At 44.4% G+C, this 72,089-nt stretch overlaps 1 protein-coding gene and 1 pseudogene across 1 annotated transcript; both read left to right on the top strand.

The window, feature by feature from the left end:
* The first annotated feature begins 30,309 nt into the window (after positions 1-30,309).
* On the top strand, positions 30,310-65,672 carry SLC1A4 (solute carrier family 1 member 4). The gene is made up of 8 exons (XM_010355828.2): positions 30,310-31,591; positions 43,018-43,060; positions 45,244-45,306; positions 52,055-52,221; positions 58,253-58,486; positions 59,883-60,077; positions 60,357-60,491; positions 62,737-65,672. The coding sequence occupies exons 1-8, from the start codon at positions 31,065-31,067 to the stop codon at positions 62,969-62,971; spliced, it is 1,599 nt and encodes a 532-aa protein (XP_010354130.1). The 5' UTR covers positions 30,310-31,064; the 3' UTR covers positions 62,972-65,672.
* On the top strand, positions 35,863-35,979 carry LOC115894390 (annotated as a pseudogene).
* Positions 65,673-72,089: the final 6,417 nt, after the last annotated feature.

Genomic DNA, 72,089 nt, shown 5'->3' with positions numbered 1-72,089 from the left:
ACCTTGCTCCAAAATCCTAGAGGCCTCTATTGTGATTCACCTACAGGGGCCTGCCCAAGGCTCCAAACAGCATTTTTATCTGCCACTGACACCTCAAGCATCATTGGATCTGCTGGGTCATATGGCCCAAGTGGCAGAGCAGCTTGCACAGCAGCCTGGACCTGTTGCAGAGCTTTCTCCTGTTCTGGACCCCACTCAGAAAGTATAAAACACACCAAGAGAATTACATAATCTTATCAATTCACGTCAACAGAAACCTGGGATATATGGAAATGGATCTTAAAGGTGTGGGGATCTGGGTAGAAGGAGTATAAAATTCGATCAGATTAAATTTATTGATATGAGTTCAATAAACAGAGATTCCAGAGTCAATGTTAGTTTGAGGGGCTTGGTAGGAACGGCTTTAACCATTCACTTGGTTGGCTGACCTGTGGATCAAAGTATGGCCTACATGACATGAAATCGAAATGCCAGGACTTCCATGATATCATGTAAAGCAGGAGTAGGTGAACTTTTTTTTATAAAGGACCAGATAGCAAATAATTTAGGCTTTAGGGTGAAGAGGCAAAATTGAGGATATTATATAGGTATTCATATGACAGGTGTATTAGTCAGGGTTCTCTAGAGGGACAGAACTAATAGGATAGATATATATAAAGGGGAGTTTATTCAGTGGTATTAACCCACGCAATCACAAGTTCCCCATAATAGGCCATCTGCAAGCTGAGGAGCAAGGAAGCCAGTCTGAGTTCCAAAGCTGAAGAACTTAGAATCCGATATTTGAGGGCAGGAAGCATCCAGTGTGGGAGAAAGATATAGGCTGGGAGGCTAAGCCAGTCTAGCCTTTTCATGTTTATATCCTGGTCACACTGGCAGCTGATTAGATGGCACCCACCAAGACTGAAGGTGGATCTGCCTTTCCCAGTCGACTGACTCAAATGTTAATCTCCTTTGGCAACACCCTCACAGACACACCCAGGATCAATACTTTGCATCCTCTAATCCAGTCAAGTTGACATTTGGTATTAGCCATCACAACAGGACAGAAATTTCTTGCTTCACCCCTCCTGGTTTGCCTGGGATGAGCAACTTTGTGTTCATTTGCCAGTTCAACATAGACATTCCTAGGAGGAAGAGTTGCTGACTCAAGGGGTAAGGGCCTGGCAGTAGGAAGGGCATGCGTGCAGCTACCCCCATCAGTTTTACTCTGCCCTAGTGACACCCAGGTTCTTGCCTCTCAGAAAGCCTGGTCTTGTGACTCCGGGGACTTTGCTGGAGGTAAGGCGACTTGCTGAGTCACCAGCCCCTGGACTGAGATGCTACAGCTCAGTTCCTGGCAATTATCAACAGTTGAGTCCCCAAGATGCAGGTGATGATCAGCAGGCCCTAGGCAGCAGCCACTGGCCAGGGAAGCAGACTCAGAGTGGAAGAGGGAACAGAGGCAGAGGGAAACACAATTCTGTCAGGCTCCTAGAGCCCGACACTAGATGGTGGTAGGAATGAATTTTCCCCATCCACTTTAGTTTGCAGGTGTTCATAAGCTCCCAGATAAGTTCTGCACATTAGCAGGAGTGGTTAAGAGTTTGTATCTGGAGTCAGATGGGCTAGATTTAAATCCCGGCTCTGACATTTACTAGCTTTGTGATTTTCACAAGCCAACAATTCTCTCCAAGACTCAGTTTTCTTCTCACATATAGAACGATCTTAAAGGTGTCTACCCCACACTAGGCGGAGCAAGATGGCCGAATAGGAACAGCTCCAGTCTCCAGCTCCCAGTGCGAGCGACACAGAAGACAGGTGATTTCTGCATTTTCAACTGAGGAACGCAGCTCATCGCCAGCAACGGATCAAAGCTGGACGGAAAATGACTTTGACGAGTTGAGAGAAGAAGGCTTCAGTCCATCAAACTTCTCAGAGCTACAGGAGGAATTACATACCCAGCGCAAAGAAACTAAAAATCTTGAAAAAAGAATGGAAGAGTGGAGAACTAGAATAATCAGTGCAGAGAAGGCCATATACGAACTGACAGAGATAAAAACCATGACATGAGAAATACGTGACAAATGCAAAAGCTTCAGTAACCGACTCGATCAACTGGAAGAAAGAGTATCAGCGATTGAGGATCAAATGCATGAAATGAAGCGAGAAGAGAAGTCTAAAGAAAAAAAAGGAAAAAGAAATGAACAAAGCCTGCAAGAAGTATGGGATTATGTGAAAAGACCAAATCTACGTCTGATTGGGGTGCCTAAAAGTGAGGGGGAAAATGGAACCAAGTTGGAAAACACTCTTCAGGATATCATCCAGGAGAACTTCCCCAACCTAGTAGGGCAGGCCAACATTCAAATTCAGGAAACACAGGGAACACCACAAAGATACTCCTCGAGAAGAGCAACTCCAAGACACATAATTGTCAGATTCACCAAAGTTGATATGAAGGAAAAAGTGTTAAGGGCAGCCAGGGAGAAAGGTCGGGTTACCCACAAAGGGAAGCCCATCAGACTTACAGCAGATCTTTCGGCAGAAACTCTACAAGCCAGAAGAGAGTGGGGGCCAATATTCAACATTCTTAAAGAAAAGAATTTTAAACCCAGAATTTCATATCCAGCCAAACTAAGTTTCATAAGTGAAGGAGAAATAAAATCCTTTACAGGTAAGCAAATGCTTACAGATTTTGTCACCACCAGGCCTGCCTTACAAGAGACCCTGAAGGAAGCACTAAACATGGAAAGGAACAACCGGTACCAGCCATTGCAAAAGCATGCCAAAATGTAAAGACCATCAACGCTAGGAAGAAACTCCATCAACTAATGAGCAAAATAACCAGCTAATATCATAATGACAGGATCAAGTTCACACATAACAATATTAACCTTAAATGTAAATGGACTAAATGCTCCAATTAAAAGACACAGACTGGCAAACTGGATAAAGAGTCAAGACCCATCAGTTTGCTGTATTCAGGAGACCCATCTCACATGCAGAGACACACATAGGCTCAAAATAAAGGGATGGAGAAAGATCTACCAAGCAAATGGAGAACAAAAAAAAAAGCAGGGGTTGCAATCCTAGTCTCTGATAAAACAGACTTTAAACCATCAAAGATCAAAAGAGACAAAGAAGGCCATTACATAATGGTAAAGGGATCAATTCAACAGGAAGAGCTAACTATCCTAAATATATATGCACCCAATACAGGAGCACCCAGATTCATAAAGCAAGTCCTTAGAGACTTACAAAGAGACTTGGACTCCCATACAATAATAATGGGAGACAGCAACACCTCACTGTCAACATTAGACAGATCAACGAGACAGAAAGTTAACAAGGATATCCAGGAATTGAACTCATCTCTGCACCAAGCGGACCTAATAGACATCTATAGAACTCTCCACCCCAAATCAACAGAATATACATTCTTCTCAGCACCACATCACACTTATTCCAAAATTGACCACATAATTGGAAGTAAAGCACTCCTCAGCAAATGTACAAGAACAGAAATTATAACAAATTGTCTCTCAGACCACAGTGCAATCAAACTAGAACTCAGGACTAAGAAACTCAATCAAAACCGCTCAACTACTTGGAAACTGAACAACCTGCTCCTGAATGACTACTGGGTACATAACGAAATGAAGGCAGAAATAAAGATGTTTTTTGAAACCAATGAGAACAAAGATACAACATACCAGAATCTCTGGAACACATTTAAAGCAGTGTGTAGAGGGAAATTTATAGCACCAAATGCCCACAAGAGAAAGCTGGAAAGATCTAAAATTGACACTCTAACATCACAATTAAAAGAACTGGAGAAGCAAGAGCAAACACATTCAAAAGCTAGCAGAAGGCAAGAAATAACTAAGATCAGAGCAGAACTGAAGGAGATAGAGACACAAAAAGCCCTCCAAAAAATCAATGAATCCAGGAGTTGGTTTTTTGAAAAGAATAACAAAATTGATAGACTGCTAGCAAGACTAATAAAGAAGAAAAGAGAGAAGAATCAAATAGATGCAATAAAAAATGATAAAGGGGATATCGCCACCGACCCCACAGAAATACAAACTACCATCAGAGAATATTATAAACACCTCTATGCAAATAAACTAGAAAATCTAGAAGAAATGGATAATTTCCTGGACACTTACACTCTTCCAAGACTACACCAGGAAGAAGTTGAATCTCTGAATAGACCTATAGCAGGCTCTGAAATTGAGGCAATAACTAATAGCCTACCAACCAAAAAAAGTCCAGGACCAGATGGATTCACAGCTGAATTCTACCAGAGGTACAAGGAGGAGCTGGTACTATTCCTTCTGAAACTATTCCAATCAATAGAAAAAGAGGGAATCCTCCCTAACTCATTTTATGAGGCCAACATCATCCTGATACCAAAGCCTGGCAGAGACACAACAAAAAAAGAGAATTTCAGACCAATATCCCTGATGAACATCAATGCAAAAATCCTCAATAAAATACTGGCAAACTGAATCCAGCAGCACATCAAAAACCTTATCCACCATGATCAAGTGGGCTTCATCCCTGGGATGCAAGGCTGGTTCAGCATACACAAATCAATAAATGTAATCCAGCATATAAACAGAACCAAAGACAAAAACCACATGATTATCTCAATAGATGCAGAAAAGGCCTTTGACAAAATTCAACAGCCCTTCATGCTAAAAACTCTCAATAAATTCAGTATTGATGGAATGTATCTCAAAATAATAAGAGCTTTTTATGACAAACTCACAGCCAATATCGTACTGAATGGGCAAAAACTGGAAGCATTCCCTTTGAAAACTGGCACAAGACAGGGATGCCCTCTCTCACCACTCCTATTCAGCATAGTGTTGGAAGTTCTGGCTAGGGCAATCAGGCAAGAGAAAGAAAGAAATCAAGGGTATTCAGTTAGGAAAAGAAGTCAAATTGTCCCTGTTTGCAGATGACATGATTGTATATTTAGAAAACCCCATCATCTCAGCCCATAATCTCCTTAAGCTGATAAGCAACTTCAGCAAAGTCTCAGGATACAAAATTAATGTGCAAAAATCACAAGCATTCTTATACACCAGTAACAGACAAACAGAGAGCCAAACCATGAATGAACTTCCATTCACAATTGCTTCAAAGAGAATAAAATACCTAGGAATCCAACTTACAAGGGATGTAAAGGACCTCTTCAAGGAGAACTACAAACCACTGCTCAATGAAATAAAAGAGGACACGAACAAATGGAAGAACATACCATGCTCATGGATAGGAAGAATCAATATCGTGAAAATGGCCATACTGCCCAAGGTTATTTATAGATTCAATGCCATCCCCATCAAGCTACCAATGAGTTTCTTCACAGAATTGGAAAAAAATGCTTTAAAGTTCATATGAAACCAAAAAAGAGCCCGCATTGCCAAGACAATCCTAAGCCAAAAGAACAAAGCTGGAGGCATCATGCTACCTGACTTCAAACTATACTACAAGGCTACAGTAACCAAAAAAGCATGGTACTGGTAGCAAAACAGAGAAATAGACCAATGGAACAGAATAGAGCCCTCAGAAATAATACCACACATCTACAGCCATCTGATCTTTGACAAACCTGAGAAAAACAAGAAATGGGGAAAGGATTCCCTATTTAATAAATGGTGCTGGGAAAATTGACTAGCCATAAGTAGAAAGCTGAAACTGGATCCTTTCCTTACTCCTTACACGAAAATTAATTCAAGATGGATTAGAGACTTAAATGTTAGACCTAATACCATAAAAACCCTAGAAGAAAACCTAGGTAATACCATTCAGGACATAGGCATGGGCAAGGACTTCATGTCTAAAACACCAAAAGCAATGGCAACAAAAGCCAAAATTGACAAATGGGATCTAATTAAACTAAAGAGCTTCTGCACAGCAAAAGAAACTACCGTCAGAGTGAACAAGCAACCTACAGAATGGGAGAAAATTTTTGCAATCTACTCATCTGACAAAAGGCTAATATCCAGAACCTACAAAGAACTCAAACAAATTTACAAGAAAAAAACAAACAACCCCATCAAAAAGTGGGCAAAGGATATGAACAGACATTTCTCAAAAGAAGACATTCATACAGCCAACAGACACATGAAAAAATGCTCATCATCACTCACCATCAGAGAAATGCAAATCAAAACCACAATGAGATACCATCTCACACCAGTTAGAATGGCAATCACAACAGGTGCTGGAGAGGATGTGGAGAAATAGGAATACTTTTGCACTGTTGGTGGGATTGTAAACTAGTTCAACCATTATGGAAAACAGTATGACGATTCCTCAAGGATCTAGAACTAGAAGTACCATATGACCCAGCCATCCCATTACTGGGTATATACCCAAAGGATTATAAATCATGCTGCTATAAAGACACATGCACACATATGTTCATTGCGGCACTATTCACAATAGCAAAGACTTGGAATCAACTCAAATGTCCATCAGTGACAGACTGGATTAAGAAAATGTGGCACATATACACCATGGAATACTATGCAGCCGTAAAAAAGGATGAGTTTGTGTCCTTTGTAGGGACATGGATGTATCTGGAAACCATCATTCTCAGCAAACTATCACAAGAACAGAAAACCAAACACCGCATGTTCTCATTCACTGAACAATGAGATCACTTGGACTCAGGAAGGGGAACATCACACACTGGGGCCTATTATGGGGAGGGGGGAGTGGGGAGGGATTGCATTGTGCATTATAACTGATGTAAATGACTAGTTGATGGGTGCTGACGAGTTGATGGGTGCAGCACACCAACATGGCACAAGTGCACATATGTAACAAACCTGCACGTTATGCACATGTACCCTAGAACTTAAAGTATAATAATAAAAAAAAGAAAAAAAAGAAGAGAGGTCAGTGATACTTTACTCTGAAGAAGGAAGTCAATTAATTGCATTAATATTTAATGGGTTATGGCCGGGCACGGTGGCTCAAGCCTGTAATCCCAGCACTTTGGGAGGCCAAGACGGGCGGATCACGAGGTCAGGAGATCGAGACCATTCTGGCTAATACGGTGAAACCCCGTCTCTACTAAAAAATACAAAAAACTAGCCGGGCGAGGTGGCGGGCGCCTGTAGTCCCAGCTACTTGGGAGGCTGAGGCAGGAGAATGGTGTAAACCCGGGGGGCGGAGCTTGCAGTGAGCTGAGATCCGGCCATTGCACTCCAGCCTGGGCGACAGAGCGAGACTCCGTCTCAAAAAAAAAAGATATATATATATATATATATACTTAATGGGTTTTGCCATTCTACCTCAGGTTAATTTTTCAAGTTTAACAGATGCTTCAAAATAAAATGACGTTTTATTCAAAAAAAAAAAACAAAAAAAAAAGGTGTCTATCCCATAAAATTGCTGAGGAAATTAAACCATATAAAACATGGTGCTGGCCGGGCGCGGTGGCTCAAGCCTGTAATCCCAGCACTTTGGGAGGCTGAGACGGGCGGATCACGAGGTCAGAAGATAGAGACCATCCTGGCTAACATGGTGAAACCCCGTCTCTACTAAAAAATACAAAAAACTAGCCGGGCGAAGTGGCGGGCGCCTGTAGTCCCAGCTACTTGGGAGGCTGAGGCAGGAGAATGGCATAAACCCAGGAGGCGGGGCTTGCAGTGAGCTGAGATCCGGCCTTTGCACTCCAGCCTGGGCGGCAGAGCGAGACTCCGTCTCAAAAAGAAAAGCAAAAAAACATGGTGCCTTGCACATGGTAGGCACCAATGTAAGGCCCCAGTGTAAGGTAGTCATTATTATTATTAGCTTTAATATGTGAGACATATTTAAAAAGTCGTTAAGAGTTTGCTGTTTTAGGGGACTCTAGATGTTGACATGCAATAAGGAATGTGATCAGATAAGTGACAAAAAATAGGTTAAGATGAACCTTTATCCAAATCATCTTACATTACTACTGATAATAAGGGGATAATAGTTGAAACAATTTAAAAGATGTTTCACAGAGATTCCTCAGAGGAGGTAAGAACCAAAATATCAACAATGGAATATAGAAATCTATTAGCTAGGCCGGGCGTGGTGGCTCACGCCTGTAATCCCAGCACTTTGGGAGGCTGAGGCAGGCAGATCACTTGAGGTCAGAAGTTTGAGACCAGCCTGGCCAACGTGGTGAAACCCTGTCTCTACCAAAAAATACAAAAATTAACCAGGCATGGTGGCGTGTGCCTGTAGTCCCAGCTACTCAGGGAGGCTGAGGTGGGAGGATTGCTTGAACCTGGGAGCGGAGGTTGCAGTGAACCAAGATCTCGCCACTGCAGCCTGGGTGACAGAGTGAGATCCTGTCTCAAACAAACAAACAAACAAATAAACAAACAAACATACCTATCAGCTAAAAATCCCATTGACATTTACAATTGCTAAGTAAAGAAATATAAGGCCTGGTCAACATAATGCTCTGCTTGGAATTACATCCCATTACCAGAAACATCTAAATTACTAATGGTAACACATTAGATGACAGGAACAAAACATGAGGCTTTCTCTCTCTTCCTGCACTAAGTCCCCCACCACTGGACAGACTCCACTGACCTGGGCCAGGCAGCCACACAAGTGTCTGGAAGGCCCACAGAGCACAGAACACAGGGATGGAAGCCAGAACTTGACTAAGCCTCAACCCCAAACTAGACTGAACCCACTGATGTGTGGGATCACAAACCCAACCCTAGCAAGCAAGCCTCCTTTGTCTCTTACTTGGAGGGGGGATGTGATGTGAGATGTGATTTGGAAAACTGAGGTTTACTCCTTTTAAAGCCCTAAGGCTTAAAAATAAACTTAAATCATTTGGGGAATGTCTTGCCTATTCTCCTGCCATCTTAAGTACACCATAAGAAACCCAGCACTTTGGGAGGCCGAGGTGGGCAGATCACCTGAGATCAGAAGTTCGAGACCAGCCTGGCCAACATGGTGAAACCCCGTCACTACTAAAAATACCAAAAATTAGCCAGGCGTAGTAGCGAGCACCTGTAATCCCAGCTACTCAGGAGACTGAGACAGGACAATCGCTTGAACCCGGCAGGCAGAGGTTGCAGTGAGCTGAGATCATGCCACTGTACTCCAGCCTGGGCAACAAGAGCGAAATTCCATCTCAAATTAAAAAAAAAAAAAAAGAAGAAGAAGAAGAAGAAGAAAAGAGAAAAGAAACCTATTCAGCTCCTTTTTGATGTGGATGCATCATCACTTTGAATGTCCATGCCATAAATACAGCAGGCGAGAATATAAGCCTATTTCCTTTGTTTTTGCATACCGTTTTACTGTTTCCTCCTTTGCTGATATGCACCAGTTAATATTTTCTGCTTCTTTTAAGCAAACTGGCCAATACCCGTGGCTTTTACCCCATCATGTGGCCATATTTCAATAAAATCATGACATCCTATTTATGCCTTTTCATTGTAGATGTATTTTCAGGACCACAACAGACCATGCATCCTGATGCAGAAGGGAAGTTTGATTCCAGTCGCACCCCCATAATCACAGCAGTGTGACAAGTGTTTCAGCTGTTCAGTATTTGCCTTTTTGTTTGGCAAGGTTTGACACAAAAAGGTTTTGGGGTTCTTAAATGTCATTTTTGCCTAAGTTAAAATTACATTCTTCCCTACATTCGTTTTCTATTACTGCTGTAAAAAACTAACACTAAACTTATAGGCTTAAAACAACACAAATTTATTATCTTACAGTTTTAGAGGTCAGAAGTCCAAAACAGGTCTCACTGAGCTAAAATCAAGGTGTGGGCAGGGCTGTGTTCCCTCTGGAGGCTCTAGGAAAGAATCCATCTGCTTATCTTTTGTAGCTTCTGGAGGCGCCCACATTTCTTGGCCTGTGGCCCCTTTCCAGCTTCAAAGTCAGCAATGACCAGTCAAGTCTTCCTCCCGTCACATCAATCTGACACTGACTCTTTTGCCTCCTTCTTCCTCATTTAAGGCCCTTGTGATTGCACTGACCTCACCTGGATGACCCAGGCTATGCTCCCGCTTTTAAGCAACCTAGTTTCATCCGCAGCCTTCATTCCCGTTTGTCATATGAGTTAACATATTCACAGTTTCTTGGGATTAGGACTCAAACATATTTGGGGACTACTATGCAGCCTACCATAGTCCCCTTTTTATGATAAGCATCTTAAAGTGTATTAAAAAAAAAAAAAAAAAAAACTAGAAAATACTGTGAAGCAGGCCAGGCATGGTGGGTCATGCCTGTAATCCCAGGACTCTGGGAGGCCAAGGCAGGAGGATCACTTGAACCCAGGGGTTCAAGACCATCCTGGGCAACATAGGGAGGCCTTGTCTCTACAAATAATTTTTTTTTAAAGGAAGTGAAGCAAAGTGAAAAGGAACAGTAATTTGACCTGTGTTAGAGCCCAGCTGCACTCATTCTGTGAAAGAGTTTTGATTTCCATGAGGTGTATTTGCCAGCCATCTTTCAGAATGAACTTTATAACAATGAGATACCTGTAAACCATTATACAGTAATTTGCTATTTTTATCAGAATGGCGCAGGTTAGGAAACCAGATCATTTATTTCGAAGTTGTATCAAAAATTCACATAACAAATATTTACACGATGTCAGGAACTGTCCTAAGAGTTTTGTGTATCATTCCAGTCCTCTCAGAACCTTCAGAGTATAGGTTTGCTAAGCTCCTTTTACAGATAAGGAAACCAAGACTTGGACGGATGCTGCTGCTGCTAATTAGTGTGGTTTTCCTTTACAGAATCAACAATCAAGGCAAAATAGTTAAAAAAAAAAAAAAAAAAAAAAAAAAAAAACCCTTCTAGTTATCCCATTTAAATGAAGACCATAAGTCATAATATAACTGAAACACGACTTGAGAGAGTTTGCAATTATATAACCCGGTAAAGTTCGGGAGCTGTCCCATTGGCAAAAACTATTGGTTGCTTGTCCAACAGCCCATCCTCACTCTCACCTGGCACTTCCCTCCCGGCCACTTGCTGTTGTTACCCTCCTCCTCCCAGGCGCCATAAGGAACATGTTCTGATGTTCCTTAAGGGAAGCAGAGGGTGGTTCTTGATTGGCTTGAGCCTATCACAGCTATCTCATTCCTGGATTTCTGAGTGATTGTTTGGACAAAGACTTGAATGTGAGTGGAGCAAATAAGATATGAGGGAAGTCTGCAAGAGGGTTTTGGGGAAGAGTTTCCTCACTTTCAAAAGGGAACATGATAGGCACAGTTCCTTTTTCTGTGTGGGGATGCCATTCTATGAGTATGTGATGCAGCAGCCATCTTACAACCAAGAGCCAATCGCTGAACATGGCAGAGCAGAAAGATCGGGAGAACCAAGGTCCTTGATAGTATCACTGAACTTCTGAGCTAAGCCCAGGACTACCTTTACCCCCAGACTTCTTGTAATGAGAGACAGTAAAAATTCGTATCTGAAGCCAACCTGCAATGGGTTTTCTATTTCTCATGGTAAAAATGATCCTAACTGATACATTATTCAACTTGCCAAAACAAAGTTGTCTCTCAAGCGTAACTCTGAAAATTTTCTGACACAGAACAAAATGTTCTAGAACCAATCATTACTCAGAAAATCGGTCTGTTCTGATACCTGATGCTTCAAAATTAGGTAAGACGTAGATCCCAGCAAATTTATTTCAAGTTTAAAAGACTGAAAACATTCATCATTTGGAGTAAGATGCAGGACTGGATACCTTGTATCCAATGTGGCATCGGCCAATTCTTCCTTCAAACCCAAAGTCCCTGAGGATAGGACAAATGAAAGAGAAAGTGATGGCCGGAACTAAGGTGGAGGGAAGGCACAGAACAGTTCCGCTAAGTGAGGCTGAGGACACTGCATGTTAAAACACTAAACAGAGCCTCTGAGGGCTTTGTTCATTTTATGTATTCTTTTGCCTACTCAGAGATCACTTTATTATAAAATATTGAATACAAAGAGAAAAAAGAGTTGAGATCTGAGTGCTTACACTAACTCTTCTTTTAAAACCAACAGGGAACAATATTGCTGACAAAAAGAATAGGTTAGCTTAATTTAAAAGTGTATCAATGAGGCGGGGCATGGTGGCTCACGTCTGTAATCCCAGCACTTTGGGAGGCTGAGGCAGGTGGATCACCTGAGGTCAGGAGTTGGAGACCAGCCTGACCAATATAATGAAACCCTGTCTCTACTGAAAATACAAAAATTAGCCAGATGTGGTGGTGGGCACCTATAGTCCCAGCTACTCAGGAGGCTAAGACAGGAGAACTGCTTAAACCCGGGAGGTGGAGATTGCCGTGAACCGAGATCATACCACTGCACTCCAGGCTGGGCGACAGAGTAAGACTCCACCTCAAAAAAAAAAAAAAAAAAAAGTATATTAGTGAAATGATCCATCCAAAGGAATTCTATAAAGCCCCAAAGTAACAATATGAGTCTTTATATATTAATATGGAAAAACATGCAAGATATATTAAGTGAAATAAAAGTTGCAGAAGTATCTATAATGCAGGGGCAATAAATGGTTCAGGTTTTCTAGGGACTAACAAGGTTCCTGGGATATGGGACTCTCAGTTTTGAGACCTGAAAAGCCCCATGCAAAGAGGGACAAACTGATCAACCTAGACAATGACATTTCACTTCTATAGTGGTGACAAATATAGTCTATCAATTAAGATTTTTTTCAGGTGCAAAACACAGAAAACCATGGCTTATTTAACTTAAACAATGAGGTTGTTTGCCATCATGCCCTTATAGAAGTCCATATACAACATGTCAGCTTGGCTCTCTGGCTCACTCCCTCATAGATACAGATGGCTGTCATGGTCCTAAGTGTCCAGTTCAAATAAGGTGACATCCAGCAGAGGAAGAGAGGTCAGAATTGCATAGTGGGCCCTCTCTTAAACCAGCCTTTGGCATAGGAATTAGCTTGGATTTCCTGAACAAGATGGGGTTGTTAGAAAAGAACAAAGGTAGGTGTTATATAGACAGCCAACAATGTCTTTTACGTATACATTTTTACATACCACATATATATGCACTGAAAAATTCTGCAAGAATATAAATAATGTTAGTAATTACTATGAGAAGGAACTTGTGCTAGTTGAGACATAAATGTTTGTGATTATTTTTCACAATAAGTTGTATTATCTTGGTAAGTAACAGGCATTATTTTTTACATTTAAAAATGAAGCCAACTGGGCATGGTGGCTCATGCCTATAATCCCAACACTTTGGGAAGCTGAGGCAGGAGGATTGTGTGAGGCCAGGAGTTCAAGACCAGCCTGGGCAATATAGCAAGACCCCGTCTTACAAAAAAAAATTTTTTTTTTTAATTAGCCAGGCATTGTGCTGCTCACCTATAGCCCTAGCTACTTGGGAGGCTGAGGTTGGGGGAGAGATTGCTTGAGTCCAGGTTCAAGGCTGCAGTGAGCTATGATCTCACCACTGCACCCCAGCCTGGCCTGTGCACAGTAAGATACTTTCTCCTAAAACAAAACAAAACAAAAAAAAAACATCATTTAGAATTGAGTGCAGGAAAGAGGATTAATTTCACTCCAGATGTGGATGAGCGCAGATAGATAGAATAAAAACTCATGGTGGCAGGAAGAGGCTTCCATCTGTAAACCTAAGTCAGTACTGAGGTAAAGAAAAACACTCCAAGATGCCATTTTTGTTCTCAGGTGAAACCATATGAGAATGCCAAAACAGTGAAGCGGATACTAAAAAGATTCAGGTGAACAAATTATCATTTTTGTTTTCAGTAGAGTTATCCAGAAAATGTACAATTTTTTTACTACTTATCCATTTGGAATGTGGAAATGAAAATTAGTAGCCCTAAGTAGGATACAACAGGTTTGGTACCGAGATATATAAATAGGTTTTCTTTTCTTTTCTTTTCTTTCTTTTTTTTTTTTTCTTTTTTTTTTTTTGAGATGGAGACTCGCTCTGTCACCCAGGCTGGAGTGCAGTGACGCAGTCTCGGCTCACTGCAACCTCTGTCTCCTGGGATCAAGTGATTCTCCTGCCTCAGACTCCTGAGTAGCTGGGTCTACAGGCGTGCACCACCACACCTGGCTAATTTTTGTATTTTTAGTAGAGACGGGGTTTCACCATGTTGGCCAGGCATCTCAAACTCCTCACCTCAAGTGATCCACCTGCCTTGGCCTCCCAGAGTTCTGGGATTACAGGCATTGAGCCACTGCATACAGCCTATAAATAGATTTTAAAATTTTAAGTTAAATTAGATTTTTAAATTTAAGAGATTTATTTAAAGAAATCTTTAAGTAAGTTTTGGGTTTTCTTTTCTTTTCTTTCTTTCTTTCTTTTTTTTTTTTTTTTTTTTTTTTTTTTTTTGAGACGGAGTCTCGCTCTGTCGCCCAGGCTGGAGTGCAGTGGCGCAACCTCGGCTCACTGCAAGCTCCGCCTCCCGGGTTCGCGCCATTCTCCTGCCTCAGCCTCCCAAGTAGGTGGGACTACAGACGCCCGCTCACCAAGCCCAGCTAATTTTTTTTTAGTTTTTAGTAGAGACGGGGTTTCACCGTGTTAGCCAGGATGGTCTCAACCTCCTGAGCTCATGATCCACCCGCCTCAGCCTCCCAAAGTGCTGAGATTACAGGCATGAGCCACCGCGCCCGGCCAGTTTTGGGTTTTCTTAATATAAAATACAGCTGTCGTTTGGAATAAGTTATTTCTGTGACTTAGGCTGGAGTTTCCTAATCTGTACTCTGAAGAAATTTAATACATGTTCCACGAAAATAACAGATGCTAATGCTAGTTTTTCCTACCAAAATTTATTCTAGAAAAGCACATATGTGAAAAATATTGTTATTTTAATTACGTAGTAGTCTGCCTTTACCAGAAAGAGCTGGAACAATCCCTGCAGGACGTTTGCTCTGTACTCCAAGGAAGGAGCAGTGTTTACCAAATGCCTTGTAAGCTGATGGCTGCAGGCCCTGAGAGACACCTACACAGCATTCACTCTCTGCCTTCCTTTACAATAGAACCATGGGCCGGGCGCGGTGGCTCAAGCCTGTAATCCCAGCACTTTGGGAGGCCGAGGCGGGCGGATCACAAGGTCAGGAGGTCGAGACCATCCTGGCTAACACAGTGAAACCCCGTCTCCACTTAAAAAATACAAAAAATTAGCCGGGCGAGATGGCAGGCGCCTGTAGTCCCAGCTACTCGGGAGGCTGAGGCAGGAGAATGGCGTGGACCTGGGAGGCGGAGCTTGCAGTGAGCTGAGATCCGGCCATTGCACTCCAGCCTGGGCGACAGAGCGAGACTCCGTCTCAAAAAAAAAAAAAAAAAAAAAAAAAAAAAAAAAAAATAGAACCATGATTTTGTTCAAGGTGCCCATGGGACCAGCTACAGGACTTGTTTTTTCTCAGCTCCTTTGCAGCTAGTAGTGGTCACGTAACAGCATTTAGGTCAGTGAGATGTAAGGGGACATCTACCAAGTTGGCGTTCAGAGAAATGTTTTTCTGGTGGATGAGAAGGCACGTTTCGCCTCTTATCCTTGTCCTCCTTCCTCCTGCTTGAGATGCAGACTTGACACTTGGATGTGCAGTAGACAACTGGTGACCATGAGGACAAAAGCCACATGTTACGGATAGTCACCCAGGGATCCAGATGAAGCTGGGGTCATTGATGACATCATAGAGTTACTGCATCCGCCCTGGATTGCTCGCCTCCAAATTTTTTATCATAGGAAAACAAACACCCCTATTTAGGTAAACCATTGGTGTCAGATCCCTGTTACATGCAGCCAAATGCAATTCTAATGTATATGTACCTTGTCACATAATTTTAGCATCTGTTTTAATATCTGTGATACTGAGCAATGCATGTTGAACACTAAACAAATATATGGCACTAACTTGTTCTCCTTAGATCCATGGCTAAAATAAGGAAGCTTTAAATGAAAAGAAGGGTCTTCAGGTGCTAGATAACATTTGAACCAAATGCAAATACAGAATACTTTAAAGTGGACATGAGCAGTTGAGCTTGAGCTTTCTAAAAGGAAAAGAAAAATCTAGTTGTAAATTGCCCAAAATGAAACAATGAACAGCATTTGAAGTAGCCTAATTTAGGAGGGCACAAATATCACACAGCATACAGCTCGCATCCTTGGTCCCTTGGCTGCAGTGTATCTGGGCAAAGTGGACTTTTCCCAACACACTGCACTGAAAGCATAGATCCAAAGCTGTGCCTCATACACCTCTTGGTCACAATGATGCTGTTTCCAACATGGAGATAAGTGATTTCTTTTTTTTTTTTTTTTATCTTCCCGAGATGGAGTCTCGCTCTGTCGCCCAGGCTGGAGTGCAGTGGCTGGATCTCAGCTCACTGCAAGCTCCGCCTCCTGGGTTTACGCCATTCTCCTGCCTCAGCCTCCCAAGTAGCTGGGACTACAGGCGCCCGCCACCTCGCCCGGCTAGTTTTTTGTATTTTTCAGTAGAGACAGGGTTTCACTGTGTTACCCAGGATGGTATCGATCTCCTGACCTCGTGATCCGCCCGTCTCGGCCTCCCAAAGTACTGGGATTACAGGCGTGAGCCACCGCGCCCGGCCGATAAGTGATTTCTAAAAGAAAATATTCAAGAAATATATAAAAGACACAAAATAGATTAAAAACTCATTTTAAAAGTTTTATGAGAACATGTGAAATAACAGATGTTCTGACTGAATTTTTTTCCTTAAGGAAATTTCATCTAGGTGGCCCTTTTCCTGGCCTTCTTTAATACAAGTTTGCATTACAGCATATGCATATCTGCTGTTGTTCTGTCAATATTGTATTATTTTTAATGTATTCTATGGTCAAGGTTAAGTAAGTTTGGGAAACATCATTCTAAACTGACAGAACTCTAGTCTAGACCTAAAAAGAAATTTAAAAACCATAGTCCAAGAATAGGTAGCAGTGTGTCCAAGGAAATCTGCTAATTTTTTTTAATTTCAATTTTTTGGGGCCCTGTGCTTCCCTCCCCTCCCCTCCCCTCCCCTCCCTTTCCTTTACCTTTCCTTTCCTTCCATTTCCTTCTGATAGTCTCACTCTGTCACCCAGGCTGTAGTGCAGTGGCTTGATCGTGGCTCACTGCAGCCTCAAACTCCTGGGCTCAAGCCATCTTCCCACCTCGATCTACTGAGTAGCTGGGACTATAGGCGTGTGCCACCATGCCTGGCTAATTTTTTATTTGTGTAGAGATGAGGTCTCCCTAAGTTGCCCAGGCTAGTCTCAAACTCCTGGGTTGAAACAATCCTCCCACCTCAGTCTCCTAAAGTGCTGGGATTACAGGTGTAAGCCACCACACCCAATCCATGTTAACATTTATAAGGAGACTCTACTCTTCTCACTTTTATTTAGCTTTATGTTGTACTTTTTTTTTCCATAAAAAAATCAGATATTGAAAGTAGGTCATGTCCATGGGAGAAAAATTCAAATAATATAGAAGTATCAAAAGCCCTTCCTTGCTGGACTTTAAATACTGTGAGAGCAAGCATGTGCCTTTCATTCTCCTCAATCTCTCCAGCCCCTAACCATGCACACAGTAGGGGCTCAAAGTGGCAGCTCCCCACCCGCCCCCTTTCCACTTCCTGGAGACAACCTGGGTTAACAGGCTAAGGCGTATTGCAGACCTGTCTTATGCAAAGTTTTAAAAATAAACATTTTAATTTTAGATTCATCTTAGACTTACATAAAATTTATAGTAATAATACAAAGAGCTCTCATATTCCCACACCCATTTTTCCCTATTATTAACATCTTATGTTAGTATGGTACATTTGTCACAATTAATGAACCAATACATTATTATTATTAACTAAAGTCCACACTTTATTCAGACTCCCTTAGTTCTTGCCTAATGTCCTTTTCTGTTCTAGGATCACCTCCAGGAAGCCGCACGACATTCGCCATCATGTCTCCTTAGGCTCCTCTTGGCTGTGACAGTTTCTCAGACTTCCCTTACTTTTGATGGCCCTGAGAGTTTTGAGGAGTGCTGGTCGTATATTTTGTAGGATGTCCCTCTATGGGGATTTGTCTGCTGTTTTTCTCATGAATAGACAGGGTGATGGGTTTTGAGGAGAAAAACCACAGAAGGAAAGTGCCATTCTCATCACATCATTATCATGGTACATATTATCAACATGGCATCACTGTTGATGCTGATCTTGCCTCCTATGCAGATTTCACCATTCCTCATTCCTGTTGAGTGAAGTCCTTTGCCGTTCATATCAAGATGGGGATCTTGTTCCAGTTCTGACAGTCAGTCTCCCTAGTTAGCTTGGACACAGGCAGCCTAAACACGGAGATGACTCAAAAGAAAGACATGTGACCTTCACACTGGCCCTGGGCATGGGAGGAGGGTGTGGGGTGGAGAAGAGTCAGGATGACCTGCCCACTTCTGCCACTTGCCAAACTCACAATGGATGCTTGCCAAGGGCCAAGATTGGCTGCCAAGCAGGGACGAATGCCCATTCCTTTTCCTGTTAACTAGCAATGACCTTTCATAGTGCCACTTGGATTTTTATTCCATCTCATCTACACGTGCCTTCTTGCAGATGGTGACTTACTCCCCTGCACTCAGCAACAGCAGCAAGAATTCAGGAAAGCCGCGCCAGAGCACAAGAGAAAGGAAAAAAGAAAACAAGAATTTGATCTGAAAAATTCACCAGAAAATGCCTAACCTTCCCCCATGACACAGCAAGGTTTTGCTTGGATTCTTCTTTGTATTATTCAACCATATAGTGAACAAGAATTCAAATTCTTTTTCCTTAGATGGAAGTAGAGCTTGGAGTGTGTTTTTCTTTATTCTGACACATTAACTAGTTAAAGTAACAAACTAAACCACGCACAACAATAACAAATTTTGTTATATAATTGTTGTTTCAGTTAATGTTCATGAAGCATTTTATAATGTATCGGGAACTGTGCTAATTATTTTGTGCACAACATTCATTTGGTTCTCAGCAACACTATGACGTTGTTAACCCCATTTTACAGAATATAAAGTGAGGCACAGAAAGGTTAAGTAACTTGCCCAAGATCACACGGCTCCTAAGTGGCAAAAAAGAGATATACACACGTCAGACTTCCTACTTCACACTGCAGAGCCATTTGAAAAACCGCCATGCCATACTGCTACACCATTCAATAAACCTGTACATCAGACTGATGTATCATTCAACAAACCACAACACCATTCTGCTGCACCATTCAACAAACTTGGCCATACCGCTAAGCCATTCAAAAAACCCCTATATCATACTGCTGTACCATTCGGCAAACCTCTGCACCGTACTGTTACATCATTCAACAAAACACTAACCATAGTGCTATGCCAGTCACACTACTCCATACTGCTGTCTCATTCAGCAAACCACTACTCTATACTGCCACACCATTCAAAAAACAACTTCACCACTGCTCCACTGTTCAACAGACTTCTATATCATACAGCAGTGTCTACAATGCTCCCAGCAAATTGCAAGGTGCTGAGGATAGGAGGGTAAATGAAACAGGGTCCGGGCAAAAAGGATCTCATTGTTGGTTCAGTTATCCCCAGAAGGGCCGGGGATCCAGAAGTTTCAGCACAACCATGAGCAGACTCAGGGGTGTGGGAGAGTTGGCTGTCTAGAGGAGTCCTCAAGTCAGGATAAAGAACTTCAGCATGTGTTGACTTTGAGACCAAAGGAAATGGCACAGAACATGACCACAATCCGAAATAACCAGTGATATTTAAAGTGTCTAGTAATTAGTTTGGTTCCAACCAATCAGAAAAGATATCCATCCACCAGGATGAAGGACCAGACAATCTTTCAGTGACAGCTATGGACAACGGGGAGGGGCTGAACATTGGTCCTGAGGCAGCCCCCAGAGATGGAGCAGTAAGTGCCCGAGAGGCCTGCATCACCACAGGATTACCTAGGTGCCTTCCCCAGCCCATCATGAGGAGGATGGTTGGGTGGGTTTTCAGCATCCATGGAGTGCTATTGTGTATGGAGAATGCTAGATGTTACTAATGTTTTCATTAATATCAAATTAGCTTGTAAATCTATAAACCTAATTCCTCCCTCCCTCCCTCCCTTCCTTCCTTTCTTTCCTGCTCCCCTCCCCTCTTCTCCACTTCCCTCCCCTCCCCTCCCCTTCCCTCTCCTTCTGACATGATCTCACTCTGCCACCCAGACTGTAGTGCAGTGGCTTGATCGTGACTCACTGCAGCCTCAAACTCCTGGGCTCAAGCCATCTTCCCACTGCACTCTAGCCTGGGTGACAGAGCAAGACTCTCTCAAATAAACAAACAAACAAACAAAACAACCCAAAAACAAAGAGCTCTTGCTCCTTTTAGTAGAAAATAGAGACTGAAATCTAACTGCTATTGGGATCCATACCAGATTCTGTCCTATGAGTACAGGTAGAGGCAACATCACTACTGCACCACTTTGTTGACGGAGAAATGTGTATTTTTAAGAGGTTTCATTGGTCAGTGTCCAGTCCGGAAAACAGAAATCACACTAGGAATTTCCAGCAGAAGAGATATAATATAGGTAATTGATTACAATGGTGTTAGGTATCGGGGGAAAAAAGCAAAAAGAGAATGCTGAGGCAAACCAGAGAAGAGATATAATATAGGTAATTGATTACAATGGTGTTAGGTATCGGGGAAAAAAAGCAAAAAGAGAATGCTGAGGCAAACCAGAGATAAATAACCGAAGGGAGAAACTACCACCTCTAGGACTGGGGAGCGAAAGGGAAGTGGTGGTGTTACTAGAAACCAGGACTTCAGAGGACAGGCTCCGCAGGGCTGATGTTCGGACACCTCCCCACACATCTGGTGCTCAGTTTTCCAACGAAGGGTGAAGCTCAGTGTGATCTTGGGCTGCTGAGGAAGGAGTGTGTATAGATTGTTTTGTTTATCCATTCATCTGTCAGCAGACACCTGGATTGCCTCCACTTTTTGGCTATTGTGACTAATGCTGCTATGAACATGTGTGTACATTTCTCTTCTCTTTTATAATTTTTATATAGCTTTTTAACCCCCATTCTACAGGAGTAGTTCTGCGCCATGGGAGACCTAGCACCTTCTTTCATACTAAAATCAAGTACTTAAGTAAAACTCAGCCTACCAACCACACAATTTCAAGAAAATCAATATAATAAAATTTGTTTCATCGTCAGTGCCCAGGAATGATCATGGAGGGCAATTTAACAAAAGAGCCAGGCCAGGCGCGGTGGCTCATGCTTGTAATCCCATCACTTTGGGAGGCTGAAGCAGGTGGATCACCTGAGGTCAGGAGTTCAAGACCAGCCTGGCCAACATGATGAAGTCTCGCCTCTACTAAAAAAATATAAAAATTAGCCGGGTGTGGTGGTGAGTGCCTGTAATCCCAGCTACTTGGGAGGCTGAAGCAGGAGAATTGCTTGAACCAGGGAGGCAGAGGTTGCAGTGAGCCAAGATCGTGCCACTGCACTCCAGCCTGAGCGAGACTCTGTCTCAAAAAACAAACAAACAAATAAACAAAAAAAGAGCCAGATGCTCCACGTTGCACATGGCGGCCACTGTCACAAATGCAGACTGTCCCGGAAGCACTGCATTGGTGACTCATACACCACAAGTAGTGATGCTTTCTGGCATGATTTCCTAAAATAGGTAACCAACACTTAATAAAGTTTCAAACAAAGCATTTTTCAATATGCACAGCAATTGCAATCTTAGAAATTCAGTGCATATTCATATTAAGCAAGAAATATTTGATGTTTCTATATAAAACAGAATCAGATTATTGTCTCGGATAATTTTCAACAGATTATTTCCCTTGTGGATTTCATACAGGACATTGGAAACCCATGAAGGACACAGAAAGATTTGCTGTGCAGGATGGTCCAGTGCATTCCAGGACATCTAACATCCCCAGCCTTCAAACATTATGACAGCTAAGAGACTCCCCCAGACACTTCCAAAATGTCCTTTAGGAGGCAGTACTGCTCATATTAAGAATCTTCTAACAGTAAGTAGTCTCTGCCTATATCAGTTGTCTTCCCATAATAATGCAGTGCAACTGTGGCAGCCATGAGAAAGACCTTGCAGACTAATTAGCCTAATTCACCAATTAGTGTGCTCTGAAATCACTGCAATGTTTGTGTCAAGGCCATGCCTCCCACAAGCAGCTCCCAGCCAATGGCTGAATGCAGTGGGGATTCTGCTGTTCCTAGGAGGCTCAAAACTCCTCTGACAGCTGGCTTTCACTTGAGGTTCCCCAATGGCTTTGCTACATCTTCCTGCTATTGCAGGACAGTCTAGAACATTTCCATTCAACCTTCCTTCCCTGTTTCCTTCACCCGGGATCAGACTTACATTGCCTTCTGACAGCATTCCTAGTCCACAGCTCCCTCTCTATTTTCTCTTACATAAGAAAGTCCCTAATAAAATCCCTTGTACGTTTTATTCTATCTTTTTTTTTTTTTTTTTTTTTTTTTTGGAGAGACAAAGTCTCCCTGTGTTGCCCAGGCTGGTCTCGAACTCCTGAGCTCAAGCGATCCTCCAGCCTCAGCCCATCAAAGTCCTGAAATTATAGGCAGGCATGAACCACTGCACCCAGCTAGCATCTGCTTCTTGGAGAACTTGGACTAATACAGTTAAAAACAAACAAACAAAAAAAAAAAAAACCATGAAACCTCTGTGGCATATAACAATAAGTGTCTCTTGCTCATGTTTCAGGAGGTGGGGTGGGGGGCAGGAACTAGACAGCTCTCCTGATCTTGGCTGGGCTTGCTCCCATATCCGCGGGCTAACTGGTTGGTCGTTGGTCTGGAATGACCTCTACTATGATAGCTGGAGGACTCAGTCATGCTCCAGGTGACTCTCATCCTCTATCAGGCTAGTCCAGGCATGGTCTTATGGCAATGGCACAGGCACAAGAGAAAAGCTCAATGTGTAAGTCCATTTCAAATCTCTGCTTGTCTCAGTCAGCCATATCCACTGGCCAAAGGGAAGCATATGACTGAGCCCAGATTCAGAACTGGAGGGCCCTGAAAAGCAACATGACAAAGGGTCAGGACATAGGGAGAGGTGAAAAATGGGACTGTTTTCATTATCTATCACAATATCCATGCATTTGTCTTACAAGTGAAGCACTCTTCTTTCTCAATTTTTAAAAAATTGTAACTGTCCTTACAACTTTCTATAATCACATCATTGGAGAGTCACTTGATAGAGAGGAAGTCTAAACCATTGTGCATTTACCAAAAGACTCAGAATTCTTCACATGAGGCTCTCTAAGCAGGAAAAGACTTCCTCTTAGCATTGCACTTAGTTGGAAGGACTTGATTGGCAGGCTTTAAAGGCCTAGCTCTAGATCTCATTTTGTTCTTTTCTAATGCTGAACTCTGTTAATTCAATGCCCTTAAAAATTCTTCTTGATTGAATAATACGGTGAAGGAGGGATTGGCTTATTGAAATGCAGGTTCCAAGGCCCTGCTCCAGGCTCAGGAATATGCATTTTATCAGCTGCTCTAGTTATTCTTACTCCCCAGTTTTGTATTCATTCTATGAGTCTTGCAGAGTGATTTATTCTTAGTAGGAAACTACATAAACATCTGGTTGTGTTGTTGAATTAAATCCCTAGCCTTAGAACTGCCACCCACAAAACCCAGACACCAACCTAACTGGTGTTCCCATCTTCTAACTTGTCTTCTTTGGTGCTCTTATTTCACCAGACCCTTCCACAAAGAAAGTGTCAGTTATTATATCTTTAGCTAGTCTCTAAAACCATACAGACAGACACCTTACTTCAGTTTCATTCTGACTTTTACTCCCATTCTGACCAAATTCCTTTTTTAGTATTGACTCAAATTGTTTATCTGAGTCTGCGCCTTACCTTTTGGTTCTAGGGTCATTTCTATGGCCCCTTTTTTCTCTTTTTTTTTTTTTTTTTTTTTTTTTTTTTTTTTTTTTTTGGTTGGTAGGGATTATACTGAGGGGAGCCTAGAAAAAGGATTACTGATTACAAAGTCATCAGTACTTTGATGCCAGTATGCCACTGTATACTAAGTTGTTCACCACAGGAGAAAAAGAATTTATTTATTACTTTGGATTTTTTTCTTTGCTTGCTCTGTTTGCTAAGTACTCAGATCTATTTGGAGAGCAAATATTCTTTTAAAAAAATCACATTGTACTTCCTACAAAGTTGTGTTTTGCTGATATGGAAAGAACTAAACTGGCATTTAACCTTTTTAATATAATTGTTACTTAAACTATCTGGTATCTCTTAGGAAAAGTAAAAAGTACTCCAGAATCCAAATTTGCCTGTGATGAAGGATACCATTTTCTTTTTTCAGTCCATTCATGGCAGAAAAATAACTCCTGCTCTATGATTTTAATGGTGTTCCTGCTGACTCTAGTGAAATAGTGTGAAAAATATGTAATGGTCATCAGATGTGAGGCTAGAGCTGAGACAACCTTTTTGCTAGCAGAAGCCGACGTGTCAGTACAATACACTATTCGTGGATACATAAGTATATTGAGAGTGGCAGTCACTTTGACAAGAAAGTAATAAAACTATTGCTATCACTCTGTAAGTAAAAAATCTATAGCCATTCTTTAATGAGGGAAATTGAGTCTCCTTCATGATGGATGATGTAGTCATGGTTTTAAGAACATGACTAAATCATGCCAAAAGAACTCTCTTTTATTTTATAAATTGTATGTATTTATGGTGTAAGACATGATGTTTTGATATATGTATACATTGTGGAATAGCTAAACTATTTAACACATACATTGCTGCAAAGACTTATTTTTTGCAGTGAGAACTCTTTAAAACTACTCTCTTAGCAACTTTCAAGTATACAATATATTGTTATTATCTACAGTCACTACCATGTACAATAGATCTCTTGAACTTATTCCTCCTATCTAATTGAAATTTTATTTCCTTTGACCAACATATCTCCAATCCCCCCATCACCAGCCTCTAGTAACTACCTTTCTACTTTCTGTTTCAATGAGTTCTACTTTGTACAATAAATTCCACGTATAAATTAGATCATATGGTTTGTCTTTCTGTGCCTGCCTTAACAAAATATCCTTCAGATTGATCCATGTGGTTGTAAATGACAGGATTTCCTTCTTTTAAAGGCTGAATAGTATTCCATTGTGTTTATGTACCACATTTTCTTTATCCTTTCATCCTGTGATAGACAGTTAGGTTGTTTCCATATCTCGGCTATTGTGAATAGTGCAGCAACGAACATGGGAGTGCAGACATCTCTTCAACATACTGATTTCATATTCTTTGGATATACATCCAGGGATTGCTGTTTTCATTTCTAAGTTTTTGAGGAACTTCCACACTGTTGTCCATAATGGCTATACTAATTTACATTCCCACCAACAGTGTGCAAGTGTTCTCCTTTCTCCACATCCTCTCAACATTTGTTATCTTCCTTCTTTTTGTTAATGGCCACTCTGATAGGTGTCAGGTGATATCTCATTGTGGTTTTAATTTGCATTTCCCTGATAATTAGTGATGCTGAACATTTTTTATATACTTATTGGCCATTTGTATGCCTTCTTTGGAGATATGTCTATTCAAGTCCTTTGCCCATTTTTTAACCGAGTTATTTGTTTTCTTTCTGTTGAATTGTTTGAGTTCCTCATATATTTTGGATATTAACCCCTTCCTTATCAGATGTCTGGTTTGCAAATATACTCTCCCACTCTGTAGGTTGTCTCTTCTGTTGATTGTTTGCTCTGCAGAGCTTTTTAGTGCGACGTAATCCCCTTTGTCTGTTTTTCCTTTTGTTGCCTGTGCTTCAGGGTCGTATTTTTAAAAAACCATTTCCCATACCAATGCCATGATGCTTTTCTCATATTTCTCATATTTTCTTCTAGTAGTTTAACAGTTTCAGGTCTTAAATTTCAGTTTTTAATCCATTTTGAGTTGATTTTTGTATATGGTGTAAGATGAGGGTTTTATTCAGTTTTCCCAGCACCATTTATTGAGAGACTGTACAAAGCAAATTTCTAATAGAGTTGTCTAAAGAGACACCAGAGCTAGGGCAAGTAGTGACTTATGTGTGCTGCTCTGGCCCACAAAACACGAGTATTTAAGCAGGAATGTTACTGTGGATTGAAGATGGCTGCAAATTCTTGGTTATTCCCACCATTGAGTGGTGGGGTCTAATTCTCCTCCTTTGAATTTGGGCTGGCCTTAATGATTTGCTTGACTGACAGAATGAGAAAGAAGTAATGTTCTGGGACTTCTGAGGCTAGGTCAGAAGAAGTCTTGCAGCTTCTACCTACGTTTCTTAGACACTCACTTTGGGGGAAGTCAATCACTACATAAGAGATTTGACTTCACCAAGATTGCCATACTGTGAGGAAACCCAAGCTACCCACACTGACAGAATAAGAGATGCCCAGCTAGCCCCAGCAGATCTAAACCCACTAGCCAAGCTGCCAGTCGTGTGAATGAATGAGACATCTTGGACATTCCAGACTCAATAGATGCAATGTGGGAAAGAACTGATGATCCTAATAGATAGCCACAACCTAGGCCACAAGCAGAGGACCCCAAGTGAGCTGTCCTAGCCATCTCTAGCCATTAAGCCACCCCAGCTTGGGATTTCAGTCATTGTGAAACAGAAATGAGACCTCCTGTTATGCCCCATCTGAATTTCTGGCCTATAAAATCATGAGCATAAAAAATTGGTGGTTGTTTTATGCCACTTCTTTTTGAGTGGTTTTTGTTTTATGCCAGCGTGGTTTAGGCTGGTTTGTTATGCAGCAATAGATAATTGGAACAGATGCTGAAGTTAGCATTTGTATTACTCAGTTATTGCTACAATAATGCAGTATAACACATGACTCCGGAACTCAGTGGGTTTCAATAAGCATTTATTTTTCTCACACATGGGTCTGTGGGTTGACTGGGGTGTTCTTCTTTAGGCTGTGAGGCAGCTGGGTTTGGTCAGGGCTGCTGGCTAAATTCAGGCACACTCCTGTCTTTGTTCTGGTGCCAGGCTGAAGGGGCAGCATCTACCCAAGGCATGCTGGGTCACATGTATGCAGGAGTCCACACGCGTTTGTGTGAAAACATTTTGATGACTCCGCTTGCAGCACATCCACTTAGTCCACTAGCCAAGGAGCTAAATGGCAAAGCTCAAAGGCAATGGGGGAATGCAAACTCTTATCTAAGTGGGAGAAACAAGGGAAGAAATTTTGGCTGAACAATACTTTAGCCTATCACGGGATCAGATGATGGTGGTAGTAATGCTGTCAGGCTCGATCACGTGTAAGACGTTGCTATAATTCAGTACTTATGCATCTAGAAACCAGAGAAAACACATATAAGTACTGTGGGGGAAAGGGTCTAACACAGGAATCAACTTTGTTATTTTTGGTTTTTTTGTTTTTTGCACAAAATACCTACAAACATGAGGCATGTAACATTATCAAAAGACCAAAAAATGCAAAAGGAGAGGAAGAAAGAGGGAAAAAGGTGGCAGAAAGTGAAACCCTTTCATAGAGACATATAGTAATACCACCAAATGTTGCTGAGGCCAGAAGAGGACACCTATTTCTTGGTTTGCCTCACAAGTAGGCAGAGTGGCTACAGGGCAGCCCTCTGGAGATAAAATGCCCCAAGAGACCAACTCCTTCCTAAGGAGAGTTTTTGCTAATTCAATGACAGATATACGTGGCATAGCATAAGGCACTCCCAAACAGTGCTCTCACACTCAGCACCACACGATGTCTAATAGTTCAGGGAGTTCCCCACTCCCAGTTGAGGGTTAACTGACTATTATTGCAGCTTTGGAGTGCACAGGTACAGCACAAAAAGCTGCAGGCAGCAAGCAGAGTTGGTGCAAAGGGGATTCAGAAAGGCTATGGGAGAAATGTGATATCTGAACTGGGACTGGATGGAGAGGCAAAACAATGTGGAAGCAGCACACAGTGCCACTTTTGCAGGAGGCATAGAGGGCACAAGGCTAGAGAGCAGGCTGAGGCGAGATCATGGTAGGCCTTGAATGCCAGGATGAGGAACACATTCTTAATTCAGTGGGAGCCACTGAAAGCTTTTGAACAAGAAGTGATACAAAGGAGTTGTCCTCCAATATCATTTTTCTGTGTTTCTTTAGTAACAGAAACTCCAATTTTTTAACTGGGTGCATGCCTGTGTAAAACAAAAATTACCTTCCCTAACTTTTCTTGCAACAAGGTATGGTCATTTGACTCAATTCTTATCGATGAAATATAAGAGAAATAATGTGTGTGACTTTCAGGAAGTGTTTTTAAAGGGAGAAGGCATGTGCTCATTTCTCCTTTGTTTCTCCTGGGTGAAAGCTGAACTTTATCCTAACATGTATGTTACTCATTAGGAAGCTTAGCCTGGGGCAAGGCAAAATAAGGATGGTTGGAACAAGAGGAGCATTGGAGGTGGGAAGACTAATTAGGAGAACATTTCAATAGCCCTGATAAGAAGTGAGGAAATAAGGGCCTGGGGCTGGAGAGCCTGAGGCAGGAGAATGGCATGAACCCAGGAGGCGGAGCTTGCAGTGAGCTCAGATCGCACCACTGCATTCCAGCCTGGGCGACAGAGCAAGACTCCGTCTCAAAAAAAAAAAAAAAAAAAAGAAGTGAGGAAATAAGAACTGAGCCAGGGTGGTAGCAGTGGGAATAGATGGGATGGGCAGATGTGATAAATATTGTGAAAGGAATCTCTGTGGGACTTGGCAATTGATTAGATGAGAGAAGGCGCCACAGAGGGAAGAATCAAAGTTCACTTTGAAGTTTCACACAGAGGTGACTGGGTCGTCAATTATGTTTTAACAGAAAGGATGAGCAGACTTGAGAAAGGCAACCATGAGTCTGGTTTTCAACATTTCAAGTTGGGATGCCTGCTGGATATTCAGGTGGAGATGTAAAACAGGCAGCTGGAGACTCATTTCTGGAGCATTATTTGAGAGTCTTTTGCATAAACGTGGTAGTCAAAATAAAGGGAAGGGCTGATTGGCAAAACACAGTGTGTGTCTACAGGAATTAGTCTTTCTTCAGTGCAAATATATGCAGCTCTTCATCTGACACCCCCCCTCCCCGCACCCCCACCCCCCCACTCCCCCCACCCCCCGCCACCACACACACACACACACACACACACACACACACACACAAAATCCCTACAAGTTCTAGCCAATAGCTGGCTGGCTCCAAGCAATAAAATACCCAGTCTCAAAATTTGGACAGCTCCTTAAAGTTCCTTATGAAGGCATTTTGATTTGCACAAATATGTCACGACATGTTTTAAGATGACCCCTTTTTAGCAAGAAATCTATAGTAAATTGCCTTCCTCCTTAATTGAGGTTAGCCACAATTAAGTCTTCCCATGCCTGGCACAGTGGGTGGTGCCAGCTACCAAGGAGGAGCCCATAAGCCCAGGAACTGGGAAACCAGCCTAGGCAAGCAACACAGCGAGACCTTGTCCCAGAAAGAGAGGAAAGAAAGGAAAGAATGGGAAGAAAGGGAAGAAAGGAAGGAAGGAGGGGGAAAAAAAAAAAGACTTCACTCACGGACGTCTTTAAAGAACAATTCACAAGCATAATAAGAAAATATAAAAATATAATAACTGTGACACAGTAAAAAGACTCAGCAGAAGTTTCCCTTGTAACTCGCGTGGCCAAAGCAGATATCAAATAAAAGATGAAATAAACAGGAAATCCACAGAACGTGAACAATGAGGAACCATTCAGAATGGCCAAACCGCCGTCTGGCTGTTTTCGCGCCAGGGCTCAGGCCTGGTAATGGAAGAGGTTAAAATCCAGTGACTTGTGTTTCAGCTTGGGTTACGTGGCAGAAACCAACTGGAAGAGGTGGCGTGAGAGCTCTGTTTCTTCTAGAAGAGTTTTGCGTCTTAAACGCCCATACTGCAGACAGCTGCCAGGCGGGCAACCCAGCCCCATCCTGGTAGCCCCAGGACACACGCCCAGGAGCGCCCCAGTGCGCGCGGTGGCGCGGCCCAGGAGCGCCGGGTTTGCTGGCACCGCGAGCCCCCTTTCTGTCGCGGTGGGGCTGCGTTACAGCCCTAATGAGCGCGTGCGAAGGCTCCCCTCATTCATCCATCCTCCGGTCAATCCTTTGTCTCAGAGCCGGGCCTTGCTGCACACCATGGCGTACTTTCCCGCACGAGCCCGTGAGGACCCCTGGAAGAAGGGATCTTCCGCAGGAGGGGACGCGGCGGCAGGACCGCCCTGGGCCCCTCACCGCGCGCGGCCCCCTGGCGGGAGAGGCCGGCGAGCTCTGGAGAGGAGCGCGGGCGGCGCGGAGGCGAAAGCACCACCTGGGAGGGAGAAACCCTCCCCTCCCACAGTCCTCAGGTGGAGGAACGCCGCTGCGTTCCAAGTTCTCCCGGGCCCTCTGGCCCCAAGGACTCAGTCCCGGCCGCGGGAGAGGGCCCGGCAGGTGCCAACGAGCCCGGGCGGGCCTTCAGCCCGCACTTCCCCGCGGTCGCCCGGAGCCGGTCTCCGTTAGCCGGGTAAGGAGGCGGCTATTGGCGCCAGGATTGCCCGGCGCCGCCCGCGCCCCCGCAGCCTCGGGTGGAGCCTCCTGCCTGGCCGCCCCCCGCGGCACCCCAGACCCGGGTGGGGACCAGAGGCTCCCGGCGGCGGCTCCCGGGCTGTGATTGGCCAGCGCCGCAGAGGGCGGGACGGCGGGCGTGAAGTGGGCGGGCTGGGGCCACGGCCTCTCACGCTCCGGCTCCCGCTCCCCCTCCCTCCTCCTTCCCCGTCTGCGTCCTCGCTTGCGGCTCCCTCTTGCATCATCTCCAGCCCGCCGCTGCTCCGGGGAGGCTGGGCGCGGCGCGATCCTCTCCGTCCGCGGCTCCAACCCACACTCCGCGCTTCTCCTCGCCTTTCTCGCACCTGTTCCTGCGCCAGGCCGGGAGACCCCCGGGGCGGCTTCCCAAAACCTGCGAAGCACAGCTGGCTGACCTCACCATCGCCGACTTACCATTCATTGGGAGCCCCGTCTTTTGCCAGAGCCCACGTCCCCTGCCACCTCTAGCTCGGAGCGGCGTGCAGCGCCATGGAGAAGAGCAACGAGACCAACGGCTACCTTGACAGCGCCCAGGCGGGGCCTGCGGCCGGGCCCGGAGCTCCGGGGACAGCGGCTGGACGCGCGCGGCGTTGCGCGGGCTTCCTGCGGCGCCAAGCGCTGGTGCTGCTCACCGTGTCTGGGGTGCTGGCGGGCGCGGGCCTGGGCGCGGCGTTGCGCGGGCTCAGCCTGAGCCGCACGCAGGTCACCTACCTGGCCTTCCCTGGCGAGATGCTGCTCCGCATGCTGCGCATGATCATCCTGCCGCTAGTGGTCTGCAGCCTGGTGTCGGGCGCCGCCTCCCTCGATGCCAGCTCCCTCGGGCGTCTGGGCGGCATCGCTGTCGCCTACTTTGGCCTCACCACGCTGAGTGCCTCGGGGCTCGCCGTGGCCTTGGCGTTCATCATCAAGCCGGGATCCGGTGCGCAGACCCTTCAGTCCAGCGACTTGGGGCTGGAGGACTCGGGGCCTCCTCCTGTCCCCAAGGAGACGGTGGACTCTTTCCTCGACCTGGCCAGGTAACACTCTCCACCTCGCCCAGGGCCCAGTGGGAGACGCCAGCTCTCGGATGCCCTCCAGTTCATACACACATATGCACTTAGGAGTGTATACTCCTAAGAGTTCATTCTTAGTTGGCTGCTGGTGGCGTTTAACGTTTTAAAAATATCAAAATGACGTCTGGAGTCTTTGCGTGCTGACCACACCTTTGCAAACAGCTGGGGCGCACCGCACAATCGAAAGAGCAGGGCCGCATCTTTGAGCAAGAACCAGTCCCCACCGTTAGGTGGCCGTGTGTTAGGGAAGAGCCCCACCTGTTCTTTACTCATACTCTCGCGCTGCTCTCCCCGGTAAAAATGTTCCGACCACGCCCCAGTGGCTTCCCCTCATTTTCTCCCACATGGTGCCTAAAAGCTTCTGGGAGCATTGGTTAAGTTTTGCCTGTTGGGTCATCTGGCTTGCAATCTATGGCCTTCTCTGTTACAGTCCTTGGCTGCAAAGGAAGCTGACAATTTTCTGCAGTTACCAATGGACCCACAGATAGCAGGACTGAGGTTAGTTGAGTGAGGTGTATTGCGCAGAAATATGCCTCTCCTGAGGGCTTGGGGCTTGGGACAGGTTGCTGTCCACCGCAGTAAAGACCACTGCAGAGTGTTGTGTTTCAAAGGCCTTTCTTTGTGCCAAAGTGTGAGTTCTAGAGGGGAGGGAGAGAAGCATCTTCACTTAGCTTTGCCTGCTTTTTGTAATTCTTAGAAGTTGCATTTCGTCCTTTGAGATGATGTAGTATCCTTTCTGTGACTTATCCAAAACCTTGGTCTCTCCTGGTTTCTCCATTAGCCCAAAGTTCACAAATGGGAAAACTGCAGCCTGGAGGCATTTACTGATCTAACCAGGTTCAGTTGAGTGAGGAGTCCAGCTGGCTCCCTCTCCAGGTTTCTGATGATTTTGGATTCTGAGCCTTGGAGTTATTAATATATTTTGTCTTGAGTTATTGAGGCAAAGCTCCTCATTGCTGAGGTTGTGAAAAACAGCAAACCCTGGGCAAAGTGACTTGCCTTTCCACTGTTTCCATTTCTCCTTCTGGAAAATGTGATGGCTGTCTGCACTTAAGAGAGAGATTGTTCATTTAAATCAACAACAAAAATCTAGGACATCTGTATTTAAAAAAAAAAAAAAAAGAAAAAGAAAAAGAAAGAAAACAAAAAAACACTCTCATGAGGGAGACCAAAAGTTCTTGACAAAAGGGCAGATAGTGGTGGCCTATTAGGACTTTAAGTGGATCACAGCTTTTTTTTTTTTTTTTTTTTTTTTTTAGAGTCTGGATCTTGCTCTGTTGCCCAGACTGGAGTGCAGTGTTGGGATCCTAGCTCACTGCATCCCCGAACTACTGGGCTTCAGCGATCCTCCTGCCGCAGTCTCCAGAGTAGCTGAGATTACAGGTGCACACCACCACACCCAGCTAGTTTAGAGATGGGGTTTCACTATGCTGCCCAGGCTGGTCTAGATCACAGCCTTTGTTCTGTGACTGGCAGCTTGATATTGGAGTCCAGACACTTTTAAGTTTGGGAACTAACTTTTAGGTGAGTGCTGAAAGGAAGTCTCCTGAGGTTGAGAGCACCTTTAGCTTATTACCTGCAGGATGTCAGTCAGCTCTCTCAGGGAGGGAAGGCAATTCTGGGGTTGAAGGATTATTCTTTGCAGGGATCTGTGACCCAGGGAGGGAGATTGGATGTTCAGCTCTGCCCTGCTAGTGATCCCGCACCGGGAGCCTCAATAGGATCTTTTATCTCCAGAAGAGGGGGCGGTGGTGGTAGGGGGGTACCTCATTATCTCCAGCTCCAGAAGGGACTTCTTGTTTCCTGATCATCGTTTTCTAGTTTTAGACCCAAGCCCCTTCAGCTCCTGCTTCTGACATGAATGGTGTACCCAGCATCATAGCTTAGTAGTGTGGGTGCAACTTTCCAATGACTTGGGCCGCACCTGCTTGGAGGGCTAAGAGAGGCTTTGTTGTGGCTTGTTGGGGATAGGTAGTGTTTCACAATTCTTCCAACAGCCAACTGCATCTAATCCAGCAGCTCATGGATAAAGGTAGGACAGGTGGTATATCCTATTTTGTGACTGAGGAAACTGAGACAGAGATTAAGTGATTTGCTCAAGGTCATGGAGTAGCTTACAAAGAAGAGATTAGAAGGACTGTGGGTCTCCTACCCCACAGTGCAGGATTCTCTCTATTTCTCCTAATCCCTCTTCCTCCAAGTCAACATGCCTTAGTAATGTCACCTGCCTAGTCTAGTGCGGCTATCTCAGAAATGCTTTCTCTGGGTCCAGAGAGGAACGTGGTAGGCATATGACTGGGTCAAGACAAATGCCCCTTTCCTCCAGCCAGCATGGAGGCTGAGCTCCTCGGGTGAAGGAAAGTATGTGTGCACCTGCTGAGGTTTGGTCTTAGGCTGAGCAGCTTGTGAAAGGAAACTAAGTCCCAAGCCACCCGGAAACGCTTCCTGAGTCTGGAGAGTCTCTGACGTCAAATTTTAAAAATTGCTTCCTTCAAGGAAACCTCATGGATGTGGATTTCATGTGACTCTGGGCATCTTCTTTGGAAATGCAGTGCCCATTCCTTTCTTCCTAGGGGCACATGAATGAAATGAGACTCTGCCAGTAAACACCTCAGTTATCCAGCAGGCCCTCTCCAGGTAGCTGCTCAGAACTTAAACACCTGGAAGAGTGGGAAAGGCCTCTGATGAGTCAGCATAGCTGCTGCCAAGGCTTTGTGCTAAAGTCGATACCCTTTCCTGATGGTAAAGTGCCCCAAAATTCCCCAGGGTCTCCCTGTCATGATTTCTAATTTGGTTTCTAAAGCTGGAACTACAAGTCAGAAAGAGATGAAGCTAGTAGGTGTTCATTACATGTGTATATATTTTTTTTAATTCAGAATGTCATTGCTGAATGGTTTGATGTCCCAGCACACAATGGATTATAAATAACAATGTAGAATAGAGAATTGAGATGAGAAGGCTGGCACTAGAAGCACTGAGAAGGGATGGCCAATAGTAGCTGGCAGGTGGAAGAATCATAGTGTCTTCCTGAGCAGCCTGGAGTTCTGTGCCTGGGAATCCAGAACAGTATAGGACTTTCAGAACCATGTGTGACCTAAGTGGTTGACTTGTGGCTTTTCATCCAAAATGAAATGGTTGGGCACCAAAGAGACAGAAACAGGTTATCTGGAAACTAGTCATTGTGGAACTTCTTGGTCCCTAACAATGCTTACTGGTTGTGGGATATGTCCATAACTTTTCCATTCCTTGGTTTCCTCATCTTTATCATGGGAATCATGATGGTACCTACCTCGCAGGATTGTTCTGAGGGTTAGCTGGGTTGTGTCTAAGAGCTCTAAAGCTCTTCTGGGTTCTGAAGCTGTTAGAACAGTGCTGGCCTAATACACCTGTGCTCTTGTTATAACTAGAGTAATTGGGTTTTCCAGTTCATCTGAGCTAATGGGGATGGCCCTCTTTCCATAACCTGAAATAAAGGAGGCTAGATGGGAAGAAAAGAAATGTTTAGGGGAATTCAAGATGACTTGAAGCTAATGTAGTCTTTACATATATTGGGAACCACATGGCATCTGGAGGAGAAGTGAACAGTAACTGACTATGTTTTAGACTACTAATTAATAGATTCACACTATGGAAAACTTGAAAAGTGGAGAAAAGTCAAAACTAAACACAGAGAAGAGCCTTCCGTTCTGAAATGGGACAGAAGTCCCCACAGATCCTCACTGACATTCCAGTTTCTTTTTCCCCTGCCTTACATGCTTATGATTTCCAGTTGACCTCTGCTGTAAATTGAAGGGATTGAGGCAACTGGTTTCTAACATTCCTTTGGGCTCTAAAGTTTGTAGTTTTCAAATGGAGAACCAGGGCGTAACTGCCAAGGAGGCAGGTAGGGACAGAGCCTAGACCCAGGGCTGTGGTCTGTGCTGGCAGCCAGAAGAATGGCTGAGGGCCACCATCTTGCAGTAGGATAGTAGGCTGTGGCCATGTATATAGTAAATACAATTAGGATTTTATCTGTTGCCCAGTTTTCTAGGGTTTTTTTTTTTCTCTGCTCGTGCTAATTTTCTTAATAGCAAACCATGCTCTGAGCCTTTCCCTTCTCAGAGGGAGGTGTGCTGGACTTACCTCCTTCTCAAGGACAGGTGTGAATAGGTATGGTGCTTCTCAAGAACACATTTCTTGAATAGGTGCAAAAAAAAAAAAAACTATGGGAGGCTGAGATTTAGTATTAGCCCCCTGTGCTTGCCTTGGCAGCACATATACTAAAAGTGGAACAATACAGAGAAGACAAGCATGGCCTCTGTGCAAGGATGACACACAATGCGATGTTCCAACGTGAAGCGTTCCATATTTTTTTAATTAAAAAAATGGTAATATTAGCCAGCAAAGTTGAGGAGTGAGTTGTGAACAATTTCTTTTCATTATGACCTTGGCGGGTTGTTATAACTGTGCCCATGTCTCTCTCTTCTATAGGCAAGATGAAGACTTAGCACATCTAACAAGGATCCAAATTAATTGAGTATGTGAGAGTGGGGGGTGGGTATAGTGTGGATGCCATAATGTAAAATGTATTTCTTATGGTAGGTCAAAATTAAAAACGTGTGAAACCTCTAAGATACACTACTTAAATCTAGAGGCCCAAGTCAGTCCAAATTAGGAGATAATGAATGAACAAGCTTTTCCAGCGCTATCTAGTGACGAAAAGAAAATAATAGCAGCTTGTAATTTTTTTAAAAAAAAGGTTTTAACTCCTGACCATTTCTTTTACCACCCAGGAGGACACCTGAATAGTTTAGAGACAGAAAAAAGCATCAGTCTAGGGAGGTGGGTAGTGCTGAAGAGCAGACACTAAAGCCAACCACCTGGATTTGAAGCCCAGCTCTATGACGTACTTGCTGTACATGCACAAGTCATTTGTCCTCTCTGTGCCTGAGTGTCCTTATCTGTAAAATGAGGCTAATGAGATCTACTATCTAGAATGGTTGTGAGGATTAAATGAGTTAATATATGAGTGCTTTGCTAATATTATAGTATGTCCCAGCTTCTCAAGGACAGCTGAGGGCTATTTGATATTGAGCATGAGTGCTGCTCTTAATCTAATTTCCCCCAAAAGTTCCCCACTCCAGGGGTTCAGCCCTACCCTTTCCAGCTGGAATCTAAAACTGGATGGAGGCCTTAAAGAGAGGATAGATGCACACCCCCATCATCAGAGTGCAAGTCCACCAGTCCCAGCCCTTCCTCAGCTCAGCCTTGTAGGGGGTACCAAGATCTGAAGGGGCACATCCCTGTTAACTGGCTCTGTAACAATAAATACTAGGGATAATAAATATTCATCAGGTGTACATACTGTGCCGTATCCTGTTCTGAAGAGTCTTTGAAATTTTAATAGATTTGGTAAAGGAATTTTTGAACTTAAATAAAAGGAAATAATTCTGGAACAAAATATGCCCAAGCAAAAGTAAATTGTTTTACATTCTTTTCATATAGAACAGAGAAATGTATACCACCCTTGACAATAGGATCAGAAGAACAAACAGTATCAGATGTTACAGAAAGAATGTCTTTGAAGTTTTTCACTGTGTGAGTTGCATGGGTCTGCACAGCACCTCCCACAGTGGTTCTACATTGGCCAGTTCAACCTCATTTCATACTAGTTTTGTTTGTTTTAAGTAATGTATTCAAAGATAGCACTGGAAAAGCTTGTTCATTCATTATCTCCTAGTTTGGACTGACTTGGGCCTCTAGATTTAAGTAGTGTATCTTAGAGGTTTCACACATGTTTTTAATTTTGACCTACCATAAGAAATAACATTTTACATTATGGCATCCACACTATACCCTACCCCCCACTCTCACATACTCAAACCAAAACACAGGCTCCACCAAACAATATTTTAAGTGTGATACATGCTGATATTTTTGTCTAATGTATTTCATCGTTTATAAAATACTGGTTAAAGCCAATACATTGATTTAACGGTCTACTGATATTTGAGAAACTTTGGCCTAATACATATGTAATTCAAGTAGATCTCTCAGGATCAAACAACGGAAAAAGGAAATATTTGCAAACTTGAATAAGATGAGGAGCTCAGTGCTTAGAAGCATCCTAAACCCAGTGAAAGTGGGTGATGTGCAGAGGTGAACACAGGATGACCATTTGGTCCTCCTGACTTCTGGACTCTGGATTTCAGTACTGTACATCTGGGCTATCCAATACAATAGACACTAGCCACATGTGGCTACTTAAAATTACTTCAAGTGTAAATAAAACTTAAAAATCAGTTCCTTGGTAGCACTGGCCACATTTCAAGTGCTCTATAGCCGCAAGGCTGCCATATTGGACTGCACAAATGCAGACATTTCAGTTGGATGGTGCTGGCCTAGATGGAGCAGAAATGGGAGATGCTCAGTGACTGGGCATTGGTGTCTCTATGTGCTAAATGAGGGGATAGAACTGGATCACCTCTAAAATCCCTTCCAGCTCCATGTCTCTGATTTCAAAAGCCCATGAAGCTACTGTGTGAATGTGAGGAGTTGGGAAAAGTGCCTGAAGACAGAGCTCTGGGAAGAAAAATTGTTTGCCGGAGAGGCAACTGATCCTGGATTAGAAGAGAGCTCAAGAGTAAGAACCAGAGTTTACTGCAGCATCCGTGTCTGAAAGCCAAAGGAGAGAGGGAAAGTAGAGGACAGAGAAACATGTTGCTTTACTCTGGCAGCCTCGTCTCCTTACCCTTGGTGACAGCAGGAGGGCACTGCTCCTGCTCCTGGTCTGTGGCAAGCAGATGATGAAAGTGAAGGAAGATGCTTTCTATCATGCTTCAGCTCACTGCCACCAGGAGAGTCCTTCCCAGAGATTGTTATCTGAGAAATGAGCTGTATAATCTAAAAAAAAGTTCAGCCCACCCATTGAATATACATATTTTTTAGTTGGAAAATCTCTATCAGTTATTACCATATTTTTATGTAAGTTTTTAAACAATTTCAAGGTATGATTTATAAACAATAAATGCACCCACTTTAAATGTACAGTTCAATGAGTTTTAACAAATGGATAACTCATGTGACCACCACCACAATCAAGATACTGAACTTTTCCATCACCTATAACTCTTCTCAGCAATCCCCATTCTCCACCCCCGGCCTCGGGCAACTGACCTGCTTTTTATCACTATAAATGAGTTTGGCTGTTTCTAGAGTTTTATATCAACAGAATTATTCAGTATGTACTCTCCTTCGTCAGTCTTGTTTTGCTCAGCACAGAGTTGCTGAGATTATCCATGTTGTTGTGTATATCACTTGGATCCTTTTTATTGCCAAGTGGTATTTTGTTGTATGGATATTTCATAATCTGTGTATCCCTTCATCTGTTGATGGACATTTGGGTTTTTGACTATTATGAATAATGCCGTTATGCATACAGGTCCTTTTTGCAGGCATATATTTTTATATTTCTTGGGTAAATATCTAGCAGTGGGCCAGGGATGGTGGCTCGCACCTGTAATCCTAGCACTTTGGGAGGCCAAGGCGGGCAGATCACTTCAGGTCAGGAGTTTGAGACCAGCCTGGTCAACATGGTGAAACCCTGTCTGCATTAAAAATACAAAAATTGGCCGGGTGCAGTGGCTCCCGCCTGTAATCCCAGCACTTTGGGAGGCCGAGGAAGGTGGATCACGAGATCAGGAGATCGAGACCATCCTGGCTAACACAGTGAAACCCCATCTCTACTAAAAATACAAAAACAAAATTAGCCGGGCATGGTGGCGGGCGCCTGTAGTCCCAGCTACTCAGGAGGCTGAGGCAGGAGAATGGTGTGAACCCGGGAGGCAGAGCTTGCAGTGAGCTGAGATCACGCCACTGCACTCCAGCCTGAGAAACAGCGAGACTCCATCTCAGCAAAAAAAAAAAAAAAAAAAAAAAGATTAGCCAGGCATGGTGTACACACCTGTAGTCCCAACTACTCGGGAGGCTGAGGCAGGAGAATCATTTGAACCCAGGAGGCAGAGGCTGCAGTGAGCTGAGATCTGCCACTGCACTCCAGCCTGGGCAACAGAGCAAGACTATGTCTCAAAACAAAACAAAAAAAAAACTAGGAACGGAATTGGTGAGTCCTATGATACGTGTATGTTTAACTTTATCAGAAACTGTTAAAACATCGCATTCTTCTTAGGAACTTGATTTTTGGGGGCCAGAAGTTGCTCTTTTGCTTCTGGACCCCTCTGTTCCCATTGGATTTTGTAGACTAGATATTGTAGACAGTCTGAAAACAGGTGGGTGTGCTAGTGGCTGTTAAGTGTAGATGTTCTGGGTTAAGGACAGGGCCCGTTCTGGGCAAGATGGTACTGGGTTATTACTTGTAAGAAGAGATTGGGCAGGACAGATAGACGGATTAAACAAACAGTGTTGTGCTCTTTAGAAGAGAATGCATTTCAAGGCTGTGGGAAAGGCTGTGCTTGCACCATTTGAGGAAACAGCTAATCCCTGAATGATGTGAGGTATTTGCCGGGGAAATTGTTTCCCAGGAGGAAAGTGGAGGGCTTCTAACCCGACTCTTTTCTGAACTTCCCGGTCCTCATGGAGAGAGAACGTTAGAGCAGCTCTGTCTGTCAACAACTGAGGATTGTTGTGTGGTGGATACAGAACAGAGAGACGTTGGCACAGGGCCCCTTGCTGCTTCTGACTAGGGCAGCAAATGGAAATGAGATGCCAAACGTAGCCCCCAAGACTGAAATATGTAAGAAAGTTGCTTTGTAATGGAAATAATAACAAATGTAAGTTGTTATTCATCTATACTTTGAAAACTAGCCAATATAAGTTGCTAGTCCGTTTCTACTTTTTAAAAAGTAAATCTAGCTGTGATAAGAATCAAACTTCTGGTCACAGTTTTGCAACAATTTAATTCAGCTAAAGATTAATTTTTTTCTGCTTAAATGCAAGCATGTACTCTGGTATTCTCTAAATATGCTAAAAGCAATTCAGGTTCTGTGGACAAGTTTGGGAAATGCTGTGTTGCAGGCTGTATATGCTGGCCGTCCTGCGAGAGCACCCTAAGCGTTCTAATGCAGTAATTTTTGCATCTTATTAACTTTATTGGCTGGTATATCGCTGTATAACAAACTACTACACATTTAACAGCTTAAACAGCTTAAAATCTCACATATTTACTATTCTACAGTCTCTCTGGGGTCAGGAATCTTGGCACAGTTTAGTTGGGTCCTCTGCTTCAGAGTCTCTTACAAGGCTGCAATTAAAGTATTGGTCAGGGCTAGGTTCCTACTCGCAGGTCCACCTGGGGAGAGATTCACCTCTGTGGTCATGTTGTTGTTGGCAGAATTCAGTTCCTTGAAGTTTGGGCTGGGAGCCTCAGTTGGCTCTTGGCTGCAGACCACCTGCAGTTTCTAGTCTCGTGGGCCTTTCCAACATAGCAGCTTGCTTCATCAAAGCATGCAAGCAGAAGACAATAAGAAGAGTCAGCTAGCACAATGGAAGCCACAACCTTATGTAACCAAATCATGGATGGGATATCCCATCACCTTTGCTGCATTTGTTCATTAGAAGCAAGTCATAGGTCCACCCACACTAAAGGGATTACCCAAAGGTGTGAATACCAGGAGGCCATCTTAGACTCTGCCTGCCACAGCTGGGTTGCAGCCAGACCTGCCTACCTCTGAAACCCAATACACTGCAAATAGTTACCTGGAGATCCAGGTGAGCAACCCAGCTTCTTATAGAAGTAAGAATTAGTGGGTAAGTTTGACACAAATTGTTAAGAATGATCCAGAGTCTTTTGCTCTTCTAGACTTACTCTTCTTGCAGGAAGTGAGAATAAATGGACTGTCAGCTGGAATAGAATTTCTTGTATATCAAGACCAGCATCCTACACAGAGTCCTCAGTAAAACTATTTGCATGAACAGATTTTGGGCTCCATCAGGTCGATTGCCCTCCTTTTATAACAAATGTTTAGAATATCCTTAATGCTAAGATGAAATCCATAAATAAAATGTCCCTGCCCACATAATTTCAAAATATCAATATGATGTAACTGTAATATACAAAACAAAAGGAAAATAATTATAATAAAAACAATGTGTTTCAATATATACATGCTCTAAAATAAAGTGGTTGAATGCTTGCTCCTGAACACAGAATCACTGCTAATTAGATAATTATAAATGCAGACTGTTACTTGACACCGGGTGTGGAATTAGGGACTCAGGTTCTACAATTTGCCCTGGTGGTGTGATTTTCCAGGAAGACGAATAACATTTGGAAACATTCTGAACAAAACAAAAATCATCCCATAATTTGCAAGTTATTACATTTCTGGAAAATTCAGTGTATGTTCAAATTGTGAAAAAAGGAACCTTGTTTTGGAATTAGTTTAGTCTTCAGTAATTATAGATAAGGTTCTTATCTACAGGTATGTCATGAAGGACATGGGAAGGCCTTGAGACAATTCATTATACAGGACTCTACTGCACTGAACAGGACAAATGTGTGGGACCTGGCATTTCTCCTCACACACTCCCCCCAATTCAGGAATGCCTCAATTTTGTAACAACAAAAACACCCTTGGATTTCACTAGTGGGCAGCACCACTCAACACTGAAAACCACTGCAATGGTACCTAACCTCTAGGTGAGAGGAAAGCAATGCAGTTGTAGACTTGGTTGGACACAGTTAAGCTCAGATATCAAGGAGTACCATGAGAGAGACGAAAATGAAAATCAGTGGCTTCAAAAGTATCTACTGTGGCCCAGCACCGCAGGCACAGTTAGGGTGCTTAAATCAAGCAAAAGATGCAGTGTCAGCTGGGGGTGGAGAGAGAACACCGTGTTAGGGTTTTAGAAGTGGACATCTCAAAGCAGATACTTTGTACACTGAATTTTAAGAATACTGATGGGCCGGGCACAGTGGCTCAAGCCTGTAATCCCAGCACTTTGGGAGGCCGAGATGGGCGGATCACGAGGTCAGGAGATCAAGACCATCCTGGCTAACACGGTGAAACCCTGTCTCTACTAAAAACTACAAAAAACTAGCCGGGCGAGGTGGCAGGCGCCTGTAGTCCCAGCTACTCGGGAGGCTGAGGCAGGAGAATGGCGTGAGGCCGGGAGGCGGAGCTTGCAGTGAGCTGAGATCCGGCCACTGCACTCCAGCCTGGGTGACAGAGCGAGACTCCGTCTCAAAAAAAAAAAAAAAGAATACTGATGAAGCCAGGTACCATGGCTCATGCCTGTAGTCCCAACACTTTGGGGAGGATCACTTGAGCCCAAAAGTTCAAGTCTGCAGTGAGCTGCAATCACACCACTGCACTTCAGCCTGGGCAACAGGGACCTCATCTCTAAAAAGTTGTTTTAAAAGAATACTGACAGAATGCTTTCTTTTCCAACAGAAACCTGTTTCCCTCAAATCTTGTGGCTGCAGCTTTCCGTACGGTAAGGCTTGATATTTTGCTAAAAATATGAAACCTTGTTGGAAGAAATATATAAATTACTGCTATGGAGTTAGGTAAGGTAGAACAGGGAGAGACGGTGGTGTTAACAAAACTTGGTAAGATTGGCCTAAACTTTTATAAATGGGTACCTAGAGTTAAAACAACAACAACAACAAAATAAATAAAGACTGAACAAACAAAACTATCCAAAATGTCCCACTGGTTCCAAAATTTTTTTACATCACCTAAGAAGTACCCTCAAATCACATTTTGGAGATGTCTTAAATATTATAGACTTTAAAAAAAATACACTTTTATCTTTTTTTCTGATTATAAAGATAATATGTGCTCATTGCAAAAAAAAATTAAAATACAAAGAAGTGTAAGAAAACAAAAATTATCCATAGATACTGTCTAGAGCTACCCATTCTTTTGGTATACCTCTTTCAGATGTGTATTTTCTATGAATGTATACACATACATTTTTAAAATAAGAATACAGTCCGGGTGCGGTGGCTCATGCGTGTAATCCCAGCACTTTGGGAGGTCAAGGCGGGCAGATCACTTGAGGTCAGGAGTTCGAGACCAGCCTGGCCAACACGGTGAAACACCATCTCCATGAAAGACACAAAAATCAGCCAGGTGTGGTGGCATGTGCCTGTAATCTCAGCCACCCAGGAAGCTGAGACAGGAGAATTGCTTGAACCTGGAAGGTGGAGGTTGCAGTGAGCTGAGATCACACCACTGTACTCCAGCCTGGGCAACAGCTAAACGATGCCATCTTGCCTCACGTCCCTGGCTTTCAAGAGTGGAGGCTCAAACCAGATTAGAAACAGAGTGAGACTCTATCTCTAAATAAATAAATAAATACATAAAAGCATACATAGTATATACACACACTACACGTGTCGCTTCATAGCCTGCTGTTTTTTTAAGGCAGTATATTGTGAATATTTTCTCATGTCAGTAACTACCTTTCCGCATGACGCCATGGCTGTAGAGTATTCCACTATAAGAGCATAACATAATTCTCCTCTACTAGTCCCCCACTGATGGATGTTCAGGTTGTTTCTGGTTTTCCCCTATTTTTTGGCAATGCTGCAAGTAACATTCCTGTGACAATTCTTTATACAGAGAAGGAATATAAAGGCCTAGATTATATGGTCTAATCTTACAAGCAAACACTTTTCTGTTTCTACTTAAACCTCTCATTTTTGTTTTGTTTTGTTTTGTTTTTTGATCTGCATATAAGCACAGGAGTGACTTGTATATATAATGTGAGGTAGGAAAAAAATATAGGTATATGGAACTTTTTTTTAGTACCTGTCACAGAGGAGGTGGGTGGGTTTGTTTGAACACCTCTGCCTTTCTGTAACACTGATAAAGCTGAGAGAAACCAGAGCCCAGCAAAGGCAAGCAGAAAGCAGGCCTTTGAGTCTATACTTCCTAATTGCCTCCTCCTGACAGTTCAGGGACCAGGTGCCCTTCAAAGGGGCCGGGAAGGACTATCCTAAGAGATTCCACTTGTTAGTACATACTGCCACAGGGAGACACCTATGTGCACCATGCAGAAGCATGTGAAATCAACCAGGGGAACAAAGCTAGAGAGATGCCTCACTTCTGTTAACTGAGTCCCCCTGAAGACTCAGCTAAACGATGCCATCTTGCCTCACGTCCCTGGCTTTCAAGAGTGGAGGCTCAAACCAGATTAGAAACAGACAGTAGAAGCAGTCATGCTCAAATAAGTTCTAGAACAAAGTGGGGCATAAATAAATGAATGAAAATAAAATGATACAATGAAAAATGAACTTTGGCATTATAGAGTTAATGCCAAGGTTATTCAAATAATATGACATATAAGGCTGAGGAAATATCAAACTATCAGCATAAAATTGTGCAGCCTTTCTTCTCCAAACCAGTGCCCAAAGAACATAAGGAAATTCTCCCTGTTTCCGTGGGACACTAAGCAACCCAGAGACGTCTTGAAGTATCTGCTGGCTTGGTCCTAATGTAGCTTTTGTACAGTTCTCAGAGGCTCTTGTCAGGCCAGCCAAGTGAGGAATGCCCAGGACACTCAGTGTGATTAGTGACAGAAGTAGCGAGAGCACAGCAGTGCCCTTGGTTCCTCTAGGTCGGTCTTCACCTGTGCACTAACAGTGGGTTTTTTTTTCCTCTTGATCACAGTATGCAACCGATTATAAAGTCGTGACCCACAACAGCAGCTCTGGAAATGTAACCCATGAAAAGGTAAAGCTTTTTATAAGGTCACTTGTAAAAATATGTCTAAAGCAAATCTTATTTCTTAATTGAAGGAGCATACAGGACATGTCTTTTTCCCAGCTGGGCCGAAAACTTTGGGGTTTGAATGGGCTATTTGGAGCGAACAGGTTAGGTTTGCTCCTTTGGTTATTTACCAACACGGCCAAATACCATGTTGCTCTCAAAGCACTGCAATCCTCAGAGGATCCGTAAAACATTTTGTTCATTGATTTATTCATTGTTTGTTTGTTTGAAACAGGGTCTGTTTGTTTATTCATTGTTTGTTTGTTTGAAACAGGGTCTCGCTCTGTTGCCCAGGCTGGAGTGCAGTGGTGTGATCATGGCTCACTGCACTGAACTCCTGGCCTCAACTCATTCTTCTGCCTCAGCCTCCCGAGTAGCTGGGACTACAGCTTGAACTCTCCTGGCTTCACATAATCCTCCCACCTTTGCCTCCCAAAGTGCTGGGATTGTAAGTGTGAGCCTGTGCCTGGCCCCAGAAAACATTTTATAAAACCTTTTCTACCATCTGGAAATGTAATTAATGAGTGATTTAAACTACCCCTACACCTATTACATTTTTAAAAAATCAACGTAAGGGAGAAATAAAAATAATTTCTAATAAAATGATCCTTATTTTACCATGTAAATATACAACTATACTAGAAGACATAATGAAGTTTTCAGATACTTGCATTAGAATAAATAAATTGAGATTTAAAAGCAGTGAGATAGAAGTCAACTCAATATTGTTGGCACATTTTTTGCTATTTTTCTGCACATTTTGAAATACATGCTAAATAAATATTTTTGTCTATGTATACAGAATTACCCCAAAAGCAACAGCTACAAGTGCAGACCAACATTATGTCTCATACTAGTGACTTGGATATTATTCTAAAATGGCAAATAACACTTGTTGAAGTTCAGAACAAAATAAAGTCTTCCTTCAGTTTACATCCACTTGATATTCTTGGAAAATCCAGTGAATACTAAAACTATGCAGAAAAAATATTTATGGGTAAAACAGAGTTAATTCTAGCTCAGTGTTTTGTTTTTTTTTTTTTTTTTTTTTTTTTTTTTTTTTTTGAGACAGAGTCTCGCTGTGTGGGCTGGAGTGCAGTGGCGCGATCTCAGCTCACTGCAAGCTCCGCCTCCCGGGTTTAAGCCATTCTCCTGCCTCGGCCTCCTGAGCAGCTGGGACTACAGGCACCTGCCACCTCGCCCGGCTAGTTTTTTGTATTTTTTAGTAGAGACGGGGTTTCACCGTGTTAGCCAGGATGGTCTTGATCTCCTGACCTCGTGATCTGCCCGTCTCAGCCTCCCAAAGTGGCTCAGTGCATTTTAAACAGCTTTTTCTCCCTAGATGACTGTCTGATAGGATGCTCTGAGGCCTGGGGGATGTAGGAAAGTCTGCATTTTGTTGCCTGAACATTTCAGAACAGTTGGCATTCTTAGTACCCTGCCTACTATTTCCCACTAAGACACCACAATCATTATGACAACCAAAGCACCCATACACATTCCAAAAGTCCCCTAGTGAATGATATCCCCCCGTTCATAAATGTGAATCCAATCAGTGGTTCTTGATTTTAAAAAATGGAGGTCACTTCCCTCTGTCTGGCCAGACGATGTGGCTGGAAGTCCAGCTGGGCCCATTCTGACAGGCCCTGGATTCCACAGCTGGGCTCATTGGGATGTGGGTATCAGCTAGGCCTGCTTTCCAGGTAAGTGGCTCACTTCTGCATGCCACCTTCTTGGCACAGACACTTTCCGACGTTATTTCATTTGAGCCTTAGGACAACCTGATCAGGTAGGATTTCATATCCCCACTACAAATTACTTGAAATTATGGTCTTCCAAGGTTGATCAAGGCCATTTTGGCCAGTTTTTTAAAAAAAACTAATTGTTGGCCAGCTGCAGTGGTTTATGCCTATAATCCCAGCACTCTGGGAGGCCAAGAAAGGAGGACTGCTTGAGCCCAGGAGTTCATGACCAGTCTGGGCAACATAGTGAGACCCCCATCTCTACAAAAAATAAAAAATAAATAAAAATTAGCCAGGCATGGTGGCACATGTCCATAGTCTCAGCTACTTGGGAGGCCGAGGTAGGAGGATTGCTTGACCCTGGGAGGTCGATGCTGCAGTCAGTCACGATTGTGCCACTGCACTCCAGCCTGGGCAACAGAGCAAAACTATGTCTAAATAAATAAATAGAAACCAAGAGTGATAAGTAAATGCTAGAACACTAATTGTCTCTGCAATAACTTTAAGTTTTGGCAAATATGGCTGCTGTGACTTCTCCAGTGGAAATACTGGTTACCTGTGAGCATCCACCTCAGCTGACATACAGTTGCCTCCACTGTAAATTTCACCCAGGCATTTAAGGAGTCAGGCTTTAAGAAAGAGGCTGGGTGCACTTTGGAAGGCCAAGGCAGGCAGATCACCTGAAGTCAGGAGTTCCAGACCAGCCTGGCCAACATGGTGAAACCCCATCTCTACTAAGAATATAAAAATTAGCCAGGCATAGTGGTAGACACCTGTAATCTCAGATACTTGGGAGGCTGAGGCCGGAGAATCATTTGAACCCAGGAGGGAGAGGTTGCAGTGAGCTGAGATCATGCCACTGCACTCCAGCCTGGGCGACAGAGCAAGACTCTGTCTCAAAAAAATAAATAAAAGAAAAAAAGAACAAAAGAAGGAGGAGTAGTGTGTCCTCGCTGGTTCCAGGCTTTCCTAAACCCTGTGGCAAGAAGACTGTATAAAGGCATAGCAGGTGTGGGCCTTGTCCCCAAGGATGGGATGTTGGTGACAGAATGAAAAGTCAAAGACCTAGCCAGGCATGGTGACTCACACTTGCAATGTCAATGACTCAGAAGGCTGAGGTGGGAGGATTGCTTGAAGCCAGAAATTTGAGACCAGCTTGGGCAACATAGTGGGACCCCGTATCTAAAAATATATATTTTCTATACTAGCCAGGTATGGTGGCATGTGCCTGTAGTACCGGCTACTTGGGAGGCTGAAGTAGGAGGATCCCTTGAGCCAAGGAGTTTAAGATTACTGTACACTAGACAGCAACAGAGGGAGACTTTGTCTCTAAAAGGAACTAAATCAATCAAGGACCCAGAGGCTCAAGGATGCTTGGAAGGGTGCCTCTGACCCATGGCTCTATATTCCATGCCCACTTTGATCCCATGTAATAACTTGCCACAGACACATTCCTCCTAGGCTTTAGTTGAATCATTAATTCATTAAACAGTGATTTACTGGCAACAGCCAGGTGCCCTTCCCAGGTGCTGGACTCCGGTAGTGCTCAATACAGTCAAAACCCTGCTCTTACAAAGCTCATGTTCTAGTGGAGGGAATCATGTAATAAATAAGTATATGTCAGCCAGTGATAGGCACCAAGAAGAACATTAAAGCAGGGCAAATAGACAGGAAGTGTGTGTGTGTGTGTGTATGTGTGTGTGTGTGGTGATGGGTACTATTTTAGCAGAGTGGTCAGGGAGGTCTTCTGATCGGGTGAGGGAGGAGCTATGGGGAGATGTGGGGGAAGAGTGACGTAGGCAGCAGGAACAGAATCTGCAAAGGTACACCAGCAAGACTGCCTGGGATGCAACTCTGGTTGTTTGTAGTCGCCTCGCCCCACCCAATGCTAAGTTTGCCCAGGTGTGTTACAGCCAGCATACCTTGCTCCAAACCCACCTGCCACCAGCCTCCTCTACAGAAAGGGAGTCATTTCATTGGAAAAATTATTGTAATTGTCCTCATATCTGAGAGTTGGTTCGAAATCTGGAACTGCCTGACCTCAAATGCCACACCTTAGAATTGCAGACCTGCTAAAACCAGCTCTCTTTTTTAATTGTTAAAACAATTTTCTTACTGATGTAAGAAATTACATAATAAATGTGCATAGTTTGGGGGTACATGTGATAATGTAATACATTCATATAATTCGTAAAGATCAAATCAGCGTACTTGTGATGTCCATCACCGTAAACATTTGTCTTTTCTTTGTGATAGAAATATTATAATTATTCTAGCTATTTTGAAATGTACAGTAAATTATTGTAAAATATAGTGACCCTACTGAACTATCAAACACTAGGTCTATTTCTTCTACCGACCTGTACATTTGTATCCATTAATCAACTTCTCTTTGTCCCCTTTCCCCCCCACCCTTCCTGGCCTCTAGTAACCACCAATCTACTCTTTGTCTTTATGAGATCCACATTTTTAGCTCCCACATATGAGAACATGTGATATTAAAACCAACTTTCAAATAATAATTGAATTCTCTGGTTTCATTGAATCTTGACCAATTCCAATTAGGACTTGGGACATTATCAAAAAGCAGGAGTTGACAGCCCCAAGGTCAACACCAGGTGTTAGCCATCCAGCTCACAGAATCCTAGTAGGTCAGTAGCAGAGCCAGCACTACATTCCCCAAATTGTCTCTCTCCCCCAGCTTTCAGCTGTACCCACTGCACCCAGCTTCAATAAATCAAGTCCCAGGAGACAGTAGTGATAGTCAGAAGTCTTGGCCAGGTGCAGTGGCTCACACCTGTAATAATAACACTTTGGGAGACTGAGTTGGGAGAATCACTTGAGCCCAGGAGTTTGAGACTGGTTTGGGCAATACAAGGAGATCCCATCTCTACAAAATCAATAAATAAACCTAGCCTGGCATGGTGGCACATGCTGTGGTCCCAGCTACTCAGGAGGCTGAGGTAAGAGGATTGCTCAGACCCTGGAGATCAAGGCTGCAGTGAGCCATGTTTGCGCCACTGCACTTCAGCCTGGATGACCCTGTCTCCAAAAAAATAAATAAATAATTTACAGTCATCTTATTGTCTGTGGAATTAAAATAACATTTTAAGAGGAAGACACTCCAGATAGAGTGAGCCTAGAATGATCTCCAAGATATTCCATTAATATAATAATAGTTCTTGTTGGTTTTCATTTGCCAGACACAGCCTAAGTACTTTACATACATTAACATATTTATTCTTCATAGCAGCTTTACATATTAGCTACTGTTACTATCTCCATTTTATAAATGAGGAACTGAGTCATGAAGGGGTTAAGTAACTTACCTAGACTCCCACAACTAGGAAGTAGTGAAAGTGAGGCTCCAAAGCCAGTGCTCCCTAATTACTATTACTGCTGCTTCTCTATAAGTGATATCTATCAACATAAACAAAAGCGCCCTATACGGTGAACATTGTCCTCACAGTGAAAAGTTGGAAGAAAGGCCGGGCGTGGTGGCTCACGCCTGTAAACCCAGCACTTTGGAAGGCTGAGGCAGGCGAATCACCTGAAGTCAGGAGTTCGAGACCAGCCTGACCAACATGGAGAAACCCCTTCTCTATTAAAAATACAAAATTAGCTGGGCGTGGTGGCGCATGCCTGTAATCCCAGCTACTCGGGAGGCTGAGGCAGGAGAATTGCTTGAACCCAGGAGGCGGAGGTTGTGGTGAGCCGAGATCGCCCCATTGCACTCCAGCCTGGGAAACAAGACCAAAACTCTGTCTCAAAAAGAAAGAAAGAAAGAAAAGTTGGAAGAAAGTGAAAAGCTACCCCATCACAATTTTCATGATATATATGAATCCATGATTTTTGGTACATTTCATGTGAATCACACCAGCCACCTAGGTGTCTCCAGTTAATTTGGAAATTAGAAAAGTATTTAGAGAGAAATTTGTGATGATTTTGAGTACCTATCATTTGCCAGACACTTGGGCTAGGGCCCAGCCTTTGCGCTCAAGCTGTAAGAGCTAGGGAACACCAACGATTATTTCATAACGTGTGTTGGTGGGATAAAATGTTTGTCTAATATATGCTTGCAGTAAGGAGATTCAGCATTGCCTGAAAAAATTAAGAATACAGTATGTCTATGCATTTTAAGCCAGTGATTTAGGAAAGAGTATCCTGAAAAAGTCCATGTTGATCATGAAAACCTTCTGTGAAGTTTATTGGCTATGAGGTCACTGTAAGAGCCTCACAACAAAACTAGACATTTAGGAGTGAAAGTTACTCCTAAAAAAGTCACTGGTTTGTTATCTGAAGGAATTTTTTGGGGGGGTGGGGCAGTGGCTTGCTCTGTCACCCAGGCTGGAGTATAAATGGCGTGATCTCAGCTCACTGCAACCTCTGCCTCCTGGGTTCAAGTGATTCTCCTGCCTCAGCCTCCCAAGTAGCTGGGATTACAGGCACCTGCCACCATGCCTAGCTAATTTTTGTGTTTTTAGCAGAGACAGGGTTTCACCATGTTGGCCAGGCTGGTCTCGAACTCCTGACCTCAGGTGATCCGCTGGCCTTGGCCTCCCAAAGTGCTGGGGTTACAGGTGTGAGCCGCTGCGCCCAGCCTGAAGGAACCTTTGACTAACCAGCTCTTCTTTCAAAAGCAGCCCTGTGAGGTGGCTGTCCAATCCCTACTTGAATATATCCCATGACAGGGAGCCCACTACCTTCCACTTTAACCTGTGCCATTTTTGAGCAGCTTTCAGAGTTAACAACTAGATGAAATTTTTGCTTCTTGGCTTTCTGTGTCCTCAGACTACATCTCCCCTTAAGTTTCCTACCCCTTTATTTGCAGAGTTGCTAACGGTTAAATAAAATATGAGCCTTTTCTCATTCTGGGCACAGTGTTTCAGTCTGGTGGGGACACCAAGCAAATACATCTTTAATTCTCACTCATCTGTTGTAAACTTGTTCTATCCTCTCTGATCCTGCAGATCCCCAAAGGCACTGAGATCGAAGGGATGAACATTTTAGGATTGGTCCTGTTTGCTCTGGTGTTAGGAGTGGCCTTAAAGAAACTAGGCTCCGAAGGAGAAGACCTCATCCGTTTCTTCAATTCCCTCAATGAGGCGACGATGGTGCTGGTGTCCTGGATTATGTGGTGAGTGCTGCCCTGCCATCTACTCTCTCTCTCCTTCCTCCTGCCATCCAGAAAAGAGTCCACCTTGCTGTTCTAGGTGCCTTTGTGGGGCCACCTGGCATAATGCTGTGTATGTGGTTGATGCACCACAGGCCAGGCTTGGTAGAGGGCATGATGGAAGTGGAGACAGTTTCTTCTCTTGTCCAGGACCTCAGAGAGCCAGGCATGCACCACAGTTACCAGTCATTTCCTCAGTGTCCACACTGACCCCTTGGTGTTTCCATCACCGGGATCTGTTTATGGGTTCCTACCACCAGCCAGTTCATGTGGGTTGCCCATGTCATCTTGTGGGGCAGTGAATTCCATTAGTTTGCTATCTGTTGCATGAAATAAGGTTCACTTATCTGAAAATGATAGACTTCAAGCTTCAAAGGGACCCTTTACTATAGTAGTTCACAGCATGGAGGACGAGGACAAGTCTGTCTTCACCCCATGCATATATAAGTTGGAATGCTCTTCTTTTATGTAGGCTTTTTTTTTTTTTTTTTGAAACAGAGTTTTGCTCTTGTTGCCCAGGTTGGAGTGCAGTGGCACAATCTCGGCTCCCTGCAACCTCCTCCTTCTGGGTTCAGGCAATTCTCCTGCCTCAGCCTCCCGAAAAGCTGGGATTACAGGCATCTGCCACCACACCCAGCTAATTTTTTTTATTTTTAGTAGAGACGGGGTTTCACCACGTTGGCCAAGCTGGTCTCAAACTCCTGACCTCAGGTGATCCACCAGCCTTGGCCTCCCAAAGTGCTGGGATTACAGGTGTGAGCCACTGCGCCTGGCCCTTTTATGTAGGCTTTTAATTTGTAAGTGTTTCTTTGTGTGATATCAATGAAAGCATGATTCTTAAGTAACAACTCTTAGATTGATTCTTGGCTAAAAGGTAAAAATTTGACGAGCTCCCTCAAAGCAACTTCTCAGAAATCACACCAATTCCAGTATCAATCTCTCATAAGCTTTATCCTGCTGTTTTACCCAAACTAGACCTGTGTGGCTTCTACTTACTTAATTAATTTTTTTTTTGAGACAGAGCCTCTCTCTGTTGCCTAGGCTGGAGTGCAGTGATGTGATCTCGGTTCACTGCAACCTCTGCCTCCCAGGTTCAAGTGATTCTCCTGCATCAGCCTCCCAAGTAGCTGGGATTACAGGCACCCGCCACCAAGCCCGGCTAATTTTTGTATTTTTAGTAGAGACAGGGTTTCACCATGTTGGCCAGGCTGGTCTCTAACTCCTGACCTCATGCGATCCACCTGCCTTGGCCTCCCAAAGTGCTGGGATTACAGGCATGAGCCACTGCACCCAGCCGCTTCTACTTAATTGTTAAGAACTAGTTTCTCCTTCCATGCACAAAGCATTTTCCTTATTTTCAACCCTTAAAGATCCCAGAACTTCTCTCTGTCAGATAGTGCCGGGTGACAGCTGGACTGATTTTAGGAGAAGTTTGAAATGGAATGGGAGGCTCAGTTTAGACTCCCTACCAGCGATGTTTCTCTTGTTCAATCTGAAAATTCCAGAGCCTGATTCTATCATTGCCAATGCCATTTTATGTGATTGTTGTTCTAGGGAGAGAACTGACATTTTCAGAAAAGAAAATGTGTCTGGCTGGGCGCGGTGGCTCAAGCCTGTAATCCCAGCACTTTGGGAGGCCGAGACGGGTGGATCACGAGGTCAGGAGATCGAGACCATCCTGGCTAACATGGTGAAACCCCGTCTCTACTAAAAAAAAAAAAAATACAAAAAACTAGCCGGGCGAGGTGGCGGGCGCCTGTAGTACCAGCTACTTGGGAGGCTGAGGCAGGAGAATGGCGTAAACCCGGGAGGCGGAGCTTGCAGTGAGCTGGGATCCGGCCACTGCACTCCAGCCTGGGCGACAGAGCAAGACTCTGTCTCAAAAAAAAAAAAAACAAAGAAAATGTGTTTAGATGTCAAGTTCTTTTCTTGGCTTTTTTAAAGTCTTGGAAATATTTTCCAAAGTTTAGACTAAAAAAAAGAAATTGGGGCAGGCGCAGTGGCTCATGCCTGTAATCCCGGCACTTTGGGAGGCCAAGGCCGGAGTATAGCTTGATCTCAGGAGTTCAAGACCAGCCTGGGCAACAAAGTGAGGCCCTATCTCTACAAAATATAAACAATTAAATTAAATTTAAAAGTAAAAATAGAAACTGTATTAGTCCGTTCTCACACTGCTATAAAGAAATACCTGAAACTGGGTAATTTATAAAGAAGAGAGGTTTAATTGGCTCACAGTTCCACAGGCTATACAGAAAGTATGGCTGGAAGACCTCAGGAAACTTACAAGCATGGCAGAAGGTGAAGGGGAAGCAGGCATGTCTTCACATGGCCAGAGCAGGAGGAAGAAAGACAGGGGGAAGGCGGGGGATTACAATTCGATATGAGATTTGGGTGAGGACACAAATCCAAACCATATCACTGATACTCCTATGTTAGGACATTTGCTTTTTGTTTTGTTTTGTTTTCTTTGTTTTTGAGATGGAGTTTCGCTCTTGTTGCCCAGGCTGCAGTGCAATGGCACAATCTCAGCTCACCGCAACCTCCACCTCCCAGGTTCAAGCGATTCTCCTGCCTCAGCCTCCCAAGTAACTAGGATTACAGGCAAGTGCCACCACGCCTGGCTAATTTTGTATTTTTAGTAGACACAGAGTTCCTCCATGTTGGTCAGGCTGGTCTCAAACTCCTGACCTCAGGTGATCTGCCCACCTCGGCCTCCCAAAGTGCTAGGATTACAGGCATGAGCCACCGCACCTGGCTGGACGTTTGCTTTTAATCTGGAAAGCAATTTAGTCATTCCTTCAATTTTATGTACCAGTCACATAAGCAGGTATTCAGTAAGGCAGATCCTGCTGAATGTCTAACTGCAGGAAGAGAGTGAGAGACCTGTTGCTCAGAAATGTATATTACACAGAATTGAAGTTTAAAATGCCTTAACTAGTTAAGGGATCTCAACCAAGTGTGTTAGACATTGTCAGTATTACCACTTTCTTCATGAAGTCTTTCCTTTACTAACTACCCACTCCAAAACCCTAGTACCTGCCTACCCTACACTATTCACAGAAATAACTTTCAGTTGTATTAAATCCAGAGTCAACCAACTTTGCAAGCCACATGCTCTCTATTGCAACTACCCAACTCTGCCACTGGAGGAGAAAAGTACCTATTCACAATTTGTAAATGAAAGAGCATGACTATGTTCCAATAAAACTTTATTTACAAAAACTCACACTGCTAACTCCTGGATTAAACTAACCAGGGAGGAAGGAAGAAAAGAAGGAAAGGAAAAGAAGGAAAGAAAGAGAGGAGTCTTTTAAAAATATTAGAAGAGGCCGGGCGTGGTGGCTCAAGCCTGTAATCCCAGCACTTTGGGAAGCCGAGACGGGCAGATCACGAGGTCAGGAGATCGAGACCATCCTGGCTAACATGGTGAAACCCCGTCTCTACTAAAAATACAAAAACTAGCCGGGCAAGGTGGTGGGCGCCTGTAGTCCCAGCTACTCGGGAGGCTGAGGCAGGAGAATGGCGTAAACCCGGGAGGCGGAGCTTGCAGTGAGCTAAGATCCAGCCATTGCACTCCAGCCTGGGCGACAGAGCGAGACTCTGTCTCAAAAAAAAAAAAAAAAAATTAGAAGAAAATATAGAGGCAGGAAAAGTCTTCCTAAACAAGATATAAAAAGCAAAAGCCATAAAAAGCTGCTAAACTTAACCACATTAAAATATAAAAAGTCTGCATGCAAAAGATACTTCGAACAAAGTTAAAAGTCAAGACATTCATTTCTAAAAACTGATATATATATATATATTTGCATACTGTATATATAGAAAAAAAAAGTTCTGATTACTGAGAAAGAAAAATCACTGAACGAACTATCAGAAAATGGACAAAGTATGTGAAACTTGAATGACCAACAAACATTTTAAGGGATGCTCAACCTCATTAGAAATAGGGAAATGAAAATTTGGTTTTATCAGGTACTGATAACAGTGAGGGTGAGGTTTCTCAACCATGACACTATTGACATTTTGGGCTGATCAGTCTTTGTGGGAGGCTGTCTCGTGACCATAGGATATTTAGCACCATCCTTGCCCCCACCTGCTTGATGCCACTAGCACCATGCCCCGAAAGTTGTGACAACCAAACTGTCTTCCAGACAAAATCATCCCTGCATAAGAACCACTGTTGCAGAGGGAAGATTATTCTCCTGGACTGCTGGTGGGAATGTGATATGGAATAACCACTTCGGAGAGCAATAGGGCAGTATCTACTGAAATTTAAAATGTGCACATCCCATAACTCAGCAGTTCACTTCTTAGCATCTCTACCTAGAGAACAAAGGCATGTGGGCACCACGAAGCATGTCTGCAGTGTCATTTGTAATGACAAACCTGGGAACAACTTAAAACATCCCCCAACAGGATGATGACAAAGTAACCTATGGTATTTCCATTCTGAAGACAATATTTAAAGACAATGAGGTAAAGGTGGAAACAACCCAAGTGTCCATTAGTGGATGAATGGATAAACAAAATGAGATCTAGACATACAATAGAATATTATTCAGCCTTAGAAAGGAGTACAATTCTAACTCATGCTCCAATGTGGAGGAAGTCCGAAGACATCATACTAAGTGGAATAACCCAGACACAAAAGGACAAATACTGTATGATTCCACCTTTGTGTACCTAGAATAGTCAAATTCAGAGAGACAGGAAGTAGAACGGTGATTCTTAGGAGCTGAGAGGAGGGGAAAATAGGCCATTATGTTTAATGATTTCAAAGTTTGGGATGATGGAAAAGTTCTGGATTTGGATAGTGATGATAGTTGCACAAGAATGTGAATGAACTTCATGCCACTGAACTCTACACTTAAAAATGGTTAAGATGGTAAATTTTATGTTATGTATATTTTACCACAATAAAAAATGAATGGGGTAGATTTCTATGTATTGATATGAAAAGATTTCAAAGATATAATATAGGGTGAAAAAGAAACACACAGATTTAAATACATACCTATGTATCTAATTGCATAGGAGGTAGGAGTGGTTATTTGAGGAGGGTCCTGGCTTGAGGATGGTACTTAAAGAAGATTTTGGTGTTATCTATGTTTTAATTTTTTGAAAGGAGAATGTATTCATGTATTACTATCGGGTTTTTAATTAATAATTACTGCTTAGAATATCTCTAGAAAGAAAACTCAAGAAACCAGTGACATTGTCTCCAGGGAGGGGAAATCTGGGTGCTTGGGAGACAGATGAGAGGGAGATTTCACTCTATTCACTCTTTTGTACCCCTTGAAATTTGAACTATGTGACATTATTACCTACACAATTAAAATTTACAAATGAAGTCAGCAGTTAGAAAATTCTTCCTGAATTTATATTAATTCAAAACAACTGACTTTTGTTCTTTGTAGCTCCCACAGTCCATTCCTTCCCATCCTGCCTTTAAAAAACTCTCACGCTCCAGGCGTGTTCCCAGAGTGTCATTGTTAATGACTTTTTCCCACGGAATCATGTTGTCTAAGCCACAAAGACTTTAAAACTTCACAGAAGTCCCAGCTTTGGCTCAATTTTGTATCACAGCCACTCTGTGAAATAGGTGTTAGTCTTTTGTGTTTCTAAGTTCTCAGAACAAGGCTGAGCAAAGCCAAAAGTCAGGCTCACAATCCTGGAGGCTTTGATCTCGATGTCCTTGCCTTTCCTCCTGGGAATCCCTGTGACTGGTAGCATCCTACTGTATCCAAGGGGAAAGACGGCTGGGTTCTGATCCTGACTCCGTTACCCTTGGTAAGTGGTCATCCTCATTTTACCCAGTCTCACGGCCTGTAAAATGGGGATGGTATAACCCTGACCATTTCGGTTCCTCGAGGTTATCCTAGGGAGAGATGAAGATGGCCTGGTTGAAAGTCCCTGTATTCTGCATCAGGAAGGGCCTGCATCTCTCACCCCAGCCTTGTCTGCTACTGATGAGTACCCTGTGCTTGTGCCCTAGGTATGTACCTGTGGGCATCATGTTCCTTGTTGGAAGCAAGATTGTGGAAATTAAAGACATCATCGTGCTGGTGACCAGCCTGGGGAAATACATCTTTGCATCTATATTGGGCCATGTTATTCACGGAGGAATTGTTCTGCCACTTATTTATTTTGTTTTCACACGAAAAAACCCATTCAGATTCCTCCTGGGCCTCCTCGCCCCATTTGCGACAGCATTTGCTACCTGCTCCAGGTGAGTGGGTTTTGGGTCTCTTCACTGCTCTGAGCCATATTAACATGGAACCAGGTGAGCCCAGTGGTAGATGCACAACCAGTGTCTTGACATACTTTAATTCCTGGAAAACTCTAAATCGGTCTTCTGTTATTTATTTATTTATTTATTTATTTTCTTTTTTAAGAGACAGTATCTTCCCAGCCCAGGCTGGTCTCAAACTCCTGGGCTCAAGTGATCCTCCCACCTCGACCTCCCGAGTAGCTGGGATTACAGGCATGTGCAGCCACACCGAGCCTCACGTGATTTCTTAAAATGACCAGCCCCACAGCTTTTCTGTATTCCCCTGGGGTGGGTTTTTGTTTCATTTACTATTCTACTGAAGTGACCTCATTCTCTTCTCCCTTTTATGCCTTAGAGGTCAGCAGATCATTAGTTAGCCCAGCTGCCGGTCCCTCGCCCTAATTAGGAAGACTTTTGCCTGAGTAAAAGAAGGCAGCCCACCTAACTCAAAATGCATTGCAGGGAAGTTTCTAGAATGGTTCCTGCCCAATTCTCCCTTTCTGGATGTATGAATTAGAAAACGAGTCTTGAGGCACCGTGGTGAGGGATGCATGTTCAGCCCTCTAGGAGACCACAATAGTGTGGGATTATCTAATTTAGCACAAGAGATGCATCCTGCCATTCACTGGAAAACCTTCAAAAAAAAAAAAAAAAACCCCACTGGGTTTTCCACATATGTTAAAACTTTCAAAGGACGGCAGCACGTCGTTTCATACACACATTTAGTTTTGCCTCTACTGCTCATTTCCTCCCAATCTGGATGGCTATTTATATAACAAGGAAGTGGGAGTAAAAAAAAAAAAAAAAAAAAAAATAGGGAAAGAAGTTCCTCTGGCCTAGACAAGAAACCTCTTTCTCAGCTGCACCAACTAACCTCTGCAGAGCCTGCAGAGCCAGCTAGAGGGAGCAGGTGCTGTTCTTATGGTTATCTACTTAGTTATTCTTTCCAAACTCGCCGAGCCATTTCTGGTTTTTGGCCTAAAAGAAAAAAAAATCATAGTTTACCATTTACTTTTAGGAGGGGAGCACTCAAGAGAGGAGATGCACATGTAGAGTAAATAGTTGTTTGTTCTCTTGGGAACATTTTACACCAGGAAGCAATGTGCACTTAAGAAACTTGGAACACGTGAATCCAAGTAAATAATAGAACAGGTAAATGAAGGCAGTCATACTTTTTAAGTATTTCAGGAGTTGCCAAAGCCTCTTGTTGTGACAGAAGTTTTAAAGTGATTCTGTTTTTTCCCCTTATTTCATAAGAAAGCCAGAAGTTGTTCTGTTCTGGGGTCTGAGACAAGACACGTTAGCCTGCCTGGGGCTGTTGTCATGTCTGGTGGTTTGTTTTTCCCATTTCTAGCTCAGCGACCCTTCCCTCGATGATGAAGTGCATTGAAGAGAACAATGGTGTGGACAAGAGGATCAGCCGGTTTATTCTCCCCATCGGGGCCACCGTCAACATGGACGGAGCAGCCATCTTCCAGTGTGTGGCCGCGGTGTTCATTGCGCAACTCAACAACGTAGAGCTCAACGCAGGACAGATTTTCACCATTCTGTAAGTTCCTCATTCTTTCCCTGGCTCAAAACTGAAGGTTTTTCTTGTGATTTCCTTTGAAAAACCAATCTCACCACGACCTGGTGTCTCGCTAGTAAAATGAGGACAGTGGGGATTCGTTGCTTGAAGAGCGTATGTTGACTATTAAGGGCATAGCCAGCAGAGCCTATGGTGGGATGGTTTTTAGTTTCCAGTCACATTGCAGCTGCATGGTCTGCATTTCTCTGCGTCCGCTCCATGCTCTATGTTAATGGCTGGCCCTGCTTTGCCATCCCTTAGAGTGACTGCCACAGCGTCCAGTGTTGGAGCAGCAGGTGTGCCAGCTGGAGGGGTCCTCACCATTGCCATTATCCTGGAGGCCATTGGGCTGCCTACTCATGACCTGTCTCTGATCCTGGCTGTGGACTGGATTGTGTAAGTAACAAGTCCCAAGAACACCAAAACGAGTCTGCACTGAGTTCCCTGGGAGCTTGACACTGCTGGGCCTGGGGCATGCAGAGAAACTTCAGATACACTCCAGCCTTCTGAAGGAGCCTGCAGTGGAGCTGGCACAGCAAGATTTAGAGCTAGGAAAAATAAACAATATGAGAGTCACATGCCCCTGAACATCCAGGAATGACCATGAGATGTCATTACCAAGAACTTGCTTATAGCATCCAGTAAAGTAGGGGTCCACAGCTGAGGCCCTCAGCACAGGCCCAGGGGACACGAGGGTCTATGGAGTTGTTGACTACATAGGAGTAATAAGTCGATAGAGCAGTGATCCTTTGGGAATGATTGTCCCTGGCCACGAAAATTCCAAGGAGTGATTTCTGTGAGGGGAGAGAGGATGAACCATGCCGATGTGAGTGACTTGGGCTCGGGCTCGGGCTCGGGCTCAGCAGAGGAGGAGGTAGGGACGAAGGTGTGATCCAGACCACATCTCTGGGGCCACTGTGAAGACACAAAACAGTTTCTGTGCATGGATTCCTTGAGTCACGTGATATCTTTTGCAGGCATGAATAATATCTGTTTTATAGGGAAGGTTGGCTGAGGTACTAAAGTTGAGACAGAAGAGCCTGTGGGTAAGAAAAAGAGCCCTGGAGCCCAGGTGCCTGGATTGAAATCCCAGCTTTCCTATCTATAGTTGTGTAATGTGCACTGTGTGTGCTTTGGTCTGCTCATCTGTAAAATGGCAATGATCATAGCAGCCACACCAGAGTTGTGGGGAAGATTGAGCGAGTTAGCACAGGAACAGCACACAGAATAATGAGCACGTGGTAAAATATTCAATTCATGTCAGCAAGGAGAGACACTCCAGAGGTTCGTCACAGGCAGGGCCTGGCACTGGGCTCGTGGACTGGCCTGCTGCAGGGGGGAATGGTAGTTTTTCCAACTTGAAGGGGCTTCTTGGGGCAATGAGGGTGAAATCTGCAAAAGACACCTGCATTGCCCAGACACCTCATCAGAGGGAACTCCGTGCCTGAGCTGGCCAGCTGGACAGGACCAGAGCTGACAGAGGCCCTCTCTCCTTCCTCACCCAGACACCTCCTGTGCATGGAGAAGAGGCATCCAAGAGGTGCTTGGCCAGGAACAGGGAAATAGGGCACCAGGCCGGCTGCCCAGCAGAGACCTGAAGTCACACAGGCCCGCCAGCCACCCCATCCCCTCTGATTCTGCAGACAGCAGGACCATACTCCATACTCTGCAGGGAGTCAGCTCCCCAGTGCCCTCAGGGAAGATCACATTTTCCCCTCTCTTCAAAATGTGCACAATACTTCCTCTGAGCTCCAGGGACAGGGGAATGGTATTGGCTAATCTATAGCACAACAAGCTAGCTTCTGGAAAGGACAATGATATTTTCTTTGAGGTGGTATTTATATTTGCCAATGGCAGTGGAACACATATGAAGATTAACATCCGCAGTAAAGCAGCGTTGACATGAGAAAAAGAAGGGAAACTCCCACGGTGTATTATTCAGTGGAAGAAACGCTAGACACAAACCTGTATCCACACTATTATCCCAATATGTTTGTTTATTTGTTTACTTATTAGAGACAGGGTCTTACTGTGTAGTCCAGGCTGAGTGCAATGGTGTCATCATAGCTCACTGAAGCTTTGAACTCCTGGACTCAAGCAATCCCCCCACCTCAGCCTCCTGAGTAGCTAGGATTACAGGCACACACTACCATGCCCAGGTAATTTGTTTATTTTTTGTAGAGACAGGATCTCACTATGTTGCCCAGGCTGATCTCAAACTCCTGGACTTAAACAGTCCTCCCACCTCAGCCTCCCAAATTGCTGGGATTACAGGCATGAGCCACTGTGTCTGGCTTATGTGTGATTTTTAATGATGGTATCTAATACATATAAAATACGTGTATAGAAAGGTGACCGGAAGGAAATAGATTAAAATGTGCACACAGATTCACTCAGTTGTGGACTAGGGGTGAGTGGCTTGTTTGCTTCTTTATGCTCTTCTTTATTCTTTCTATAAAAATAAAAAGTGTTTAAAGAATATCAATTTAGAGTAAGGTAAAGCCTATGCCTTAGAAGCATGCTCTCCAGGAAGCAACAGGACCCCTCACAATCATGACTTTCCCTCGGCATCCAGGCTGCCCGTGACAGGACCCTATCCCCCAGCAGTAGATGTAATAGCTGCCTCTTCTTTTCCCGCCAGGGACCGGACCACCACGGTGGTGAATGTGGAAGGGGATGCCCTGGGTGCGGGCATTCTCCACCACCTGAATCAGAAGGCCATGAAGAAAGGCGAGCAGGAACTGGCTGAGGTGAAAGTGGAAGCTATCCCCAACTGCAAGTCTGAGGAGGAGACGTCACCCCTGGTGACACACCAGAACCCCGCTGGCCCCGTGGCCAGTGCCCCAGAACTAGAATCCAAGGAGTCGGTTCTGTGATGAGGCTGGGCTTTGGGCTTGCCTGCCAACAGTGATGTCCCACCCTGTTCACCCAGCCGCCAGTCATGGACACAGGGCACCGCCCTTGCCAATTTTTACCCTCCCAAGCAATGCTTTGGCCCAGTCGCTGGCCTGAGGCTTACCTCTCAGCACTGGCATCGGGCTCCCCAGCCGGAACTGGTTACCAAGGACAAGGACACTCTGACATTCGGCTTGATCCACGTCCAGGTGCAACTGTGTGTACACCAGGGATCTGTTTGGAAACAACCCCTTGAGCTGCCAGGCTCAAGAAATCATGGACTCACAGGGTACTGTGGTTATGCCTGGGAAAAATGCAGATGTATCTCACTGTCCCCGGTCAGCTCTGCATCAGGTGTTTTCTGAGCAAACCAATGGAGTTTATGGTCATCTGTTGCATTGCCTCGAGTTGTAGTCATTGAAAAAAATGCTCACATTCTTAGCCATGGCTGGACTTTGCTGAGCTGGGACTCAGGTGGTTAAAGAGTCTGTGCTATAGCGAGGTGTGGGTAGCTTCCGATCCCTGGCTTCTGGGAGACTGCAGGTGCTCCACAATATCAAGTTAGAAATTCTCCAGGTGGGTGTTAGCACTGTGGGCGTCTCTGGTCCACAGCCTTAGGTAAACAACTTAGATTCTGAGGTCAAAGGAAAAAGGAGAGGGAATGCAGCCTTGTGGGGGCGAAGAGGGGCAGAGCGTTCTCTAATCTAATCAGGACCGGACAGGTTTCACACACAATTGTCCCAGTTCTCATCCCAGCCCTGGGGCACGTTTCTGCTTCCTTCTGGAGGCCTGGGCCTCTGACAACACTGTAGCTTTTTCTCCATTCACTCTGATTTGGCAACAGGCCAGAGAGGGGCCTCCTTCACTGGGGAGATGTGATGTAGTCATCACATTCAGGATGCTTGTTGATTCCTCATCTATTATTTGAATTCAACTGGACACTCTGTAAAATGCTGCACTGCGGCAAATACAAAACGACCACCACCCCAGAGAAAACCATGTACTAATTGGAGTGGAGTACCCCCATTTGCAGGTTCCCAGGTCCCCTGGCTTTGGCTGATTTCAAAATATAGACCCCTTTCTTCCCAGTACATCCAAGTTTAAAATTATCAGCAAAATGGTCCATGTTTTTCCAATTATCTGCTGACGTGGTTCTAAGCTAAGTAAGGGGGAAGATTTGAGAGCCTGCTGTTTGTGGCTGTTGACGCATAGTCGTGATGTAACAGGTCCTGGGGCCTCACTTTACCCCATTTGTAAAATGGGGCTAATGTCACCTGCCTCTTACCTACCTCAGAGGGATTTGGTGAGGCAAACTGTTAATCTGTGAAGACGACCATTTCACTTCTTGGATATCAAGTGCTAACCCAGTATGCTCTTGTTTTTTATGTAAGGGACAGCTTTCTCCATGGAGTCCTTCTGCTGGTGAGGATAGCGTTTCTGAGCAGGGCTTTGTTCTCTATGTGCATTAGGACTTTTATCATGCCCTTGTTCTGTGTGTAGTTACTTGATAGCATCAGACACAGCCTCTTCCTAATGTCCTTCAAGTTTTCATGAACTAGCGACCCCACCTTCCACCACGGTTCTGGGCACCTGATTTTGCTGTGAACCCCAGACCCAGGCACTGTTTCTGCCACCCTATAACAGGCCATTAAAGCTCCCCAGTGTTCAGCCTCCTTCATTCCCTTGTTTTCCCTGTTGCTATGTGTCACCTGGGCCCTACAGACAGGGGCACACGCTTATGGATGTGTGTACCATTGAGATGAGAATGGGTAGATGGAATGGAGACCATCAAGCCACATACCCTTCTTAAAACTGGGGACATGAGCCTGAGCAGAAGGGGTGAAGAAGAGCCATGGGACACAGAGTTGACCCAGCCAGGGGGAAAACCCAGCTCTCTTTAAACCAGCTAAGCCATTCCAGTCTCCTGTGAAGCCAGAAGGGACCAGGAACCATGCAGAGGAAACTGGAAACTTTTCTCCGCTGAGTAGAGCATGTTGCTGATACTCTTCTGTTTTCAAGGGAAACAATCACATTGTTTGATTCCAAATGGCAAATGAACACTCACTATTTTGCAGGCTTCAGTAAATCTTTTTTCTTCTTTCATATATATATATACACACACACGTATATCTATACACACATACGTGTGTTATGTGTATGTGTTGTATATATGTGTGTGTGTGTGTATATAGTTTTAGCCTCAAGCCAAGCAAGTTTGTGTTTGGATAGAGGTGAACTTAACTACAAGTTCAATGTCTTTGGTATCTTGATTTTCCCATTTCTAAAGATGAATTTCACAAAGCCATAAAGCGTGAAATTAGAGCTGGACTTAAGACTCACTGGCTGACCATCCTGTGTCGTGGCCTGGCCCTACAGTAAGAAGCGTGTCTCACTCTGGAGAAGGGTGCTTTTGAGGAGTGTGCAGGTGGCCCTTCCCCTTGCAGGCGAGAAGAGAGAATGTGCCTTGTATCTTCCTGGTTTTCAGTCCACAGAGTCGGTAGACCAAGCGTTACCTGACTGGGGAAAATCTCATATCTCCTTGTCCGAAAACGTTTCCCCTGCTGTTCTCTTTCTAACATGTTGTCATAAATCTGTTCAGATACTGTTTATCTGACTGTTTTGTATGTGTGACAATTGCCTTAAAACATAGCACAGTCCTCAGAAATGAATACAGTGTTTCCATCGGAATCCGCAGTTCCTTTATTCCCTTCTTGGGTGTTGAAGCGGCACTTGCTGATGGAGGAGCTGTTGCTCTTCTAGGAGATGGGCTTTGGGTGACTAAAGGGATTTGTTTTCCTTGCTCCTTTCATCAGGCACGAGCCCCTGAGGCAGGGCAGGCATGCTCAGGGGGCAGCGCCACTGCTGGAGCTGTTGTCGCTGATCCTTCTGCAGCCACCAGCTTGCAACTGGGAAGTGTCAAGCTGCTCAGGGGCTTCCCAGTCCGCACCAGCAGGGCTCTTGCAAAAAGTGTGTGGTTTTGCCACATACCTCCATAAAGTTATGTCTTGTCAGAACAACTAGGTCAACATGCCTTAACTGAGCATCTACTGTAAGGCAAGCTTCAAGTAGGAACAACAGGAAGAATGCCCCAGGCCCTAGAATTCTGGGAAAGTCCTTGAAAGAGAGCAGTCGCCCATGCCTCTGCTATGGCACCACCACACCTAGCCCATGCTTTTATATAATCTTGTTTTCAATGACACCACATTCCAGCAACATTAGGGAATCTAGACACCTCTTATAATAGGATTATCCTGCAAACAGAGTGGAAGCCTCTGAAGAAACAGATCCCCTCTCTGACCTGAACATTTCCAGCTCTTCATATAATACAGGAACCAGTTTTCATTTCTGGGCAAGCCCCAAAGGATGAGGAGTTCACACCAATCAGGGGCCTGATGGGGCCTGTTAGGAGTAACAATTTGGATTCTTACCCTGAAGTGTGGTTGCCTTGATTCTCTGTTGTGGAGAGTGTTTGGAGGTTGGGATTAGTACTTGGTGAGTCAGTTTTCTGATGCAACCAAACCAAGACGAGCAAATCTACACTCTCAAACCATCTCTTCCCTGGGGATCAGGAGTGCTGATCTGATGAGCCACTTGAGCCTGCTCAGAGGAACTGTAAATCGTGTCTGAATAGCACAGACAATGTAGCAGGGAGGACCACAGGCTGTCTGGGTTCCACTCCCAGCTCTGCTATTTGCTTGCTGCACGACCCTGGGCATGATAACCTCTCCATGCCTCAGTCTCATATTTAAAATGGGGAGACCAAGTGCAGTGGCTCACACCTGTCATCCCAGCACTTTGGGAGGCCAAGGCAGGAGGACTGATTGAGGCCAAGAGTTTGAGACCAGCCTAGGAAGCAAAACAAGACCCTGTCACTATAAAAATTTTAAAAATTAGCTGCACACCGGCGGCCTTCCTCAGTCCTCCACTCCTGTCGGGATGTCGGGACTGCAGGAACTCCGTCCGAGAGCCCCACCGGGGGACTCTGTCGGCCTTCTTTGCCAGAGGCCGACAGACCTTTTCCCCACACCTTAGGTGACCAAAATAAACTTGCAGTTTTGCTCCTACACTTGCCTACTCGCTGGTTAAAGAACCTGCTCTGGTGGTCTTAGAAAAACAAATCAGTTGGTGCCAAAGACCCGGGAGGAGACCCCTCCTCAGGCCTCTAAGGGTTGCGGAACCTCCTCCTGCTCCCACGTGGCAGACGGACCAGGAACTGAGACCCGCTTCCCTCACTCTCACAGCCTCTCTGGGGTAAGTGCCCTTGTCTCCTCTTTACCTCCCTTGGCCAAAAATCCTGCGCAGGTCCGAGGCCCACTTTTGAGCCACCAAGTGGCTCGGGAGACCCGTTCAGGACGGAGACGTCCGCCTGAAGGTAATCTCCACTTTGGCTCCATGAGCCTCCAGTCTGTCTCTGCTGGTTCCAAAGGACACTTTGAAGCCAGGCAGAGATCCACTTCCATTTCCATTGTGTCCATTGTGTAAGTAAAGAGGAAACAAACGGGAAACCCCCCCAGTCCAAATTTCCAAAGAGCACCCCCTTAGGGTGCCTCCTAGCCAATTTAAAAACCTTACAGGTCGAACAAGACCTTAGGAGGAAGCGGTTAATTTTCCTTTCCACTGTGGCGTGATCGACCTCAGCAATTTCTGCCAGTGGCTAGGCAAGTGGTCTGAAATTAATTACATACAAGGCTTTTAGGCCTTACGCTCTCGTCCCGATCTGCCCTATACTCCTCTTTCTCTCCCCGCTCTCTCCAACCCCTCCCTTCCTGCCCAGACTCCTCCTTCCTCCTCCTTATCTACTAGTAATCCACTCGGTCCCGTGCCTCCTTCCGGGCCCCCAACTGGCTGTCTTGAGTCCCCTATCTCTGCCCACACCCTCCTACAGTGTTAGCACCTTTGCGAGAGGTAGCTGGGGCGGGGGGGGGGGGGTAGTCAGAGTACATGTCCCTTTTTCACTGGCCGATCTTTCCAAAATTGAGAAGCGTTTAGGTGATTTCTCAGCTAATCCTACCATATACATAAAGGAATTTAGATACCTTTGTCAGGCCTATGACTTAACTTGGCATAACCTTCAGGTTATCCTAACCTCTACCCTAAACTGACTGAGGTTCTAAGCCAGTATACCCGGTTAGATCCGGCCTCCCCCACAGGGGCCACCATTTTGGCATCTTATTTCATTTCTCAATCAGCTCCTGACATTCGTAAAAAACTTCAAAAGGTAGAGGATGGGCCTCAGACACCAATACAAGACCTGGTTAAATTAGCCTTTAAGGTCTATAACTCCAGAGAGGAGACGGCAGGCTCGCCTCAAACAGAAGTTACAGCTCCTAGCAGCGGCTTTACAGCCCAGTCGTAACCCCAGGCCAGAGAGTACACACTCCGCAGACTCCAAGGCTACAAAAGGAGCCTGCTATAAGTGCGGCAAGGCAGGACACTATGCCAACAGGTGTCTGCAAGGTCCCCGAGCCCCAACGCAGCCTTGCTATAAGTGCAAGGCATCAGGACATTGGGCCAGTGAATGTCCTAACCCTCATCCACCAGCAACCCCCTGCCCTGCTTGCTAGCAGGGAGGACACTGGAAGTCTCATTGCCCCACCCTGAGAACAGGTGCCGCGTCTCCACGTGACCCCCTTTCCCAGGATCCTGGGAGCTCCTTCCAGCTCCTACATCTGAACGACGACGACAACTGAAGGTGCCGAGACTCGGGGACCCCCATCACCCTCGCCGAGCCGCGGGTAACTCTCCTGGTAGCGGGTAAGACAATTTTTTAATCAACAGCGAGGCTACCTATTCTGTTTTGCCGTCCTTCTCTGGACCTAGCCTTCCATCCAATATCTCTGTAGTAGGAGTAAGCGGAAAGCCATCCACTCCACAAAAACTCCACTCCTTAATTGCTGCCTGACCAACAACTACTCTGCGCACTCGTTCCTCATTCCCAGCTAAAAAGGGCCCCTACCGAAAGCAATCAGTGGAAATCAGTTTGGCTTTCCCCCACTCGCCTCAAACTTACTAAATTTTCTTAACTATCTCATACTCCTCAACCTTGCTGGGACCTTCCTTCTGGGTTTTGCCCCTATTCCAACAAATGCTTCCATTCCTCATTCCTATACTAATACTGTGCCTTATTTTATTCTTCATCCGTACGTCCAAATGCCAACCATGGGCCCCGACCTTAACGACGCCCCTTAACAGCAGGAAGTAGCCAGACAGACCACGGCGCCCCTTATCACTATTACCAATAAAAGGTTGGACTGTTTGGACGAACGGAGGCAAGATGGTGCACTTCCAGGTTCTTCTTCACCAACTTTTCCCTTCCCGCGTGCGCGAAAATGCAGCTAGTGCCCAGGGAGGGTGCAGACCAACCGGGCATGTGCCAGGTGACGTCAATCCGAAGAGACCAAGATTTACCTGGTCGCACCTGTGGAACGCCCCCCGACACGCCCGTGCCCCGCCTATTGCCCTCCCACTCCTAGAAAAGCCGCTCCGGATGGATGCCACGCGTGGCCTTCCTCAGTCCTCCACTCCTGTCGGGATGTCGGGACTGCAGGAACTCCGTCCGAGAGCCCCACTGGGGGACTCTGTCGGCTTTCTTTGCCGGAGGCCGACAGACCTCTTCCCCACACCTTAGGTGACCAAAATAAACTTGCAGTTTTGCTCCTAAAAAAAAAAAAAAAAATTAGCTGCACACCTGTAGTCCCAGCTACTCCACAGGTTGGGGTAGGAGGATCACTTGAACCTGGAGGTCAAAGCTGCAGCGAGCCATGATCATGCCACTGCAGTCTAGACTGGGTGACAGAGTGAGAGTCTGTTTCGAAAAATACATATTCTTTTAAAAAAATGTTTTCTTAAAAAAAGAAGAGCCTTAGCTGGGCACGATGGCTCACACCTATAATCCTAGCACTTTGGGAGGCCGAGGTGGGAGGATCACTTGAGGTCAAGAGTTTGAGACCAGCCTGGCCAACATGATTAAACCCCATCTCTACTAAAAATAAAAAAATTTAGCCGGGTGGGGTCGCATGTGCCTGTAATTCCAGCTACTTGGGAGGAGAATCGCTGGAACCTGGGAGGCAGAGGTCTCAAAAAAAAAAAAAAAAAAGCCTTTTACCCAAACATGTATAACTGATGAATGAAGTTCAACATTGTAAGTTAAAGTGTGGTCTGGATCTAGGAAACTGATTCTGTTTACATTGGTGGGGCTGCCTCAGCATGCAGTTCCACCACCATTCATCTATTTTGTGCGAATGGAGCTTGCAGGAGTTGTGCAGTACGTAGCCTTCATGGCTATAATGTGACAGCCCTGAACTGTGCGGGTGAGTTGCAGTTAAAAGTTTTGACTCTCAACTCAAACATAAAGTGTGTTGAATCTGTCTTTCCTATAAATTGTTTCCCTTTTAATAGTTATGGGCTAATCAGTTTCAAAGCAATAGGGCTGCAGTCTAGAGGAACTTCCTTAATCAGCTTCACTAGTCATGATTTTTCCATTTGTGGTGTTCCTCTAACAAAGCATCTGTGTTTGTGGCTACATGCTTTGTAGTATTAATGAACCTTTTCTCTCTCTAGTCCTCAGAGCACCCTGCATTGGCTAGTTGGATTGCTCACAGACCTTCCTCACCTCCAACCAAGCACCTTTAAGAGAACCAATCTCGTGACAAAAGCATGGCCCTGAGATCTTGTGAGTGGTAGCCCACTCCATTCAGCCCTTCCAGAAACGGTACAACAATGGTCAGGCCTGAAAGAGCCCAGATGCTGAAAAGCACAGTGTTATAAACCCAACAAACTGATCTACAGGGAAGTCAGTTTCATAGTTTCCTTCAGGTGCGGGGAGACGGGCCTGTGAAGTGCTAGGAATGCTCTATTTCTTGATCTGGATGGGTGTTTGCTTTGTGATAATTCATTAAGTTATACACTTACGTGGTTTGTTTGTCTTTTGGGGATGGAGTCTTGCTCTCTCACCCAGGCTGGAGTACAGAGGTGCCATCTCGGTTCAATGCAACCTCCGCCTCTCGGGTTCAAGTAATTCTCCCCGCTCAGCCTCCCGAGGAGCTGGGATTACAGGCTTGCTCCACCACACTCGGCTAATTTTTTGTATTTTTTTAGTATAGACAGGGTTTCACCATGTTGGCCAGGGCTGGTCTTGAACTCCTAACCTCAAGTGATCTGCCTGCCTTGGCCTCCCAAAGTGCTAGGATTACAGGTTATTTATGTTTAATAAGTGTACACTTTTACTTTTCACAAAGTGAGAAGAAAAAACCAGGGGTGTAGGAGGTGGGTGGTAATTAGGGCCCAATGGAAGACCCGGGAGTGGTTACCAGTCACTTTGGATGACCATGTTTTTTCTCAGCTGTCCTGTGACCCATCAGAAATCCCCTCAGCTAACTGCACCTTGGTCATCTAGAGCAATGGTCAGCAAACTATGGCTCACAGGCCAAAGCCAGCCCATTGCCTGTTTCTGTATGGCCCGTGGGCAGTGCCCCCGCACATGAGCAGCATGAGCCACAGAGGCCAAGCCTGGGTGTTTCCCTCCACCCGTGTCAGGGCCGACTTGCCCATGAGGCATAGGACTTGCAGGGCCTGAGGCCCACAATGCTTTTAGGGGTCCACAAAATTTTCTTTATTATTATTTTTTGAAACAAGGTGTTGCTCTGTCGCCCAGGCTGGAGTGCAGTAGCATGATCACGGCTCACTGTAGCCTCCACCTTCTGGGCTTAAGCGATTGTCCCGCCTCAGCCTCCCAAAGTGCTGGGATTACAGGCATGAGCCACTGCTCCAGCCCCACAAAAATATTTCCATTTACTTTTAAATCAGAAAAATGTCCCCAGGATATTGGGATGACGTGAACAGGTGGCTTGACACCCATAGCAGGAACGCATGGATGATTTTCCTATTATCAGTTTTTGTTCTGCAACAAAATGAGGTACTGAAACTCTGGCAAGTCTTTGCTGAGCCCTAGGATAAGCTGGGCTTATAGTGCTCCCCAGGGGAGCAGCCCCCATTAGCAGAACCTACCCCCACCCCCCACGCCCCTACACACAGAGAAAGTGGGCATAGCAGGGCCTCTTCCTCAATAAAGTGCTAGCTGAGGAGACACTTGTCCAGGAA

This window comes from Rhinopithecus roxellana, chromosome 17 (genome assembly GCF_007565055.1).
Source record: "Rhinopithecus roxellana isolate Shanxi Qingling chromosome 17, ASM756505v1, whole genome shotgun sequence".
NCBI classification, from domain to species: Eukaryota; Metazoa; Chordata; class Mammalia; order Primates; family Cercopithecidae; genus Rhinopithecus; species Rhinopithecus roxellana.
The sequence above is the reverse complement of the archived record's forward strand: the minus strand, read 5'-3'. Positions and strand labels throughout refer to the sequence as shown.

What these genes read in the sequence shown, in the direction of transcription:
- SLC1A4 (XM_010355828.2), top strand. Translation starts at nt 31,065, where the DNA reads ATGGAGAAGAGCAACGAGACCAACGGCTACCTTGACAGCGCCCAGGCG. An exon ending in TGGCTGCAGCTTTCCGTACG is followed by an intron (nt 43,061 to 45,243) that starts GTAAGGCTTGAT and finishes TCTTGATCACAG; the next exon opens with TATGCAACCGATTATAAAGT. An exon ending in CTGGCTGTGGACTGGATTGT is followed by an intron (nt 60,492 to 62,736) that starts GTAAGTAACAAG and finishes TTTTCCCGCCAG; the next exon opens with GGACCGGACCACCACGGTGG.